Below are 72,089 nucleotides of genomic sequence, written 5' to 3'. Positions count from 1 at the left end.
ATGGTGTTGATGTAGAAGCCCTCCGTGATCGAATCCCCCTCCGTCAGATCGCCGGAAAAGGTCCCCAGATGGGATCTCACGGGTATAGAAGGTTGCGGCGGTGGAAAAGTGATTTCGTGGCTCCCATGGATGTTTTCAGGGTATAAGAGTATATATAGGCAAAAGAAGTAGGTCAGTGGAGCCACGACGGGCGCATGAGGGTGGGGGGCGCGCCTGGCCCCCCTGGGCGCGCTGCCCTACCTCGTGGCCGCCTCGTTGCTTCCTTGACCTCCACTCCAAGTCTCTTGGATTGCGTTTGTTCCAAAAAAGATCCTCGCGAAGGTTTCATTCCATTTGATATTCCTTTTCTGCGAAACACTGAAATAGGTAAAAAAAACAGCAATTTGCACTGGGCCTTCGGTTAATAGGTTAGTCCCAAAAATAATATAAAAGTGCATAATAAAACCCATTGAACTCCAAAATAGATAATATAATAGCATGGAACAATAAAAAATTATAGATACATTGGAGACGTATCAAGCATCCCCAAGCTTAATTCCTGCTCGTACTCGAGTAGGTAAATGATAAAAACAGAATTTTTGATGTGGAATGCTACCTAACATAATTTTCAATGTAATTTTATTTATTGCGGCATGAATGTTTAAATCCAAAAGATTCTAGACAGAAGTTTAATATTGACATAAAAATAATAATACTTCAAGCATGCTAACCAAGCAATTATGTCGTATTAAAATAACATAGCCAAAGAAAGCTTATCCCTACAAAATCATATAGTTTGGCCATGCTTCATTTTCATCACACAAAATGCTCCCATCATGCACAACCCCGATGACAAGACAAGCAATTGTTTCATACTTAGCCTTTTCAAACTCTTTCAACTTTCATGCAATATATGAGCGCGAGCCATGGACATATCACTATGGGTGAAATAGAATATGATGATGGAGGTTGTGTGAGAAGACAAAAGGGAGAAAGTCTCACATTGACGCGGCTAATCAACGGGCTATGGAGATGCCCATTAATTGATGTCAATGCAAGGAGGAGGGATTGCCATGCAACAGATGCACTAGAGCTATAAATATATGAAAGCTCAACAGAAGAAACTAAGTGGGTGTGCATCCAACTTGCTTGCTCATGAAGACCTAGGGCATTTCGAGGAATCCCATCATTGGAATATACAAGCCAAGTTCTATAACGAAAAATTTCCACTAGTATATGAAAGTGACAAAATAGGAGACTCTCTATCATGAAGATCATGGTGCTACTTTGAAGCACAAGTGTGGAAAAAGGATAGTAACATTGCCCCTTCTCTCTTTTTCTCTCATTTTTTGGGCTTTTTTTCTTTTTCGTCCGAAATCTCATCTCGACTTGTGGGGGAATCATAGTCTCCATCATCCTTTCCTCACATGGGACAATGCTCTAATAATGAAAATCATCACACTTTTATTTACTTACAACTCAAGAATTACAACTCGATACTCAGAACAAAATATGACTCTATGCGAATGCCTCCGGCGGTGTACCGGGATATGCAATGAATCAAGAGTGACATGTATGAAAGAATTATGAAGGTGGATTTTCCACAAATGCGATGTCAACTACATGATCATGCAAAGCAATATGACAATGATGGAGCATGTCATAATAAACGGAACGGTGGAAAGTTGCATGGCAATATATTTCGGAATGGCTATGGAAATTCCATAATAGGTAGGTATAGTGGCTGTTTTGAGGAAGATATAAGGAGGCTTATGTGTGATAGAGCGTATCATATCATGGGGTTTGGATGCACCGGTGAAGTTTGCACCAACTCTCGTGGTGAGAAAGGGCAATGCACGGTACCGAAGAGGCTAGCAATGATGGAAGGCTGAGAGTGCGTATAATCCATGGACTCAACATTAGTCATACAGAAGAACTCACATACTTATTTCAAAAATCTACAAGTCATCAAAACCAAGCACTACGCGCATGCTCCTAGGGGGGTAGATTGGTAGGAAAAGACCATCGCTCGTCCCTGACCGCCACTCATAAGGAAAGCAATCAAAGAACACCCCATGCTTGAAACTTGTCACACAACGTTTACCATACGTGCATGCTACGGGACTTGCCAACTTCAACACAAGTATTTCTCAATTCCACAATTACTCAACTAGCACAACTCTAATATTACCACCACTACAAAAAAATACACTTCCGTGATGATACGTGTTTGTCACAGTAGGTCCCGTTTTTTTGTCATGCATGTACATCCATGATGATTTTATGACAGAATCAAGATAGTCATACCTGTGCTGTCGTAGAAGTGTTCCATGACATTACCAAAATTATCATCATGGAAGTGTCCACTTCCATGATGATAAATCGCGCATCACAGAAGTGCTTTCGTCAAGGGTGACCGACACGTGGCATCCACCGTAACGGAACGCCGTTAAGCTATCGGGTCCGGTTTTGGATCCGATAACCCGTTAACAGCCCCGACCAATGGGGATTTTCCACGTGTAAAATCATCATTGGCTAGAGGAAACACGTGTCGGCTCATCGTTGGGATAGATGTCATCCACTCATTGGACCCAAGGCGCCTATGACACGTCGACACGTGGAACAGCCCAAGAGAGGCCCATTCCTGTGAAAAGGCCGGCCCGTTTGACTTGGTAAAAAGGTGGCGGGCCGGCCCACAGAAAGCGTGTTAACGGTGTGTTCACATATAGCCCATTTATAGCCTGCTAACCCAGGGCCCGTTATGACCTCTCTGAATTAGGCCCAGTACCGTCATCTGGGCCGTCCAATATGATTCCAGCCTGTTTTAACTTCCGGCCCATGTATGGCCCATGACGTCTTTTGGCCCATATGAGGCCCTTTGTAACTCTTGGCCCATTAACGGCCCGTGGTGAAACTAGCCTGTAATGAATAGTGTATCACTTCATACCCATTAACGACCCATTATTCCATTGGGCCGTTTCCAGCCCAGGTTATCTTTCAGCCTTCTCAGGGCCCATTTATTCTTGGGCTCATTTCCAGCATTCGGTTACTTACGGCCCCTTACTGTCATTTTCTGCTTGTGGGCCAAATTCAGCCCGTGGTTACAGTCGGCCCGTTTGTGGCCCGTTAATACGTTGGGCCGTTTTCATGTAAAAAAACGTTGGGCTGTTTTCATAGAGTTATCAAATATGGCCTATTAACAGCCCGTTATGGTCCACAAATAGTACAACCCATGATTGGCAAAATGATGATACGCCCCATAGAAGGCCCATGGATCGTACGTCCCGTAAAAGTCCCATGGATCATACGGCCCGTAGAAGGCCCATGGATCGTACGGCCCGTAGAAGTCCCATGGATCCTACGGCCCGTATAGAAGGCCAATGCATCCTACGACCCGTAGAAGGCCCATGGATCATACGGCCCGCAGGAGGCCCATGGTTACAACAATCCGTGTGTTGCCATGATTATTTTGGCCTAGTTTCCAAAAATAGGTTGTTGTGGCCACTAGAAAAACACAGAAAAAAAGAACTGCAGTGGCTACAAGCAAACAACTAAACAAGACAATAAGGAAATAAATAAGCAAGCAATTAACGCTAGCCTATTACCGCTGTTACACATATTACATCCACTAGGCATCAAAGTTTGCCACCAGTGCAAATATAGGGAACAAAGCAGCATATTACATACACTGGCCGTCAAAATTGGCCACCAGTGCAAATAAACGTGATAGCAAAACAAGAGCATAACTGAAACAACTTCAGAAGAGCTCAAGAAATGTTATCCTGGGTATCCACCATGCTGGAAATAAGCTTAGCAAGCTTATTAGCTTTGTCCTGTTTGGCGCTAAAATCCTCCAACACTTGCTGTTGCACCAGAAAGTATGCATCTGAATGCTCCAGGGACTTCCGCAGTCCTTCCGCTTCTTGTCGCAGCACAACTGATCGATGTCTTTCATCTTGTAGTTGGGACTCAAGAAACCGAACTGATTCAGACAGTGAGTTTGAATAGCTTGTGCAAGCGGTAGTGGCCAGTAACTTGAACACTAAACCAAGACAGGACTTTGGGGTTGTCTCACTATCTTTGAGATAGTCTTCCTTAGCTGTTTTATCAGCTTTGTTGGAGACCAACAAGGATGTGTCACTATCCTGAACCTTATCTGCATTACTTCCTTTACCGTTGCTTAATAAGGCACTCTTCCCCAATATTCTGTCAGCATTCTAAAAGAAGAAACAAGCAGACACATAACGGGTTTAGCATGTACTAGTATATGAAACTCATTTCGGTGAACCAGTTCATTAGTAAGGTGGACATGATTAAACTACCAAGTCTTCTATTGCCAAGTACTAGTACATAATAAAAGCATCAAACAAACATATATCTATGTCCTATGGTCACTGCATTGTCTTGCCAAATAAAAATAGAGACACGGTTCAAATCATATCAGTTTAAGACAAAGCAGCAATGAAAGAATACAAAGCGTGGGAAACTACACGACACAACAAGATTTCAGATGGGTACCACGGGTCTACATGTACAACAACACTATTGGCTCTGTTGTGATGCTAGCAATGTGCATGATATGAGAAGTCAATTGTATACACAATTGAAATTTAAATCAACAGAGCTATTGATAAGAGAAAACCTATTAAAGAAACATGTGTGAACATACCTGCTGTGCCATTGGAGTTTCGATTGGATCCTTCAATTTAAAAATAAGTTTGTATGAGTAAATACAGTGATACAAGAGCAAAGCAGTATGCACGATAGCAATCATAGTTAAAAAAGGCGCACCCAAGCGAGCGCTTAAGCGTGCCTAGGATCTAGGCGTTGGCAAAATGCATTGCGCATAACTATGCTTAATCTGTGCATAACTGCGCATAAGCATGCGCTTTGGTTAGTAAAGCGCAAGGCGGTGGCAAAACGCACAATTAACGCCTAGCGCTTTTTTGAACTATGATAGCAATGGAATCTTAAATTAGAACAATTGTTCTTCAGGTTTAGGAACTTGTTCTACATGAACAGAGTACAGTAAGATGCAATAATATAGTACTTAAAAATAGAAAATGAGCTCATAGACCTTACCACATTCTTGGTTCGGGACCAGTACAGAACAAGGCGTTCCCAGTCATCGTCCAGTAAATGTGTCTCAGGAGAACGTAAGGGAATTTGATGAGTTTCTTTACTGGTGAAGTACGTTTTCTTCAGGTAATTCTGATACTGTCACCAAGCATTCTTGAAGATAGCAGAGGTATTAGCACGGGTTACCTCATCCAGAGTTTCCAAATCGGTCCTTCTCTATAGAGAAAATTGGGAAAATTTGTTGTATTATAACCATCATGGAGGTAGGATGTATGGGACAAAGCAAAGTAATTGCCATGAATAACATTACTTACACATCACTCCTGGACAAACACCTGCAACTGGCATTTTCCTTCATCTTTAGTATAATATTTCCAAGATGGGAAGATACACACATACGATTTAACAACATCAAATGCGATAGATGCTAAACTACGACTTGCTGGTTGTGCTTCCTCCACGGGAATAGGCGTACTAACTGGTGGAGTTGGGGTTCACCGTGGTAGTAATGGCCCTTTGGGCACTGGAGCTGCCTTACTAACTACTCTTGTTTGGGAGCTCTATGGTGGAGATGGTGCTGTGTCAACTGGAACTGGGTTACTATCTGCTGGGGTTGGGGTTAGATTGGGTGAAGCTGGTTCTCTGTCCATCGCAGTAGGGGTACAATTTGTGAGAGTTTGGGTTATGTGTGGTAGGGCTGGTTCTCGTGCATGTACAACCGAGGTGCTATCTCCACCAAGAGGTAGCATTGTTTTATTTGAAGACTTTGTTTTTAGTCCGCTAGATACTAGCATCACCGATACGTCTCCAACGTATCTATAATTTATGAAGTATTCATGCTATTATATTATCCATCTAGGATGTTTTATATGCATTTATACGCTATTTCATATGATTTTTGGGACTAACCTATTAACCTAGAGCCCAGTGCCAGTTTCTGTTTTTTCGTTGTTTTTGAGTATCGCAGAAAAGGAAACCAAACGGAGTCCAATTGACCTGAAACTTGACGGAGCTTATTTTTGGACCAAAACAAGGCCAGGAAGTAAAAGAACTGGGCCAGAAGAGTCCCGGGCTGCCCACAAGTGTGGGGGCGCGCCCACCCCCTGGGCGCGCCCCCTACCTTGTGGACAGCCCAGAGACCCCCCTGCCTTGTTCCCGGCTCCAACACCTCTTATATAACCCAAAACTTACAGAAAGAAACCTAGATCGGGAGTTCCGCCGCCAGAAGCCTCCGTAGCCACCAAAAACCAATCTAGGCCCTCTCCGGCACCCTGCCGGAGGGGGCCATCATCACCTGAGGGCATAGAGGAGGATCCCGAAGGGGCCATCATCACCATGAAGGCCAAGGACCGGAGGGAGAACCTCTCCCCATCTAGGGGGGGGGCATGGAGGAGGAAGCGCAAGGGGGAGAACCTCTCCTCCTCTCTCTTGGTGGCACTGGAGTGCCATCGGGAGGGGAATCATCGCCGTGGTGATCGTCTTCATCACCATCACCATCATCATTACCATCCTCATCTCTTTTACGCGGCCCACTCTCCCGCACCCCGCTATAATCCCTACTTGAACATGGTGCTTTATGCCACACATTATGATCCAATGATGTGTTGCCATCTTATGATGTTTTGAGTAGTTATCCTTTGTCTTTGGGTTGATTTATGATCTAGATTGGTATGAGTTGTATGTTTTACTTTGGTGCTGTCCTATGGTGCCCTCCGTGTCGTGCAAGCGTGAGGGATTCCCGCTGTAGGGTTTTGCAATACGTTCATGATTCGCTTATAGTGGGTTGGTGAGTGACTGAAACACAAACCCGAGTAAGGGGTTTATTGCATATGGGAATAAAGAGGACTTGATGCTTTAATGCTATGGTTGGATTTTACCTTAATGATCTTTAGTAGTTGCGGATGCTTGCTAGAGTTCCAATCATAAGTGCATATGATCCAAGTAGAGTAAGTATGTTAGCTTATGCCTCTCCCTCATATGAAATTGCAATAGTCATTACCGCTCTTGTTAACAATTGCCTAGGACAATTCTGCACACCGATCCACCATTATTCCACACTCGCTATTTATAATACTTAGTAATATATTCTAACTTTATGATAACATCACCTACTTTCATATTTTAGCTCTCCGATATCGTACAAAGTTATCCACCTCATAGCCACAACGTAGTTTATTTCTTGTTTCTAGTTGGAAGCAAACGTTCGGTGTACGTAGAGTCATATCTGTGGCAGATAGGGCTTGAGAGAATATTGATCTTACCTTTAGCTCCTTGTGGGTTCGACACTCCATACTTATCACTCCCACCTTTGGAAATTGCTATGATGATTCCTTGCACTTGGGGATTATCAAGCTCTTTTTTGGCGCCGTTGCCGGGGAGCAATAGCGTGGGGTTGATATTATCGTGTGTGCTTGTTTGCTTTCTTCACTAAGTAGATTTTGTTTTTCCTTTTTGTTTCTGTTTAGTTGTGGGTGAAACATACAAAAAAAATTAAAGAATGAGAATCCAAAAAAAATTTACTTGCCTCTCATGGCCAAAAAGTTTTTCAAAAAGAGAAGTGATTGGAAAGTTATGCATTGAAGAAGTGAGGGTCGACCTTGAGCACTTGTGTTCATGCACACGGAAACCATGTAGAATTTTTCATGGAAGTTTATCTGTAAATAAATATCCCTTTATATATATCCATTGTATTATAAAAATAATTGCACCAATCGTTCTAAGTGGCTCTCATAATATATTCATATGGTAATTTAACTTTCTTTCTAGGGAAGTGTTCCATGCCTTTCCTTAGTGGAAATTGGAATTTAATATTCCCTTCCTTCATATCAATAATTGCACCAATCGTCCAAAGGAAAGGTCTACCAAGAATAATAGGACATGAAGGATTGCAATCTATATCAAGAACAATGAAATCTACGGGCACATAATTCCTATTTGCAATAATAAGAACATCATTAATCTTTCCCATAGGTTTCTTAATAGTGGAATCCGCAAGGTGCAAGTTTAAAGAACAATCATCAAATTCACAGAAACCTAGCAAATCACACAAAGTTTTTGGAATCGTGGAAACACTAGCACCCAAATCACACAAAGCATAGCACTCATGATCTTTAATTTTTATTTTAATAGTAGGTTCCCATTCATCATAAAGTTTTCTAGGTATAGAAACTTCCAACTCAAGTTTTTCTTCATAAGATTGCATCAAAGCATCAACGATATGTTTAGTAAAAGCTTTATTTTGACTATAAGCATGAGGAGAATTTAGCACGGATTGCAACAGGGAAATACAATCTATCAAAGAGCAATTATCATAATTAAATTCCTTGAAATCCAAGATAGTGGGTTCGTTGCTATTTAAAGTTTTAACCTCTTCAATCCCACTTTTAAATTTTTTTGCATCAAGATCTAAAAACTCTGAATCATTAGAACACCTTCTAACTAAAGTTGACTCATTCCAGTCCCATCATTATCAAGATTCATATTGAAAAAAAGATTTAATAGGGGACACATCAATCACTTTTAGATCTTCATCCTTATTATCATGAAAACTAGAAGAACACGCTTTTACAAAACAATCTTTCTTAGCACGCATCCTAGCGGTTCTTTCTTTGCACTCATTAACGGAAATTCTCATGGCTTTGAGAGACTCATTGATATCATGCTTAGGTGGAATAGATCTAAGTTTCAAATAATCAACATCGAGAGAAATTCTATCCACGTTCCTAGCCAACTCATCAATCTTAAGCAATTTTTCTTTAATCATAGCATTGAAACTCTTTTGAGAACTAATAAATTCTTTAATATTAGATTCAAAATCATAGGGCATCTTATTATAATTTCCACAAGAATTGTTGTAGGAATTACCATAATTATTAGAGGAATTACTAGGGAACGGCCAATGATTAAAATTACCTCTATACGCGTTATTACCAAAATTGTTCCTACCAACAACATTCACATCCATAGATTCATTATTATTCTCAATCAAAGTAGACAAAGACATATCATTAGGATCAGTAGGAGCACTCTTATTAGCAAACAATTTCATAAGTTCATCCATCTTTCCACTCAAAACATTAATCTCTTCAATTGCATGCACCTTTTTACTAGTAGATCTTTTAGTGTGCCATTGAGAATAATTAACCATAATATTATCTAGGAGTTTGGTAGCTTCTCCTAAAGTGATTTCCATAAAAGTACCTCCCGCGGCCGAATCTAAAAGATTTCTAGAAGCAAAATTTAATCCGGCATAAAAAATTTGTATAATCATTCATAAATTCAATCCATGTGTAGGGCAATTACGTATCATTAATTTCATCCTCTCCCAAGCTTGTGCAACATGTTCATGATCAAGTTGCTTAAAATTCATAATATCGTTTCTAAGAGAGATGATCTTAGCGGGTGGAAAATACTTAGAGATAAAAGCATCTTTGCACTTATTCCATGAATCAATACTATTTTTAGGCAAAGATGAAAAGCAAGCTTTAGCACGATCTCTAAGTGAAAACGGAAATAGCTTAAGTTTAACAATATCATTATCCACATCTTTCTTCTTTTGCATATCACACAAATCAACAAAGTTGTTTAGATGGGTAGTGGCATCTTCACTAGGAAGGCCAGAAAACGGATCTTTCATGACAAGATTCAGCAAAGCAGTATTAATTTCACAAGATTCAACATTGGTAAGAGGAGAAATCGGAGTGCTAATAAAATCATTATTGTTGGTATTGGCAAAGTCACACAATTTAGTATTATCTTGAGCCATCGTGACAAGCAAGGAATCCAACACACAAGCGAACAAGAAACAGGCAAAAGAGGCAAATTGGGAAAGAGAAGGGGAACAGAGAAGAGAGGGTGAATAAAACGGCAAGGGTGAAGTGGGGGAGAGGAAAACGAGAGGCAAATGGCAAATAATATAATGCGAAGGATAAGAGTTGTGATGGGTACTTGGTATGTCTTGACTTGGCGTAGATCTCCCCGGCAACGGCGCCAGAAATCCTTCTTGTTGCCTCTTGAGCACTGCGTTGGTTTTCCCATGAAGAGGAAAGGGTGATGCAGTAGAGCAGCTTAAGTATTTCCCTCAGTTTTTGAGAACCAAGGTATCAATCCAGTAGGAGACCACGCGTGAGTCACCTCGTACCTACACAAACAAATAAGAACCTCGCAACCAACGTGATAAAGGGGTTGTCAATCCCTTCACGGCCACTTGCAAGAGTGAGATCTGATAGAGATGATAATAATAAGATAAATATTTTTGGTATTTTTATGATATAGATTGAAAGTAAATAAAGCAAAATAAACGGCGCCAGAAATAGCTTGTTGACGAGAGATTAATATGATGGAAAATAGACATGGGGCCATAGGTTTCACTAGTGGCTTCTCTCAAGATAGCATTAGTATTACGGTGGGTGAACAAATTACTGTCGAGCAACTGATAGAAAAGCGAATAATTATGAGAATATCTAGGCATGATCATGTATATAGGCATCACGTCTGCGACAAGTAGACCTAAACGATTCTGCATCTACTACTATTACTCCACACATCGACCGTTATCCAGCATGCATCTAGAGTATTAAGTTCATAAGAACAGAGTAACGCCTTAAGCAAGATGACATGATGTAGAGGGATAAACTCATGCAATATGATATAAACCCCATCTTTTTATCCTCGATGGCAACAATACAATAGATGTCGTTTCCCTTTCTGTCACTGGGATCGAGCACCGCAAGATTGAACCCAAAGCTAAGCACTTCTCCCATTGCAAGAAAGATCAATCTAGTAGGCCAAAGCAAACAGATAATTCAAAGAGACTTGCAAAGATAAACCAACCATATAAAAGAATTCAGAGAAGATTCAAATATTGTTCATAGATAGACTTGATCATAAACCCACAATTCATCGGATCTCGACAAACACACTGCAAAAGAAGATTACATCGAATAGATCTCCAAGAGAATCGAGGAGAACTTTGTATTGAGATCCAAAGAGAGAGAAGAAGCCATCTAGCTACTAGCTATGGACCCGAAGGTCTGAAGTAAACTAATCACACATCATCGGAGAGGCCATGAAGTTGATGTAGAGGCCCTCCGTGATCAATGTCCCCTCCGGTGGAGCTCCGGAAAAGGCCCCAAGATGGGATCTCTTGGGTATAGAAGGTTGCGGCGGTGGAATTAGGTTTTCGTGGTGCTCCTGGATGTTTGGGGGGTACGTGGATATATATAGGAGGAATAAGTACGTCGGTGGAGCAACGAGGGTGGAGGGCGCGCCCAGGGGGGTAGGCGCGCCCTCCTGCCTCATGGCCTCCTCGATTGTTTCTTGACACCCACTCCAAGTCTCCTCGATCAAGTTCGTTGAGAAAATCACGTTCCCGAAGGTTTCATTCCGTTTGGACTCCTTTTGACATCCCTTTTTGGCGAAACACTAAAATAGGCAAAAAACAGCAATTTGGGCGGGGCCTCCGGTTAATAGGTAAGTCCCAAAAATAGTATAAAAGTGTAAAAATAAGCCCGATAACATCCAAAATAGATAATATAATACCATGGAGCAATCAAAAATTATAGATACGTTGGAGACATATTAAGCTCAAGCTTGGGGATTCCCAAGGCACCCCAAGTAAATATTCTAAGGATACTCAAGCATCTAAGCTTGGGGATGCCCCGGTTGGCATCCCATCTTTCTTCTTCAACAATTATCGGTAAACCTCGGTTTTTGTTTTGTTCACATGATTTGTGTCCTTTGTGTTTTTCTTTTTCTTTAAGAACCATGCTAGTATGAGATAGCCATTCATTGGTTTATAGAATGCTTCATGTGCTTCACTTATATCTTTTAAGTATGATCTTATAGAATTGCTCTTTGTGCTACACTTAAATCTTTTGAGTATGGTTTTATAGAATGCTTCATTTTCTTCACTTATACATTTTGAGCTTGGATATTGTTTAGTTTATATTAATTGTAGAATGCTGCATGAACTTCACTTATATCATTTGGAGTATGAATAATACTATCATCTAAAGCGGGTTTGGAAGAGTGTCAACTTTAGGAACTAGCGATCCCGCTATTCCGAATGAGAAGAATTTTGCTTATGTGGAGAGTAGAAAAATTTCTATGCTTGTAGATCATGAAAAGAATGCTTTATGTGATGGTTATATTGTTGAACTCATTCATGATGCTATGAAAATTATTATGAGGGAGGAATACATGCTTGTAGGAGTTGCAATAATATCAAGTTTCCTCTCTATGTGCTTAAAGTTTTGAAGTTATACTTGTTTTGCCTTCCTATGCTAGTTGATTCTTGTTCCTATAAATTATGTGTTCGCAAAATCCTTAGGCATAGGAAGTTGGTTAGATTCAAATGTGCTAGTCATATTCTTCATGATGCTCTCTTTATGTTTCAAATCTTATCTTTTATGTGAGCATCATTGAAATCATCGTGCCTAGCTAAAAGGCATTAAAGAAAAGCGCTTGTTGGGAGACAACCTGATATTTACCCTTACTGCTTTTGTGTGTTCTCATGATTAAGCTACTGTATTAATCTTGTATTATAGCTTTTGTTTCAATAAAGTGCCAAGTAAGACCTTTGGGAAGACTTGGGTAAAAGTTAATGTGATCTTGCTGTCAAAAAACAGAAACTTTGCGCTCACGAGATTAGCTGCCATTTTTTTTACAGAAGAGTGATTTGGTGCTGATTATTTTTGCAGAAGATTAATAGAAAAATTCCTCACGTCCACCAATTTATTTCATAATTTTTTGAGTAGCAGAAGTATGGTTAGTGTTCAGATCATTACAGACTGTTCTGTTTCTGACAGATTCTGTTTTCATTGCATATTTTGCTTGTTTTCTAGTTTCTATGACTTATATTTCTCAATATAAATTGTAGAAATGATATGGTACAGTAGGCTTTGTGTGAGAACAATTATGAGCCTTGTATTTGACAGTACCGAAGTGAATGGTTTACTCTTTATCATACTAACCTATCTCACGAAGTTCCATTAAGTTTTGTGCGATTGAAGTTTTCAAGCTTTGTGTGAGACATCAATATGAGGAGAATAAGGAGCGGAAAGACCCTAAGCTTGGGGATGCCCAAGGCAGCCCAAGGTAATATTCAAGGAAGACTCAAGCGCCTAAGCTTGGGGATGCCCCGGAAGGCATCCCCTCTTTTGTCTTCAAAATTATCGGTATACCTTACTCAGAGCTATATTTTTATTCGTCACATGATATGTGTTTTGCTTGGAGCGTATTTTCAAATTTACTCGTTGTTTGAATAAAATCATTGGATCTGAAATCTTAAATGAAAAAGAATCCACCCATAGATAGTTAATTATTTGACTACTCAGTGTCCTTCACTTATATCTTTTAGAGTAGTTTGTCATTTACTCACGTGCTTCACGTATATCCTATGAGTAAATGGTTGAATAATTGAATATCATAAATCTGAATTTATATATGTTTCATATGCTTATACCATGGGGAGTAATGACTTCACACAGAATAAGTATAGGTAGCAAACTCATTGAAAGAAGCCTCCGTAGCCACCGAAAACCAATCTAGGCCCTCTCCGGCACCTTGCCGGAGGGGGCCATCATCACCGGAGGGCATGGAGGAGGATCCCGGAGGGGACATCATCACCATGAAGGCCAAGGACCAGAGGGAGAACCTCTCCCCATCTAGGGGGAGGCCATGGAGGAGGAAGCATAAGGGGGAGAACCTCTCCTCCTCTCTCTTGGTGGCACCGGAGTGCCATCGGGAGGGGAATCATCGCCGTGGTGATTGTCTTCATCAACATCACCATCATCATCACCATCCTCATCTCTTTTACGCGGTCCACTCTCCCGCACCCCACTGTAATCCCTACTTGAACATGGTGCTTTATGCCACATATTATGATCCAATGATGTGTTGCCATCTTATGATGTTTTGAGTAGTTATCCTTTGTCTTTGGGTTGATTTATGATCTATATTGGTATGAGCTATATGTTTTACTTTGGTGCTGTCCTATGGTGCCCTCTGTGTCGCGCAAGCGTGAGGGCTTCCCGCTGTAGGGTGTTGCAATACGTTCATGATTCGCTTATAGTGGGTTGGTGAGTGACTGAAACACAAACCCGAGTAAGGGGGTTGTTGTGTATGGGAATAAAGAGGAATTGATGCTTTAATGCTATGGTTGGGTTTTACCTTAATGATCTTTAGTAGTTGTGGATGCTTGCTAGAGTTCCAATCATAAGTGCATATGAGCCAAGTAGATAAAGTATGTTAGCTTATGCCTCTCCCTCATATGAAACTGCAATAGTGATTACCGGTCTTGTTAACAATTGCCTAGGACAATTCCGCACACCGATCCACCATTATTCCACACTCGCTATTTATAATCCTTAGTAATATATTCTAACTTTATGATAACAACACCTACTTTCATATTTTAGCTCTCCGATATCATATAAAGTTATCCACCTCATACCCACAACGTAGTTTTATTTCTCGTTTCTAGTTGGAAGCAAACGTTCGGTGTATGTAGAGTCATATCAGTGGCAGATAGGGCTTGAGAGAATATTGATCTTACCTTTAGCTCCTTGTGGGTTCGACACTCCATACTTATCACTTCCACCTTTGGAAATTGCTACGATGATTCCCTGCACTTGGGGATTATTAATCACCCGCTCCAATTCAAATGGCTGATAAACAGGAAACATAGTTGAATGTACAGACATTGTATGAGAGACAGATGCAATAGATAGTGTGGAAAAAATAGGGCATGAAATAGTTGACATGTATATTGTTTAACTGAAACAGATAGCATGACATAATTTCACGTATATGATGTCTATCTAAACTGGATAGCATAGCATAACATAATTCAAAGATATGATGAATAACTAAACAGGACCGCATGACATAATTCACCTACATGTTATCTAAGTAACTGGATCGCATCATTTAATTCACATATGTGATTTATATGCTAAATAGAGGGCATTCGATATGATGTCTGAACTAAGAACATGGTGTTGAATATTGTGTATATGATGTCTAAACTATGCAATGCAAGACACCATATGCATGATATGAGAAGTATAACCGTGCCAAGTTAGAGCATACACCTCGCTGGGGGAATAGGACTGGTCATCTGTCTCTGAATCCATCTCCGAGGAGCTATCGGGACCCAACAAGAGATCTGCTTCGACAGGTAGCACTGTCTGCTCTGAAGGCCTTGTTTTCACTCCAGATTTTTCAATCTCCCACCCAAATGGCTGATTCACAGGAAGAGTAGTTTAATGTACAAACATTGTCGACAAATGGAAATGTAATGAAGAAAAGGATGGGAAAGATATCATTCAAATATATGATGCCTGGTTAAACATGATGGCATTGCACATTTCACATATATTATGGGTGGCTAAAAGACATGAGACTGCATAATTCCCATATATGATATAGAAACTAAACAGGTGGCATTACAGAACATGTCTAAACTAAGCAGATGACATATATGATGTCAAAACTAGGCACTGCAAGGCAACATATGCATGATATGACTAACATCATCATGCCAAGGTAGAGCTAACACCTTGGGGGGTAAATAGTAGTGGTCAGCGGCATCTGAATCCGCCTCAGAACAGATATGTTCCTCTGGATTACAATCTGGAGAGGGGTGGGGAGGGTTTGCCATTGAACCCACCATGGAGCGATGTCTGCATGACATTGTATTGCTGCGCAAAACTCTTCTCTTTTTCTCCACATGTTCAGCATGACTGTGTACAATATCTGACATGCGTACGAAAAAATATGGTGAGATTATGTAAGGAGAGCATGCAGAAATTTAGAGTGATGGCAACAACCAGTGGATGAATCCAAAAATAATGATAGCAGGCTGATGATTGCTTTAATTTAATAAAAAGACAGATGATGATTGCTTTACTATTTGTTTCCCACCCAAGATAAACAACATAGGCATACCCTAGGTGAACCAGATATTAGACAGAGATACTATTCATTCCTTCCTCAATATGTGCCCCACAACTAATTTAGAACTCAAGTTTGAACATTAATTTGGACCTGACTTGGAGTCCAAGAGGTGAACAGGATGTCAAGGCTGAAGCAGCACAAGACAGACATCATCAATCTCAAGTGGGATTCTAACAGCATCTCCAATAGATGATGTAAAATAGATGTAAAATTTACATCACCAAAAACCACCTGACTACAACAGATGAGGTAAAAACTGTTGACTCTGAACTTAACTGTCGAAACTGAAATTTACCGTGGAATCTGAATGTTACTGTCGAAACTGAACGCAATGGTAGCAGAGAGGCACTTGACATGTAGTTTAGGGAGGGCCTGCAGTACATCTTCAACCTGCACCCCCTGATCCGCCATCCACCATCGGCCGAACCGCCGGCCCCAGCGCCGCCTCGCCGCCCCGAAACAACTCCCCACCGCTAGTCTGCCGCCGCCCCGGCCAGCCCTCTAGGCCCCCCGCCCCCACCGTGAACCCTAAGATAGATAGTGGGGTACCTCTCCGGCGAGCCCCCCCACCCCCTGAAAATCAACTGACCCAAAAGTCGATTCAATCGACTGAAGTGTAGCTAAATCAGAGCAGAGTAGCAGCATGAGCGAGGGGGAGAGCAGCAGCAGCGAGAGCCAGAGCAGCAGCAGCTGGGCGATCGAGCGAGCGAGAGCCAGAGCAGCGCGTGCGAGCGAGTGAGAGCCGGAGCAGCAGCAGCAGATCCGGCTGGTATGGCCGCTGCCGCCGAAGGGGACTCGCACTGGGGAAGAGCCGCCGTGGAGATGTCGCCCGCGGCGCTGACTTCAAGGTAGCCACTCCATGGGGGTGCGGGATGGAGCACCGTCGGCGCCGGGAGGTCGAGTTAAGGAGAAGGTGCGATGCAATGAGTGTACTACCTCTTTGGTTGCGCCGAGTAGGCCCCGGCTTCGTCCGATGAGTCGGTGAGGATGTTGCGGTTCCGGTGGAGCAGGTTAAGGCGGCGTTGTGGGGATGGAGCAACCGCGAGAGACGAGGCGATCATCGGAGCAGCTCCTTGGAGGTGGAGGACGGGGTGGCTGAACCGGCGGGACGACGAGATGGACGACGGATCCTCATCCGGGGAGGTGGACGAGGGACGCCGAGCTATTGCGGTGGACGACGTCGTCGGGGAAGAGGCTCCGGCTGGGCAGCGGCGAGGTGGCAGACGGAGGAGGGTGGGGTTTCGCGGCTAGAGCGGAGAGGTTATGGCGGCCTGGGATTTCGAATGGCAAAAAGGAGGCGATGGGAGGGGGTGAACCATGAATTAGGGACGCGCTTGTCCAAAATGTATGGTGTGTTACAAAAGTACCCCCCCCCCACTGATTTGAACTAGCGGCCCTTTCGGCTCAGGGTTAGAAGGAGGATTTCGCGTGTCGGGATTTGGCAGCTGGAGGGAGTTTTTGCGCGCGTTGTAATTTCGGGATAGCAAGGCGCGGGTTGTGAATGCGCCAGTTTTGGGAGCATGATATCTGAATTTTTGGGATATAACAAGGCACGGGTTGAATTTTAGGGACAAGCCTAACGTGTAATATTGTACTTGTACATACCAAATCAATTCACACTTCCCTCAACCAAAATGAAAACGAAAAAAATAAAACTATTCACACCACACAAAGAGAGAGTCTTGCCCCGTTTTACTATAAAAATGCTATTCAAAGCTACTCCCTCCTTCCATCTATATAGGGCCTAATGCGTTTTTTGATGCTAACTTTGACCAAATATTAGAGCAATAACATATGACATGCAACTTACACAAATCACACCATTAAATTCGTCTGTGAAAGGTTCTTTCAATGATATAATTTTCACATTGTGCATGTCATGTACTATTAATCTTGTCAATAGTCAAAGGCGGTCTTAAAAACCGCATTACGCCCTATATAGGTGGAAGGAGGGAGTATGAATCCATGTTATGTCCAATTAAATTTTTTCGCTTGCTGTATGATGCATGTAACCTACTCATACCAGTATTTTAGTGCATTCCAAATGTCTATACTACCGCTGCAATTCAAACTGAATATGAATTCGTTTCTCTATTTCAATAAGAATCTACAATCATGATTGTTGCCAACTTCAACCATCATTTGTGTATTACCTTAATAACACACCACATGATTACTATAGAGATAGATATGAACTATGTGTACTACATGAAATCGAATTCTATTTTTTGAATACACTTGATGTTGATTCCAAATAATAGTACATTTGATGTCCTAACTATATATTCATAATCTAAACCATGTTCCATACGTACACCGAGTTTATCACACATAGTATAGTGCCCAACCTCTACATCATGACAAGTATTTAGACCTGAGCTACAAAAGCCACACATTGGCCCAAATTATGATCAATGTTCTATATATTATACGTAGTACTAGCAAGGTGCCTATGCGTTCCACAGAACATCAACATGATCAAGGGGAGGCCTAATTTGCAAATATGGAGAGGGGTGTGGGTATCTTTTTTCAAAATTGCCATAGTTTCCTTCCTATCCATCAGATATAAATCGGACGACCTATATTGCAGGATGGCAGGCACACCATCATCAACAACTCCGTTTTTTATAAGAGTAGAGATAAAATATATTGTATGTAGTATAACATGTTCATAACCACACCATGTGTATCACCGTAATATATATTCACACATGTGTCGGTTTAAAACACTATGATAAATTCTTCAAATATCCAAATTCGCTTTTTATAATGAAGTATGATCTCTATTCGTCTTTTACACCCACACAATCCTCTTATCTTTGTAGCTAGCGCTAACTTTCTCTCGTGCATGCACATGCCCGTGTCCCTCTCACCCTCCCTCGGTATTCTCTAGCTCCATCGCGCAAATTCGTCTTTTCACTTTAGGTCGTTCACCCACGGTGTGTGTAGGCCCAACTCCTTCTTTACGGCACACATCGATCAATATGCCTCTCTAGCCAGGTGTGCCTAGCACAAACATAAGCTTCCCCTCTTCTCTTATCACCGTCCATGCCTCATTCCCACCACTCTTTTCATCGATCTCATACTCGCACACTCCTTCCCCCTCGATATAGTATGACTCTCGCACCACCTCCTAGATGCATCCCTCTCTCTCTATCCTTCTCCTCCTGCCTCATTTGCTTCTAACACACACATGCATGTATACCAATCGATCTCCCAACATATACCTAGGTTGACTTTAACTATTCCCCCCCATCGATCGACGTACCTCACAAGTTATGTCTCTCCTTTCTCTGACAAAGGATGATTGATCTTCCTACGTAGTTACGTCTGCTTACCACAGCCATATCATCCCCCTCATCATTCGTGCATGCCTCCTGACCCGTTTCTCACACGCACGTGCACAGACAGGCAGCCATCCCCTCTCTTATTGATATTGCAGGCGTGCCCTCCGGTTGTGTAGCAAGCCTATCCCACCATTTGTTAGAAGCAACCCCACTACCACCCCCTCCAACACTCTAGATCCATCTCTCTCCCAACCTTATTCCTCTCCTACACGTATGCATGGATGCCGATCGATCTCCCTTAATACATGAGGTAGGCCTCTCTCCTCCTCCACACATATACCAGCCATTGTACCTCCATAGTTAATTAGGCCTCCCTCCCCCCCACCACACACCGATAGTCAAGCGCTGTAGGTAGGTATCCATGCCACAGAGACAAACTGCACCTGTCCCCTCTCACGTTCCAGTAGGCTAGCCACTCTATATCTTTGACATGGGCACACACAAATTCGATGGCACTCTTTATCGATCGCGCGCGCGCACACACACACATCATCCCTCTCTTCGATTCTATGGACACCTCAAGCCGATGATACCTCCACTCTCTTCTCGTGGATCGCCCTCTCTATATATATGATATATCCAGGACTCTATTTCACACACATTGCATATGTTTCATTTTTTGGTTGACCCCCCTCCCCCCCCAAAAAAACTCTCACGAACCCACACACTATATCTCTCTACATTTGTATCTCTCTCACACAACCCCACGTAGGTGGTGTACGTATACAAGAAGATAATAGGTGCACCATGCACGTACTCATGCTTCATGCCCAGCCACACCCGGGCGGGTACACGGGGGAGTTCATTTCTGTACGAAATGGCAGCCCACGTGCTAATTAGAACGCGTGTAGCGGTTGTTTACCTACGGAGGTCGTGTAACACGCGTGCATGAAACAAAGTTCGACTTGATGCGTTGGCGCGTTATTTTTAAATAAAGTTATATCACTCAATGGCACGTACACAGAATATAAAACGATTTTTATGGAGAAAAAGGTAGTCTGCTCCACTATATACAATGGAGCCTGCCTACCTGGCTTGTCTCTCTTCAGAGTATCTCACACAAGGCTGCGGTGGCCTCTCTCTCTCTCTCTCACCATTGGTCACTGATCCGGCCGCATCCCGTCCGCCGGCGAAAAGGAAGGACGTGCATTGTTTCTCTGTTCGACGGTGCCGAGGCAACACGTCCTGATCTGCGGTACACGCCATTCTATCTGACCAAGCTCCGGCGCGGTAGGGCCTACGCCACCTGCTCGCTGCCGCAGTATGGGCAGATTCCGCCCACCCCCGCTCACCTAGTTACATCCCAACGACCTCCAATTATCCCCTCCGGCCTTGCTCCACTGCCCGTCTTCCCACGTCGCTGTATGTTGATCTTCCATAGTTCTTTACCCAAAACGTAGCTCGCTCGGCGTACTTTCCTTATTGCAATCTCGTCCTCACACCGTTTTAGACAAACACAACTGTGTTGTTATCTTCCCTTAGGACAAGGAATATTCTCCCTTTTTTCATCGCATGTGTCATCAACTATTATTGGCTAGTAATTGTTTCCTTTCTACCTCTTTTTTTGCAAACAGGGCTATCCATTTCACCTCGTTGCTATTGCGACCTTTTGGTGAACTGCACAAATCACTTTTTTTAAGAGTTTTTGTGCATGTAACATCCCAAATTTTCAATTTGGAATGTTATACATAGGTCATTCATGCATATCATATTTTAATTGCATTTCGTTTTGTGATTCTCGAAATCCTAAGCAACTCAAGGACCCTCGGAGAGAGTTGGGGATTTTCCTTGGTTCTCATATTTGAGTTTTATCAAATATTGAAACAAGGATCACTTTGGGTTTTAATTATTTTTCTCTCCGAAAATATTTCACATCAAAATATATGAGAGGAGATCATATGACTTCTCCAAAATAAATGAAACGTAAGAGGCAAATATTAAAATCAATTTGTATTTTTTTATTTGGTGTCTTATTGCTATTTTATTTGAATTAGGAAAATAGGCATTTTTCAAAATTGCATTAGAATCCTAAATAAATGTTCACCTTGTCCGGTAGATTTTTAGAGAACGGGGAAAATTTATTCAGGATTTTTGGAGTCCGTTTAGTATTTCTTTTCTTCGTTTCTGCGCGGAATTATTTAAAAAAAGTCAACCGACCTAGCCGGGCCGTGCCCGACTAGGACTCGCCCGGCCGGCCTTTATAACCAGCGCCCCCGACCCTGCAGCCCACTAGCCCGTCCTGCCACCGAAACCCTAACCCTAACCCGCCGCCGCCGGACTTCGCCACCGCCCGCGCCGCCCACCGCCCCGCTGCCGGAGGCCGTCGCCGCCGCCCGCCGCCGATTCCGCCGCCCGCCGGAGTTGCTCGCCACCACCGTCGGACTTCCGCCAGAGCTGCCGCCGTCCCGTCCAGAGGTAGCCGCCGCCACCGGTTTTTGCCGGAAAACCGTATGGTTTTTTAGAACCCGCGGTTATTTTCTTTTAGATCAGTTTATTTTTTTCCGGTTTAGTTAATTAGCGAACGCCCGTTCGTACGTTCATTTTAACGAATGGTTTTCACCCGTTAATCGCAGACAGCGAACGTTCGTTCGTTAGCCTGTTTGTCAGTTTTCTTTTTCCAGGGTTTTCCCGTGATTATTTTTGATCGCGATTTCTGCCCTGTTTTTCGTTTTAGTTTATCTTTTCACTTGTTTATTGGAATCACTCGAAGCCCTCTTTCTGTTTAATCAACTTGAACAAGATTTTGGTACTGTAAAATTTGACTTTAGTCTAGATTAGTAATCGGATCTTGTTTCTTTCACAGTTTGAGTTTCGTTGCTCCGTTCGATTTAATTCTTTTTGCAAACCGGAGTTCTTCGGTTGAACTTTCCGGCTAGATCTTCTTGTTTGAGATTTACCCGTGCTTCTTTGCTTGATTGCTTATGTATGCTATTGTTTGTTTGCGATAGAACACCCGGAGTGTGAAGCGTGCTACTACGAGTCTTTAGGATTTGCAGGTCGTCAGCAAGGCAAGTAACACAATAATCATACCCCTTTATCACCCAGTTTTATGCATTAGTTTCAACCTTCACACATTGCATGAGTAGGATCTCTTAACATGTGGGTCTGGGAAGTAGATAATGAGATAGAACCTATTACCTGTTTTATTATCAAACCCTTGGGAGTTACCCCTACGTTATGCTTATATTGCCATGCTATGCTGGTAGACGTGGTTTGGGTTTGAGTGTATCCATGACAGGTGTGAGTTGTTAATTAATGGTTCAACTTAAGGTGGCAACTTTAATACACATCTGGGTGGATTGCTTGTGGGCACCTAGAGAATCCAGTGTTGTCCTAGGATATCCCGGAGTACCCGTGTGATCATCCTACGGTCCGCCACCCAGGCTCGAAGGGATCATAAGACTATTCATGCTAGAAACTTCCGTGTGCAGCCACAAGCCATTATGGGCTCTGGCATAGTTGAGTAGGTTGCGTGAGCTCTTGAAGAGGTGGTCTAGCAGATGTAGGGGATTGTAGGTGTACTGGTCCACCCGAAGTAGAGAGCAAATGCTTCTGAAAGACTGTGTCTCGGTCATCCGTTTCTCAAACACCAATGCAGTGTGAGAAATACAACGGAGGAGATCGAGTCTTGTGAGGAAAAGTGCGCAAACCTCTGCAGAGTGTATAAACTAATCATGGTTAGCCGTGTCCCCGGTTATGGACATCTTGAGTATCTGGTTCTTGGATTATCATATGGATCTCATCACTCTAAAATTAATTTGTTGGGTTGATAATTACTTTTAATTGGGATTGAGTTGGAGGAACCTTCTCAATATTGTTCAACTACCATGATAGTTAAATAAAATATATTCCTTTGTTGTAGGAAAAAAATGGCTTTTCGCAAAACATATTAACCATAGAGCCTCCACCAGCATATATGCTTGTAGTGATAGTATTTATCTGTTCATTACTCTCCTGTGTTACATTGCCAGCATATTCCATGTGCTGACCCGTTTTCGGGCTACAACATATCATGTTGCAGACTTTTCAGACGAGGAGTAAGGTGCCATAGGTCGTTTGTCATGCACTCAGCTATGCCGTTGGAGTTGATGGACTCACTTTATCTTCCAAGCCTTCCGCTGTTATCGTATTAGATGGCCTTAAGCCATATTTATTGTAATAAGTTCTCTCTTGAGACATTCGATGTAATAAGTGTGTGATTGCCACTCTGTTATAAATCCTTCGAGTACTGTGTGTGTCAGCATTACCGATCCAGGGATGACACTGTAGCACAGAGACTTGACCGTTTGAGGTCGGGTCGCTACAAGATGGTATCAGAGCATACGCTGAATGTAGGACACGACCACTAAGAAAAGCCATAGGCCATTTCTGACTCCTCTCCATTTTCTACTCTTTAGGATGGTAGATACGAGGAACAAGTTTGCACAACCGGATGAGGACACACCTTTTGGACGACACTTGAAGGAGGTCACTAAGTACCTGAACATTGGAATACCAAGCTTCACCGGGACCTATACCACCACTTTACCAGAAGACGAGCGATGGATGATTCGAGTTCAAGTTCCAGGAAGGATGTTCACGCCAGTCACTAAACCCATTGAGTTTTCCTTTGATGCACCCACCTGGAGTCTAGGCAAGAGTATGGAAGCCCACATTGCTATAGGACGTATTGGAGAAGTCTACAAACAGGAGTTGAAGGACACTATCTACCAGATATGTGGACGCCGAGATGAGCAATGGGAGATGATCAACACCAGGAAGGACAGGTCCATTGCAGCATTCATCCAGGAATTAAACCACCACATTCATCGCCAGGAGAACCAGATGTGCGCAAGCATGATAGATTTGAAGAAGGCGATGATCAGGATCACGGAGCTAGAAGAGGAGCTTAAGTCTACACGTGATGGATATGAGGAGGAAATGATGATACTTGTGGAGAGGAATGACGACATGACTAGGAAGTTAGGAGTTTTTATGGGAGACCCCGCGCCAGGAGGAGAAGACGACGAACCTAAGGAGATTCGTTCTGAAGACTACATCATCATAGACGACACCGACTCCGACCCGGATAGTAGTGATCATGACTATGAAGACGAAGCTGGAGCGGATATCATGGAGTCTTCCACCGATCAAAATTTCCAGTAGACCACCAATACTATTAGTAGTACCCCCATGTAAATATTAGTAGTCCGAGCACTGTAACGATAGTTAGACCGACTGTATGCCCTTCCTTGATTGATTGAGTGATATGATATGATTGTGTTTGTCTCATGTGCATGTGGGTAGTGTTTTATCATTAAACCACATTCTATTCTAATCTCTACCCTCTAAACCCATCAGATGCCTCCGAGACGTGATCCTGGTTTTGCTTTCCCACCGGAGCTCACTCAGTTGATCCAGCAGCAGAATGCCTTGATGCAGTTGTTAGTTAAGAACCAAGGCAACAACAACAACAACAACCCACCACCACCACCAGTTGACAACTTAGCTTGTTTTCTGAGGCTGCAACTGCCGGTGTTTTCTAGTAGCACCAAGCCAATAGTTGCTGATGATTGGCTGAGCAGGATTGGAAGGGAGTTGACCACCGCAGGTTGCACAGATGCTGAGAAGGCGCATTTTGCCGCACACCAATTGGATGGACCAGCAGCCGCATGGTGGGAGAATTACACAACCACTTTTCCTATAGCCAATGTCACCTGGGAGCAGTTTCAGCAAGCATTCCGCACAACCCACGTATCGACTGGAGCTATGAGCATGAAGAGGCGTGAGTTTCGCAACTTACACCAAGGGAACTGTACTATAGGCTAGTACGTGGAGGAGTTTAGTAAGTTATCCCGCTATGCTCCAGATGATGTGGCCATAGATGCCGCGAAGCAGGAGAAGTTTATGGAAGGGCTGAATGATGAGATGAGTATGCAGTTAATGGTGGCAACATTTAACAACTACCAGGAGTTGGTAGATAAAGCTCTCATGATCGAAGGGAAGCAGTAGTAGAAAGAGAGACGCAAGAGGAAATATGGACAAGGGAAGTACAATTCAGGAGCTCAGCAAAAGCCTCGCTTTACCCCAAACTTAGGAGGGCTTACCCATAACCATGGAGGCCACACTCACAATGGTGGAAGTTCCCATAATCATACTGGCCCAAGGAATGGGAATGGAGCAAGCAACAATCAGAACCGTTCCAATCCAGCCACACCCGCCAAGAGGGACCTAAGCCATATTACTTGTTTCAAGTGTGGGAAGACTGGACATTATGCCATGGGGTGCCCTGAAGCGAAGAACGGAAATGGTAATGGGAGCTCTAAGAAGAAGCCCAATCCATTTAACAAAGGACAAGTGAACCACGTGAACGTGGAGGAGGTTGAAGAGCAACCAGATGCAGTTATCGGTAAGTTTTTAGTTAAGTCATTTACTGCAATCGTTCTTTTTGATACTGGTGCATCACATTAATACATATCAAGGGGATTTGTGGATAAGTATAAGTTGCCCACTAGAGTTCTTAAGACACCTATGCTAGTAACCTCGCCCGGAGCCGAGTATATGGCAAGCAATGGATGTTTTCAGTTGCCATTAACCATCGGTAGTCATGTTTTCCCCACTGACTTGATAATTCCGGAGTCGCAAGGATTGGATGTGATACTAGGAATGGATTGGCTGTCGATGTATGGAGGAAACATCGATTGCACCAGTAAGTCAATTCTGCTTACTACCCCAGAGGGAAAAAGGATCAAGTATGTATCCAGGCATGCGCCAAGGAGAACCCAAGTACATTACCTCACGGGAGTTGTTCAGGAGGAAGTGCATGTTGTGAAGGATTACCCATATGTATTTCCAGAGGAGTTACCAGGCATGCCACCAGATCGAGACATAAAGTTTTTGATAGAGCTGTTGCCAGGCACCGGGCCAATATCAAAGAGACCAAACCGGATGCCCGCGAATGATCTGGAGAAGATCAAGAAATAGATTAAAGAGTTATTAGAGAAAGGTTACATCCGACGGAGTTCATCACCATGGGGAGCCCCAGTGCTATTGGTTGAGAAGAAGGATAAATCTGTAAGAATGGTTGTTGATTATCGGGTGTTGAATGAAGTGGCAATCAAGAACAAGTACCCACTGCCGATGATCAATGATCTATTTGACCAGCTATAAGGAGCTAAAGTGTTTTTGAAGATCGACCTGCGATCAGGTTACCACCAGCTGAAGATTTGAGAAAAGGATATACCTAAGACAACTTTTACCACAAGGCATGGGCTTTATGAGTATACGATTATGTCATTTGGATTGACTAACGCCCCTGCCTATTTCATGAGTATGATGAATAAGATGTTCATGGAGTTCTTGGATAAGTTTGTCGTGGTGTTCATTGATGATATTTTAGTATACTCAAAGAATGAAGAGGAACACAAGGAGCATTTGCGCTTAGTTCTCGAGAAACTTAGGGAGCACCAGTTGTATGCCAAGTTTAGCAAATGTAAGTTTTGGTTGAAGGAAGTTGGATTTCTTGGACATGTTATATCGGGGAAAGGTATAGCAGTGGACCCCACCAAAGTTCAGTCAGTCACTGAGTGGTTGGCACCCACCTCAGTTGGAGAGATCCTCAGTTTTCTTGGACTCACGGGATACTATCGGAGATTCATTAAAAAATTCTCTAAGATTGCGAAGCCTATGAAGACGTTGTTGAAGAAGGACACCAAGTTCCATTGGACTGAGGAATGTGAAGCAAGTTTCCAGGAGTTGAAGAAACGTTTGACTATAGCCCCAATGCTGATTCTGCCGGATATACACAAGGATTTCCAAGTGTATTGCAACGCCTCTCGCCTAAGACTTGGAGGAGTACTTATGCAAGATGGGAGAGTTGTTTCATATGCGTCACGACAACTTCGACCGCATGAGTTGAATTATGCCACACATGACTTGGAGTTGGCAGCCATTGTACATGCACTCAAGACCTGGAGACACTTTATTATTGGAAACCATTGTGATATGTACACGGATCATAAGAGTTTGAAATACATCTTTACACAGAAGGAGTTGAACCTCAGGCAAAGGAGATGGTTGGAGCTTATAAAGGATTATGATATGAAGTTGCACTATCATCCGGGAAAGGCCAATGTTGTAGCAGACGCTTTGAGTCGAAAGAGTTATGCCAATACCTTAGTAATAGGAGGATTGCCAAAGGAGTTAGCAGAAGATTTCAGGGAGCTACGTTTAGAGATTGTTACCAAAGGTTTTGTTACAACCATGGAAGTTTAGTCGACCTTGTTGGGAAAGATTCGAGAAGCCGAGAAGGATGACAAAGAAATTGTCGAGATAAAGGAGAAGATGAGTGAAGGCAAAGCCAAAGGTTTTCGTGAGGATGAGCATGACACCTTGTGGTTTGAAGACCATATTTTTGTGCCCAATAATGTCGAGATCAGGAAGTTGATATTACAGGAAGCTCATGACTCACCATACTTGATACACCCCGGAAACACCAAAATTTATTTGGATTTGAAGGAGTGTTTCTGGTGGACCGGAATGAAGAAGGATATTGCCGAGTATGTAGCCGTATGTGATGTATGTCAGAGAGTGAAGGCAGAACATCAGAAGCCAGCAGGATTACTACAGCCTATGCCAATACCCTAATGGAAGTGGGATAAACTTGGCATGGATTTTATCACCGGATTACCCAGGATCCGACCAGGATATGATTCTATCTGGGTAGTAGTGGACCGCTTGACCAAAGTAGCTCACTTTATCCCAGTGAAAACCACATATATAAGTGCAAAGTTGGCCAAGATATATATGACCAGGATCGTATGTCTGCATGGAGTTCCGAGGACCATCGTATCAGACAGAGGAACACAGTTTACTTCAAAGTTTTGGCATCAACTGCACCAGACTTTGGGAACCAGGCTAGAGTTTAGAACATCGTTTCACCCGCAGACAGATGGACAGACTGAGAGAGTCAATCAGATTCTGAAGGACATGTTGAGAGCTTGTGCACTAGACTACGGGTCTAGTTGGGATGATAATTTACCCTACGTGTAATTCTCGTACAACAATAGCTACCAGGCCAGTTTGAAGATGGCACCTTTCGAAGCACTGTACAGAAGAAGATGCCGAACCCCGTTGATGTGGGATGAAGTTGGACACCGCCAGTTTTTTGGACCGTATTTGATTAAGGAGTCCGAGGAGAAGGTTAAGCTGATTCGAGATAGACTGAAGATAGCTCAGTCCAAACAAAAGAGTTATGCAGACTTGAAACGCAAGGAGGTAGTCTATGAAATCGGAGACATAACATATATGCGAGTGTCACCTCTGCGAGGAGTTAGCGTTTTGGAGTTAAGGGGAAGTTTGCCCCGAGATTTGAAGGACCGTGCCGTGTTCTGGAGCGTATGGGAGAGGTTGCCTACAAGTTGGAGTTACCTGAAGGACTGTCAGGAGTTCATGATGTGTTTCAAGTTTCCCAGTTGAAGAAGTGCCATGCTGTCGTGGTTTTGTCACGGCAGATGTCCTCGTGAAAGGACTTAGTCGTGGAGCCATCGCTACGGGTTAGCTTAAAGGGGTTAAAGCGGACAAAGGACGCAAGAGTTATACTGGTTCGGCCCCTTATGGTGAAGGTAAAAGCCTAATCCAGTTGTGATGGAATTGCTAGGGTTTCGATGACCATGGAGCGAATCCTCTTTGCCTGGCTCTCGAGTTGTTATCTGTTGTCCCTAAACTGTCGTCGGGTCGTCCCTTTATATACATAGGTTGACGCCCGGCGGTTTACAGAATCCCAAGGCCGGTTCATAAACGTGCCCGGCTCGGTTTCTACCTTTCCTTGCCTTACAACATAAGTTACATATCATATGGCGGTTTACATCTACGGGACCTAATCGCCTTTGGGCCTTGGGCCTTCATGTTAGATCTCCTTCATAAAGCGCCATCCCTTTTATCTCATGGGCTTCTAACATGACTAACTCCTTGTGAACATAACCCGACCCCTCATGGACGGTTTATACTTAATAGTAATATCCCCAACACATGCTGAGGTGGCTGATATTCCTTTGAGAGATACAGTGCCCCTCGAAGCAATACAGTTGGACAGTGATTTGACGTATGAGGAGAAACCAGTCAAGATTCTCGAGTTTTCTAGTCGAGTTACCCGCAACAAGGTTATCAAGTTTTGCAAAGTTCAGTGGAGCCACCAAACCGAGGACGAAGCCACCTGGGAAAGTGAGGATGATCTACACAAGGACCACCTACACCTATTTTCTACCCAACCCGAATCTCGAGGGCGAGATTCATCTTAAGGGGGGTAGGTTTGTAACATCCCAAATTTTCAATTTGTAATGTTATACATAGGTCATTCATGCATATAATATTTTAATTGCATTTTGTTTTGTGATCCTTGATATCCTAAGAAACTCAAGGACCCTCGGAGAGAGTCGGGGATTTTCCCTCGTTCTCATATTTGAGTTTTATCAAATATTGAAACAAGGATCACTTTGGGTTTTAATTATTTTTCTCTCCAAAAATATTTCACATCAAAATATATGAGAGGAGATAATATGACTTCTCCAAAATAAATGAAATGTTGAAGGAAAAATATTAAAATCAATTTGTATTGTTTATTTGGGGTTTTATCGCTATTTTATTCGAATTAGGAAATAAGCGTTTTTCAAAATTGCATTAGAGTCCTAAATAAATGTTCACCTTGTCCGGTAGATTTTTAGAGGACGGGGAAAATTTATTTCAGGATTTTTGGAGTCAATTTAGTATTTCTTTTCTTTGTTCGTCAGTTTTCTTTTTCCAGGGTTTTCCCGCGATTATTTTCGATCGCGATTTCGGCCCTGTTTTCCGTTTTAGTTCATATTTTCGCTCGTTTATCGGAATCAGGTGATTCGAGTGCCTAGATCTTCGTCTCGAAGCCCTCTTTCTGTTTAATCAACTTGAACAAGATTTTGGTACTGTAAAATTTGACTTTAGTCCAGATTAGTAATCGGATCTTGTTTCTTTCGCAGTTTGAGTTTCGTTGCTCCGTTTGATTTGATTTTTTTGCAGACCAGAGTTCTTTAGTTGAACTTTCCGGTTAGATCTTCTTATTCGAGATTTACCCGTGCTTCTTTGCTTTATTGCTTATGTATGCTATTGTTTGTTTGCGATAGAACACCCGGAGTGCGAAGCGTGCTAGTATGAGTCTTTAGGATTTGCAGATCGTCAGCAAGGCAAGTAACACTTTGATCATACCCCTTTATCACCCAGTTTTTATGCATTAGTTTCAACCTTCACACATTGCATGAGTAGGATCTCTTAACATGTGGGTCTGGGAAGTAGATAACGAGGTAGAACCTATTACCTGTTTTATTATCAAACCCTTGGGAGTTACCCCTACGTTATGCTTATATTGCCATGCTATGCTCGTAGACGTGGTTTGGGTTTGAGTGTATCCATGACAGATGTGAGTTATTAATTAATGGTTCAACTTAAGGTGGCAACTTTAATACACATTGATACGTCCATTTTGCATCATGCTTTTATATCGATATTTATTGCATTTTGGGCTGTTATTACACATTATGTCACAATACTTATGCCTATTCTCTCTTATTTTACAAGGTTTACATAAAGAGGGAGAATGCCGGCAGCTGGGATTCTGGGCTGGAAAAGGAGCAAATATTAGAGACCTATTCTGCACAGCTCCAAAAGTCCTGAAACTTCATGGAAGACGTTTTCAGAATATATAAAAAATACTGAGAGCAAGAAGTTCACCATGGGGGCAACACCCTGCCCACGAGGGTGGGGGCGCGCCATACCCCCTGGGCGCGCCCCCTACCTCGTGGGCCCCCTGGTGGCCCTCCGATGGCCATCTTTTGCTATATGGAGTCTTTCGATGAGGAAAAAATCATAAGCCATCTTTCCAGACGAGACTCTGCCGCCACGAGGCGGAACCTTGGCGGAACCAATCTAGGGCTCTGGCGGAGCTGTTCTGCCGGGGAAACTTTCCTCTGGAGGGGGAAATCAGCGTCATCATCATCACCAACGCTCCTCTCATCGGGAGAGGGCAATCTGCATCAACATCTTCACCAGCACCATCTCCTCTCAAAACCCTAGTTCATCTCTTGTATCCAATTCTTGTCTCCAAGTCCGGGATTGGTACCTGTGGGTTGCTAGTAGTGTTAATTACTCCTTGTAGTTGATGCTAGTTGGTTTATTTAGTGGAAGATAATATGTTTAGATCCTATATGCATATTAATACCCCTCTGATTATGAACATGAATATGCTTTGTGAGTAGTTACGTTTATTCCTGAGGACATGGGAGGAGTCTTGCTATTAGTAGTCATGTGAATTTGGTATTCGTTCGATATTTTGATGAGATGTATGTTGTCTCTCCTCTAGTGGTGTTATGTGAACGTCGGCTACATGACACTTCACCATTATTTGGGCCTAGAGGAAGGTATTGGGAAGTAATAAGTAGATGATGGGTTGCTAGAGTGACAGAATCTTAAACCCTAGTTTATGCGTTGCTTCGTAAGGGGCTGATTTGGATCCATATGTTTCATGCTATGGTTAGATTTACCTTAATACCTTTGTTGTAGTTGCGGATGCTTGCAATAGAGGTTACTCATAAGTGGGATGCTTGTCCAAGTAAGGGCACACCCAAGCACCGGTCCACGCACATACCAAATTACCAAAGTATCGAATGTGAATCATATGAACGTGATGAAAACTAGCTTGACGATATTCCCATGTGTCCTCGGGAGCGCTTTACATCATATAAGAGTTTGTCTAGGCTTGTCCTTTGCTACAAAAAGGATTGGGCCACCTTGCTGCACTTTATTTACTTTGTTACTTGTTACTCATTACAAATTATCCTATCACAAAACTTTCTGTTACCTATTATTTCCGTGCTTGCAGAGAATACCTTGCTGAAAACCGCTTATCATTTCCTTCTGCTCCTCGTTGGGTTCGACACTCTTACTTATCGAAAGGACTATGATAGATCCCCTATACTTGTGCGTCATCAAGACTCTTTTCTAGCGTCGTTGCCGGAGAGTGAAGCGCCTTTGGTAGGTGGAATTTGGTAAGGAAAAATTTATATAGCGTGCTGAAATTTACTGTCACTTGTTACTATGGAAAGTAATCCTTTGAGGGGCTTGTTCGGGGTATCTTCACCCCGACCAGTAGAGCAAAGAGTTGCTCCTCAACCTACTGAACCTACTGAAAATGAAAATGTCTGCTTTGAAATTCCTTCGGGTATGATAGAAAAACTGCTAGCTAATCCTTTTGCAGGAGATGGAACAATTCATCCAGATGAGCACCTAATATATGTGGATGAAGTTTGTGGATTATTTAAGCTTGCAGGTGTACCCGGAGATGTTATTAAGAAGAAGGTCTTCCCTTTATCTTTGAAGGAAGATGCATTGACATGGTATAGGCTATGTGATGATACGGGGTCATGGAACTACAAACGATTAAAATTGGAATTTCATCAGAAGTTTTATCCTATGCATCTTGTTCATCGTGATCGCAATTATATATATAATTTTTGGCCTCGTGAAGGAGAAAGCATCGCTCAAGCTTGGGGAGGCTTAAATCAATGTTATATTCATGCCCCAATCATGAGCTCTCAAGAGAAATGACTATTCAAAATTTATATGCTCGGCTTTCTGATAACAATCGCACCATGCTCGATACTTCTTGTGTTGGCTCTTTTATGACGAAGACTATTTAATTCAAATGGGATTTATTGGAAAGAATTAAACGCAACTCTGAAGATTGGGACCTCGACGAAGGTAAGGAGTCAGGTATGACACCTAAGTTTGATTGTGTTAAATCTTTTATGGATACTGATGTTTTCCGTAAATTTAGCACTAAATATGGACTTGACTCTGAGATAGTAGCTTCTTTCGGTGAATCTTTTGCTACTCATGTTGATCTCCCTAGGGAGAAGTGGTTTAAATATCATCCTCCCATAGAAGTAAAATTATGTGCACCTATTAAAGATGAAGAAAAGACTGTCACTTATAATGATCCTATTATTCCTATTGCTTATGTTGAGAAACCACCTTTTCCTGTTAGGATAAAGGATCATGCTAAAGCTTCAACTATGGCTCGTAAAAGCAATATTAGAACTTATACACCTGCTGAGCAAATTAAAATTGAACCTAATATTGCTATTGTTAAAGATCTCTTGTCTGATAATATTGATGGGCATGTTATTCATTTCCGTGATGAGACTGCTAGAATTGCTAAACCTTGTGCTAAAGATAAACCTAGATCTTTGGTAGGCATACCTGTTATTTCTGTTAAAATAGGAGATCATTGTTATCATGGCTTATGTGATATGGGTGCCAGTGCTAGTGCTATACCTCATGACTTGTACAAAGAAATTATGCATGATATTGCACATGCTGAGATAGAAGATATTGATGTCACAATTAAACTTGCCAATAGAGATACTATTTCACCAATTGGAATTGTTAGAGATGTTGAAGTCTTGTGTGGGAAAACTAAATATCCTGCTGATTTTCTTGTTCTTTGTTCCCCACAAGATAGCTTTTGTCCCATTATATTTGGTAGACCCTTCTTAAACACTGTTAATGCTAAGATAGATTGCAAAAAGGATGTTGTTACTATTGGTTTAGGTGATATGTCTCATGAATTTAATTTCTCTAAATTTCATAGACAACACCGTGAAGAGGAATTGCCTAGTAAAGATGAAATTATTGGTCTTGCCTCTATTGCCGCACCTCCTAGTGATCCTTTAGAACAATATTTGCTAGACCATGAAAATGATATGTTTATGAATGAAAGAAGGGAAATAGATGAAGTAATCTTTAAACGGGAACCCATCCTGAAACACAATTTTCCTGTTGAAATCCTAGGGGATCCTCCTCCACCCAAGGGTGATCCCGTGTTTGAGCTTAAACCTTTACTTGATACTCTTAAATATGCTTATCTTGATGAGAAAAAGATATATCCTGTTATTATTAGTGCTAACCTTTCAGAGCATGAAGAAGAGAGATTATTGAAAACTCTGAGGAAGCACCGTGCTGCTATTGGATATACTCTTGATGATGTTAAGGGCATTAGTCCCACTCTGTGTTAACACAAAATAATTTTAGAGGAAGATGCCAAACCAGTTCGTGATCATCAACGACGGCTGAATCCTAAGATGAAGGAAGTGGTAAGAAAGGAAATACTAAAGCTTCTTGAGGCAGGTATAATTTATCCCGTTGCTGATAGTCAGTGGGTAAGTCATGTCCATTGTGTCCCTAAGAAGGGAGGTATTACTGTCGTTCCTAATGATAAAGATGAGTTGATCCCGCAAAGAATTATTACAGGTTATAGGATGGTAATTGATTTCCGCAAATTAAATAAAGCTACTAAAAAGATCATTACCCCTTACCTTTTATCGATGAAATGCTAGAAAGATTATCCAAACATACACATTTTTAGTTTCTAGATGGTTATTCTAGTTTCTCTCAAATACCTATGTCGGCCAATGATCAATCAAATACTACTTTTACTTGCCCTTTTGGTACTTTTGCTTATAGACGTATGCCTTTTGGTTTATCTAATGCACCTGCTACCTTTCAAAGATGCATGATGGCTATATTCTCTGACTTTTGTGAAAAGATTTGTGAGGTTTTCATGGACGATTTTTCCGTCTATGGATCCTCTTTTGATGATTGGTTAAGCAACCTTGACCGAGTTTTGCAGAGATCTGAAGAAACTAATCTTGTCTTGAACTGGGAAAAGTGCCACTTTATGGTTAATGAAGGTATTGTCTTGGGGCATAAAGTTTCTGAAAAAGGTATTGAGGTTGATAAAGCCAAGGTTGATGCTATTGAAAAGATGCAATGTTCGAAGGACATCAAAGGTATAAGAAGTTTCCTTGGTCATGCCGAGTTTTATAGGAGGTTCATTAAGGACTTCTCCAAAATTTCCCGGCCTCTGACTAATTTATTACAAAAAGATATACCATTTGTTTTTTATGATGATTGCGTAGAAGAATTTGAAATACTTAAGAAAACATTAATCTCTGCACCTATTGTTCAGCCACCTGATTGGAATTTACCCTTTGAAATTATGTGTGATGCTAGTGATTATGTTGTAGGTGATGTTCTAGGGCAAAGAGTTGATAAGAAACTAAATGTTATTCAATATGCTAGTAAAACTCTAGACAATACTCAGAGAAATTATGCTACTACTGAAAAAGAATTCTTAGCAGTTGTATTTGTTTGTGATAAGTTCAGACCTTATATTGTTGATTCTAAAGTAACTATTCACACGGATCATGCTGCTATTAAATATCTTATGGAAAAGAAAGATGCTAAACCTAGACTTATTAGATGGGTTCTCTTGCTACAAGAATTTGATTTGCATATTATTGATAGAAAGGGAGCTGAGAACCCCGTTGCAGACAACTTGTCTAGGTTAGAAAATGTTCTTGATGACCGTCTATTAATGATAGCTTTCCTGTTGAACAATTAAATGTCAAAAATGCTTCTCATACTGCTCCATGGTATGCTGATTATGCTAATTACATTGTTGCTAAATTTATACCACCTAGTTTCACATACCAGCAAAAGAAAAAGTTCTTCTATGATTTGAGACATTACTTTTGGGATGACCCACACCTTTATAAAGAAGGAGTAGATGGTGTTATTAGACGTTGTGTACCTGAGCATGAACAGGAACAGATCCTACGCAAATTTAGCAACAATGTGAAACTAGGTGGTATAAATTATGCTACTAGTGTCACTCTGAGGCTTATGGAGGACACCGTGCTGGAGATAGAACCGCAAATAAGGTATTACAATCCAGTTTTTATTGGCCTACTCTCTTCAAGGATGCCCGTAAGTTTGTCTTATCTTGTGATGAATGTCAAAGAATTGGTAATATTAGTAGACGTCAAGAAATGCCTATGAATTATTCACTTGTTATTGAACCATTTGATGTTTGGGGCTTTGATTATATGGGACCTTTTCCTACCTCTAATGGATATACACATATTTTAGTTGCTGTTGATTACGTTACTAAGTGGGTAGAAGCTATTCCAACTAGTAGTGCTGGTCATAACACTTCTATTAAAATGCTTAAAGAAGTTATTTTTCCAAGGTTTGGAGTCCCTAGATATTTAATGACTGATGGTGGTTCACATTTTATTCATGGTGCTTTTCGTAAAATGCTTGCTAAATATGATGTTAATCATAGAATTGCATCCCCTTATCACCCACAGTCTAGTGGTCAAATAGAATTAAGCAATAGAGAGCTCAAATTAATTTTGAAGAATACTGACAATAGATCTAGAAAAAATTGGTCCAAGAAACTTGATGATGCATTATGGGCCTATAGAACTGCATATAAAAATCCAATGGGTATGTCTCCGTATAAAATGGTTTATGGAAAAGCATGTCACTTACCTCTCGAACTAGAACATAAGGCTTATTGGGCTATTAAAGAGCTCAACTATGATTTCAAACTTGCCGATGAGAAGAGGTTATTTGACATTAGCTCACTTGATGAATGGAGAACCCAAGCCTATGAGAATGCCAAATTATTTAAAGAAAAAGTTTAAAGATGGCATGACAAAAGGATACAAAAGTGTGAGTTTAATGTAGGTGATTATGTATTGCTATACAACTCTCATTTAAGATTTTTTGCAGGAAAACTTCTCTCTAAATGGGAAGGTCCTTACGTTATCGAGGAGGTCTATCGTTCCGATGCCATAAAAATCAACAACTTCAAAGGCATAAATCTGAAGGTGGTGAACGGTCAAAGAATTAAACATTATATCTCAGGTAATCCTATAAATGTTGAAACCAATGTTATTGAAACCGTAACCCCGGAGGAATACATAAGGGACACTTTCTGGAACGTTTCAGACTCCGAAAAGGAATAGGTATGTGGTACGATAAGTAAACCTACTCCAAAGTAGTTCTAATGGACATATTTCTCTGTTTTGGAATATTTAGAAAAATAGAAAAATAAGAAGCAGTCCGGGAAGGACATGAGGGCTCCACGAGGGTGGAGGGCGCGCCCCCTACCTCATGGGCACCTCGTGTGCTCCCCGGACTCCGTTTTCATACACAACACGTATTTTGGTCGGTAAAAATTCATTATATATTCTCCCGGAGGTTTTGACTCCCGTATCACGCAAAAATCTCCTGTCTTTGTTTCGAGCTGTTTTTCTAACAGATCCAGGTCGTCATGTCATCTTCAAGTGTCCCCAAGGACCAGTTCTTTGAGAAGGTCATCAACCCCTACCTCGCGGAAGTGCTGCAACACCCTCAAACCATTTAGATGCGTGAGGGGTTGTTGCACATCCGCGATGTTGAGGGACCAAGGAAGACCAGAAGGACGGAGGCAAGGCTCGAGACATTAGAGCAAGAAGTTTTCAAGTGTCATGAGATGGTGGAGCGTGGACTCGATTCCAACCACATTATGATCACGGAGTTCACCAACAACCACAAGCTGGACATCAAGGACATTGGGGAGGCCATCTTCAAGCTTCATGAGAAAATCGAGCACCTCCAAGCCTAGATCTATGACCTGCAAAATCGAAACTGTGAGTATGAATATAGATTCAAGAGGATGAGTTTGGCTGCAGATTTGAGGTTTCAAGAGACTCGATCATCCTTCTATGATGGTGAGCCTATGCCTTGGAAGAAGGACGACAAGCCTACGCCATCAACAAAACCATCAACTTCTTCACCAACAAAGGAGACATAATCACATGGGTATGGGCACTCCCCTTGGCAACTGCCAAGCTTGGAGGAGTGCCCCGGTATCGTATCACTATCACTTTTATCTTTACCGTTTTTCTTAGTTCGATCCTTTTGATAATATTTTGATCTAGCAGAATAAAAGTTTTTAGTATGATCCAGTTGTGAGTTTTGCTTTATGATCCTTCTATGTAATCGAGTCCGTGAGCTATATATAATAAAGATTAGTGTTGAGTCAAGGGCTTGATTATTCTGCCATGATCTTTGGTGAATAAAAGAAAAAGAGAAAGAATAAAAAGAAACAAAGAGATCATATGGATCTTATGGAGAGTAATGAGATCACATAGAAAAAGTATGATGAATAAAAGTTGTTGAGAGTTGACAAACATAGTTTTGGTCATCATTGCAATTAATAGGAAGTAATAAAGAAAGAGAGGTCTTCACATATAAATATACTATCTTGGACATCTTTTATGATTGTGAGCACTCATTAAAATATGACATGCTAAAGAGCTGACATTGGACAAGGAAGACAACATAATGGGTTATGTTTTCTTACATCTGAGATAAATTATATTGTCATGGATCATCCAACATGGTTGAGCTTGCCTTTCCCCCTCATGCTAGCCAAATTCTTTGCACCAAGTAGAGATACTACTTGTGCTTCCAAACACCCTTAAACCGGTTTTGCCATGAGAGTCCACCATATCTACCTATGGATTGAGTAAGATCCTTCAAGTAAGTTGTCATCAGTGCAAGCAATAAAAATTGCTCTCTAAATATGTATGATTGATTGGTGTGGAGGAAATAAGCTTTATACGATCATGTGATATGGAAGAAATAAAAGCGACAGACTGCATAATAAAGGTCCATATCACAAGTGGCAATATAAAGTGACGTTCTTTCGCATTAAGATTTTGTGCATCCAACCATAAAAGCGCATGACAACCTCTGCTTCCCTCTGCGAAGGGCCTATCTTTTACCTTTATCTCCTACCTTACATAAGAGTCATGGTGATCTTCACCCTTCCTTTTTACATTTTATCTTTTGGCAAGCACAACGTGTTGGAAGGATCCTGGTATATATGGCTAATTGGATGTGAGTTTTCATGAACTATTATTGTTGACATTACCCTTGAGGTAAAACTTTGGGAGGCAAAACTATAAGCCCCTATCTTTCTCTGTGTCCGATTAAAACTCCATACCCATAAGTATTGCGTGAGTGTTAGCAATGGTGAAAGACTATATGATAGTTGAGTATGTGGACTTGCTGAAAAGCTCTTATATTGACTCTTTCCTATGTTATGATAAATTGCAATTGCTCCAATGACTGAGATTATAGTTTGTTAGTTTTCAATGAAGTTTATGATTCATACTTTTCATACTTGAAATTGTGATTGAATTGTTACTCTAGCATAAGAGATCATATGAGAAGAATTATACAAGCTGTTGTTCTAAGAACGATCATGATGCCCTCATGTCTGTATTTTATTTTTATCGACACCTCTATCTCTAAACATGTGGACATATTTTTCGATTTTGGCTTTCGCTTGAGGACAATCAAGGTCTAAGCTTGGGGGAGTTGATACGTCCATTTTGCATCATGCTTTTATATCGATATTTATTGCATTATGGGTTGTTATTACACATTATGTCACAATACTTATGCCTATTCTCTCTTATTTTACAAGGTTTACATAAAGAGGGAGAATGCCGGCAGCTGGGATTCTGGGCTGGAAAAGGAGCAAATATTAGAGACCTATTCTGCACAGCACCAAAAGTCCTGAAACTTCACGGAAGACGTTTTAGAAATATAATAAAAAATACTGAGAGCAAGAAGTTCACCATGGGGGCCACACCCTGCCCACGAGGGTGGGGGCGCGCCCTACCCCCCGGGCGCGCCCCCCTACCTCATGGGCCCCCTGGTGGCCCTCCGGTGGCCATCTTTTGCTATATGGAGTCTTTCGATGAGGAAAAAATCATAAGCCATCTTTCCGGACGAGATTCCGCCGCCACGAGGCGGAACCAATCTAGGGCTCTGGCGGAGCTGTTCTGCCGGGGAAACTTCCCTCCGGGAGGGGGAAATCATTGTCATCGTCATCACCAACGCTCCTCTCATCGGGAGAGGGCAATCTCCATCAACATCTTCACCAGCACCATCTCCTCTCAAAACCCTAGTTCATCTCTTGTATCCAATTCTTGTCTCCAAGTCTGGGATTCGTACCTGTGGGTTGCTAGTAGTGTTAATTACTCCTTGTAGTTGATGCTAGTTGGTTTATTTGGTGGAAGATCATATGTTCAGATCCTATATGCATATTAATACCCCTTTGATTATGAACATGAATATGCTTTGTGATTAGTTACGTTTGTTCCTGAGGACATGGGAGAAGTCTTGCTATTAGTAGTCATGTGAATTTGGTATTCGTTCGATATTTTGATGAGATGTATGTTGTCTCTCCTCTAGTAGTGTTATGTGAACATCGACTACATGACACTTCACCATTATTTGGGCCTAGAGGAAGGCATTGGGAAGTAATAAGTAGATGATGGGTTGCTAGAGTGACAGAAGCTTAAACCCTAGTTTATGCGTTGCTTCGTAAGGGGCTGATTTGGATCCGTATGTTTCATGCTATGGTTAGGTTTACCTTAATACTTTTGTTGTAGTTGCGGATGCTTGCAATAGAGGTCAATCATAAGTGGGATGCTTGTCCAAGTAAGGGCAGCATCCAAGCACCGGTCCACCCACATACCAAATTATCAAAGTACCGAACGCGAATCATATGAACATGATGAAAACTAGCTTGACGATATTCCCATGTGTCCTCGGGAGCGCTTTACATCATATAAGAGTTTGTCCAGGCTTGTCCTTTGCTACAAAAAGGATTGGGCCACCTTGCTGCACTTTATCTACTTTGTTACTTATTACTCGTTACAAATTATCCTATCACAAAACTATCTGTTACCTATTATTTAGTACTTGCAGAGAATACCTTGCTGAAAACCGCTTATCATTTCCTTTTGCTCCTCGTTGGGTTTAACGCTCTTACTTATCTAAAGGACTACGATAGATCCCCTATACTTGTGGGTCATCACACATCTGGGTGGATTGCTTGTGGGCACCTGGAGAATCCAGTGTTGTCCTAGGATATCCCGGAGTACCCATTTGACCATCCTACGGTCCGCGACCCAGGCTCAAAGGGATCATAAGACTATTCATGCTAGAAACTTCCGTGTGCAGCCACAAGCCATTATGGGCTCTGGCATAGTTGAGTAGGTTGCGTGAGCTCTTGAAGAGGTGGACTAGCAGATGTAGGGCATTGTAGGTGTACCGGTCCGCCTAGAGTAGAGAGCAAATGCATCTGAAAGACTGTGTCTCGGTCATCCATTTCTCAAACACCATGCAGTGCGAGAAATACAACAAAGGAGATAGAGTCTTATGGGGAAAAGTGCGCAAACCTCTACAGAGTGTATAAACTAATCATGGTTAGCCGTGTCCCCGGTTATGGACATCTTGAGTATCTGGTTCTTGGATTATCATATGGATCTCATCACCCTAAAATTAATTTGTTGTGTTGATAATTACTTTTAAGTGGGATTGAGTTGGAGGAACCTTCTCAATATTGTTCAACTACCATGATAGTTAAATAAAATATATTCCTTTGTTGTTGGAAAAAAATTGGCTTTTCGCAAAACATATTAACCATACAGCCTCCACCAGCCATATATGCATGTAGTGATAGTATTTATCTGTTCATTACTCTCCTGTGTTACATTGCCAGCATATTCCTGAAGGAAATATGCCCTAGAGGCAATAATAAAGTTATTATTTATTTCCTTATTTCATGATAGATGTTTATTATTCATGCTAGAATTGTATTAACCGGAAACATAATACATGTGTGAATACATAGACAAACAGAGTGTCACTAGTATGCCTCTACTTGACTAGCTCGTTAATCAAAGGTGGTTATGTTTCCTAACCATGGACAAAGAGTTGTTATTTGATTAACGGGATCACATCATTAGATGAATGATCTGATTGACATGGCCCATTCCATTAGCTTAGCACCCGATCGTTTAGTATGTTGCTATTGCTTTCTTCATGACTTATACATGTTCCTATGACTATGAGATTATGCAACTCCCGTTTACCAGAGGAACACTTTGTGTGCTACCAAACGTCACAACGTAAAAGGGTGATTATAAAGGAGCTCTACAGGTGTCTCCAATGGTAGATGTTGGGTTGGCGTATTTCGAGATTAGGATTTGTCACTCCGATTGTCGGAGAGGTATCTCTGGGCCCTCTCGGTAATGCACATCACATAAGCCTTGCAAGCATTGCAACCAATGAGTTAGTTGCGAGATGATGTATAAGGAACGAGTAAAGAGACTTGCCGGTAACGAGATTGAACTAGGTATTGGATACCGACGATCGAATCTCGGGCAAGTAACATACCGATGACAAATGGAACAACGTATGTTGTTATGCGGTCTGACCGATAAAGATTTTTGTAGAATATGTAGGAGCCAATATGGGCATCCAGGTCCCACTATTGGTTATTGACCGGAGACGTGTCTCGGTCATGTCTACATTGTTCTCGAACCGTAGGGTCCGCACGCTTAACGTTACGATGACAGTTATTATGAGTTTATGCATTTTGATGTACCGAAGATTGTTCGGAGTCCCGGATGAGATCGGGGACATGACGAGGAGTCTCGAAATGGTCGAGACATAAAGATTGATATATTGGAAGCCTATGTTTGGATATCGGAAGTGTTTCGGGTGAAATCGGGATTTTACCGGAGTACCGGGAGGTTACCGGAACCCCCCGGGAGCTATATGGGCCTTAGTGGGCTTTAGTGGAAAGGAGAAAGGGGCAGCCCAAGGTGGCTGTGCGCCTTCCGCCTTCCCCTAGTCCTGTTAGGACTAGGAGAGGTGGCCGGCCTCCTCTCTCTCTTTCCCCCCTCAAGGAATCCTATTCCAACTAGGATTGGGGGGGGGGAATCCTACTCCCAGAGGGAGTAGGACTCTCCTGGCGCGCCCTCCCTTGGCCGGCCAGCCTCCCCCCCTCTAGTCCTTTATATACAGAGGCAGGGCACCCCAAAGAACACACAAGTTGATCCACGTGATCTATTCCTTAGCCGTGTGCGGTGCCCCCAGCCACCATATTCCTCGATAATACTGTAGCGGAGTTTAGGCGAAGCCCTGCTGCTGTAGTGCATCAAGATCGTCACCACGCCATCGTGCTGACGGAACTCTTCCCCGACACTTTGCTGGATCGGAGTCCGGGGATCGTCATCGAGCTGAACGTGTGCTCGAACTCGGAGGTGCCGTAGTTTCGGTGCTTGATCGGTTGGATCGTGAAGACGTACGACTACTTCCTCTACGTTGCGTCAACGCTTCCACAGTCGGTCTGCGTGGGTACGTAGACAACACTCTCCCCTCTCGTTGCTATGCATCACATGATCTTGCGTGTGCGTAGGAAATTTTTTGAAATTACTACGAAACCCAACAGTGGCATCCGAGCCTAGGTTATTTATGTTGATGTTATATGCACGAGTAGAACACAAGTGAGTTGTGGGCGATATAAGTCATACTGCCTACCAGCATGTCATACTTTGGTTCGGCGGCATTGTTGGACGAGACGACCCGGACCAACATTACGCGTACGCTTACGCGAGACCGGTTCCCCCGACGTGCTTTGCACATAGGTGGCTTGCGGGCGACTGTCTCTCCAACTTTAGTTGAACCAAGTGTGGCTACGCCCGGTCCTTGCGAAGGTTAAAACAGAGTCTATTTGACAAACTATCGTTGTGGTTTTGATGCGTAGGTGAGATTGGTTCTTGCTTAAGCCCGTAGCAGCCACGTAAAACTTGCAACAACAAAGTAGAGGACGTCTAACTTGTTTTTGCAGGGCATGTTGTGATGTGATATGGTCAAGGCATGATGCTGAATTTTATTGTATGAGATGATCATTTTTTGTAACCGAGTTATCGGCAACTGGCAGGAACCATATGGTTGTCGCTTTATTGTATGCAATGCAATCACGATGTAATGCTTTACTTTATTACTAAACAGTAGTGATAGTCGTGGAAGCATAAGATTGGCGAGACGACAACGATGCTACGATGGAGATCAAGGTGTCGCGCCGGTGACGATGGTGATCATAACGGTGCTTCGGAGATGGAGATCACAAGCACAAGATGATGATGGCCATATCATATCACTTATATTGATTGCATGAGATGTTTATCCTTTTATGCATCTTATCTTGCTTTGATTGACGGTAGCATTATAAGATGATCTCTCACTAAATTATCAAGAAGTGTTCTCCCTGAGTATGCACCGTTGCCAAAGTTCGTCGTGCCCAGACACCACGTGATGATCAGGTGTGATAAGCTCTACGTCCATCTACAATGGGTGCAAGCCAGTTTTTGCACACGCAGAATACTCAGGTTAAACTTGACGAGCCTAGCATATGCAGATATGGCCTCGGAACACGGAGACCGAAAGGTCGAGCGTGAATCATATAGTAGATATGATCAACATAGCGATGTTCACCAATGAAACTACTCCATCTCACGTGATGATCGGACATGGTTTAGTTGATTTGGATCACGTAATCACTTAGAGGATTAGAGGGATGTCTATCTAAGTGGGAGTTCTTAAGTAATATGATTAATTGAACTTTAAATTTATCATGAACTTAGTCCTGGTAGTATTTTGTAAATTATGTTGTAGATCAATAGCTCGCGTCGTTGCTTCCCTGTGTTTATTTTGATATGTTCCTAGAGAAAATTGTGTTGAAAGATGTTAGTAGCAATGATGCGGATTGGATCCGTGATCTGAGGTTTATCCTCATTGCTGCACAGAAGAATTATGTCCTTGATGCACCGCTAGGTGACTGACCTATTGCAGGAGCAGATGCAGACATTATGAACGTTTGGCTAGCTCAATATGATGACTACTTGATAGTTTAGTGCACCATGCTTAACGGCTTAGAATCGGGACTTCAAAGACATTTTGAACGTCATGGACCATATGGGATGTTCCAGGAGTTGAAGTTAATATTTCAAGCAAATACCTGAGTTGAGAGATATGAAGTCTCCAACAAGTTCTATAGCTAAAAGATGGAGTAGAATCGCTCAACAAGTGAGCATGTGCTCAGATTGTCTGGATACTACAATCGCTTGAATCAAGTGGGAGTTAATCTTCCAGATAAGATAGTGATTGACAGAATTCTCTAGTCACCATCACCAAGTTAGTAGAACTTCGTGATGAACTATAGTATGCAAGGGATGACGAAAACGAATCCCGAGCTTTTCATGATGATGAAATCGATGAAGGTAGAAATCAAGAAAGAGCATCAAGTGTTGATGGTTGACAAGATCACTAGTTTCAAGAAAAGGGCAAAGGGAAGAAGGGGAACTTCAAGAAGAACGGCAAGCAAGTTGCTGCTCAAGTGAAGAAGCCCAAGTCTGGTCCTAAGCCTGAGACTAAGTGCTTCTACTGCAAAGGGACTGGTCACTAGAAGCGGAACTGCCCCAAGTATTTGGCGGATAAGAAGGATGGCAAACTGAACAAAAGTATATTTGATATACATGTTATTGATGTGTACTTTACTAGTGTTTATAGCAACCCCTCAGTATTTGATACTGGATCAGTTGCTAAGATTAGTAACTCGTAACGGGAGTTGCAGAATAAACAGAGACTAGTTAAGGGTGAAGTGACGATGTGTGTTGGAAGTAGTTCCAAGATTGATATGATCATCATCGCACACTCCCTATACTTTCGGGATTAGTGTTGAACCTGAATAAATGTTATTTGGTGTTTGCGTTGAGCATGAATATGATTTGATCATTTTTATTGTAATACGGTTATTCATTTAAGTAAGAGAATAAATTGTTGTTCTGTTTACATGAATAAAACCTTATATGATTACACACCCAATGAAAAATAGTTCGTTGATCTCGATCGTAGTGATACACATAATCATAATATTGAAACCAAAAGATGCAAAGTTAATAATGATAGTGCAACTTATTTTTGGCACTACCGTTTAGGTCATGTTGGTGTAAAGCGCATGAAGAAACTCCATGCTGATGGGCTTTTGGAATCACTTGATTATGAATCACTTGATGCTTGCGAACCATGCCTTATGGGCAAGATGACTAAAACGCCGTTCTCCGGAACAATGAAGCAAGCAACAGATTTGTTGGAAATCATACATACTGATGTATGTGGTCCGATGAATATTAAGGCTTGCAGCAGGTATCATTATTTTCTGACCTTCACAGATGATTTGAGCAGATATGGGGACATCTACTTGATGAAAAATAAGTCTGAAATAGTTGAACAGTTCAAAGAATTTCAGAGTGAAGTAGAAAATCATCGTGACAAGAAAATAAAAGTTTCTACGATATGATCGCAGAGGTAAAATATTTGAGTTACGAGTTTGGCCTTCAATTAAAACAATGTGAAATAGTTTCACTACGCACGCCACCTGGAACACCATAGTGTAATGGTGTGTCCGAACGTCATAACCGTACTTTATTAGATATAGTGTGATCTATGATGTCTCTTACCGATCTACCACTATCGTTTTGGGGTTATGCATTAGAGACAGCTGCATTCACGTTAAATAGGGCACCATCTAAGTCCGTTGAGACGACATTGGCTGAACTGTGGTTTGGCAAGAAACCAAAGTTGTCATTTCTTAAAGTTTGGGGTTGTAATGCTTATATGAAAAAGTTTCATCCTTATAAGCTCAAACCCAAATCGGAGAAATATGTCTTCATAGGATACCCAAAGGAGACTGTCGGGTACACCTTCTATCACAAATCCGAAGGCAAGACTTTTGTTGCTAAATTCGGAGTTTTTCTAGAGAAGGAGTTTCTCTCGAAAGAAGTGAGTGGGAGGAAAGTAGAACTTGATGAGGTAACTGTACCTGCTCCCTTATTGGAAAGTAGTTCATCACAGAAATCTGTTCCTGTGACTACTACACCAATTAGTGAGGAAGCTAATGATGATGATCATGTAACTTTAGATCAAGTTACTACCAAATCTCGTAGGTAAACCAGAGTGAGATCCGCACCGGAGTGGTACGGTAATCCTGTTCTGGAAGTCATGTTACTAGACCATGACGAACTTGCGAACTATGAGGAAGCGATGATGAGCCCAGATTCTGCGAAATGGTTTGAGGCCATGAAATCTGAGATATGATCCATGTATGAGAACAAAGTATGGACTTTGATGGATTTGCCCGATGATCGGCAAGCCATAGAAAATAAATGGATCTTCAAGAGCAAGACAGACGCTGATAGTAGTGTTACTATCTACAAAGCTAGAATTGTCGCAAAAAGGTTTTTGACAAAGTTCAAGGTGTTGACTACGATGAGAGATTCTCACTCGTATCTATGCTTAAGTCTGTCCGAATCATGTTAGCAATTGCCGCATTTTATGAAATCTGGCAAAGGGATAAACAAAACTGAATTCCTTAATGGATTTATTAAAGAAGAGTTGTATACGATGCAACTAGAAGGTTTTGTCAATCCGATAGGTGCTAACAAAATGTGCAGGCTCCAGCGATCCATCTGTGGACTGGTGCAAGCATCTCAGAGTTGGAATATACGGTTTGATGAGTTGATCAAAGCATATAGTTTTATACAGACTTGCGGTGAAGCCTGTATTTACAAGAAAGTGAGTGGGAGCACTACAGCATTTCTGATAAGTATATGTGAATGACATATTGTTGATCAGAAATAATGTAGAATTATTCTGTAAAGCATAAAGGAGTGTTTGAAAGGAGTTTTTCAAAGAAAGACTTCGGTGAAGCTGCTTGCATATTGAGCTTCAAGATTTATAGAGATAGATCAAGACGCTTGATAAGTTTTTTCAATGAGTACATACCTTGACAAGATTTTGAAGTAGTTCAAAATGGAACAGTCAAAGAAAGAGTTTCTTGCCTATGTTACAAGGTGTGAAATTGAGTAAGACTCAAAGCCCGACCACGGCAGAAGATAGAAAGCGAATGAATGTCATTCCCTATGCCTTGGCCATAGGTTCTATAAAGTATGTCATGCTGTGTACCAGATCTATTGTATACCCTACCACTAAGTTTGGCAAGGGAGTACAATAGTGATCTAGGAGTAGATCACTGGACAGCGGTCAAAATTATCCTTAGTGGAATAAGGATATGTTTCTCGATTACGGAGGTGACAAAAGGTTCGTCGTAAAGGGTTACGTCGATGTAAGTTTTGACACTGATCCAGATGATTCTAAGTCTCAATCTGGATACATATTGAAAGTGGGAGCAATTAGCTAGAGTAGCTCCGTGCAGAGCATTGTAGACATAGAATTTTGCAAAATACATACGGATCTGAATTTGGCAGGCCCGTTGACTAAATTTCTCTCACAAGCAAAACATGATCACTCTATGCGTGTTAATCACATAGCGATGTGAACTAGATTATTGAATCTAGTAAACCCTTTGGGTGTTAGTCACATGGAGATGTGAACCAATCACATAAAGATGTGAACTATTGGTGTTAATCACATAGCGATGTGAACTAGATTATTGACTCTAGTGCAAGTGGGAGACTGAAGGAAATATGCCCTAGAGGCAATAATAAAGTTATTATTTATTTCCTTATTTCATGATAAATGTTTATTATTCATGCTAGAATTGTATTAACCGGAAACATAATACATGTGTGAATACATAGACAAACAGAGTGTCACTAGTATGCCTCTACTTGACTAGCTCGTTAATCAAAGATGGTTATGTTTCCTAACCATGGACAAAGAGTTGTTATTTGATTAACGGGATCACATCATTAGATGAATGATCTGATTGACATGACCCATTCCATTAGCTTAGCACCCGATCGTTTAGTATGTTGCTATTGCTTTCTTCATGACTTATACATGTTCCTATGACTATGAGATTATGCAACTCCCGTTTACCAGAGGAACACTTTGTGTGCTACCAAACGTCACAACGTAAAAGGGTGATTATAAAGGAGCTCTACAGGTGTCTACAATGGTAGATGTTGGGTTGGCGTATTTCAAGATTAGGATTTGTCACTCCGATTGTCGGAGAGGTATCTCTGGGCCCTCTCGGTAATGCACATCACATAAGCCTTGCAAGCATTGCAACCAATGAGTTAGTTGCGAGATGATGTATTACGGAATGAGTAAAGAGACTTGCCGGTAACGAGATTGAACAAGGTATTGGATACCGACGATCGAATCTCGGGCAAGTAACATACTGATGACAAAGGGAACAACGTATGTGTTTTATGCGGTCTGACCGATAAAGATCTTCGTAGAATATGTAGGAGCCAATATGGGCATCCAGGTCCTGCTATTGGTTATTGACCGGAGACGTGTCTCGGTCATGTCTACATTGTTCTCGAACCGTAGGGTCCGCACGCTTAACGTTACGATGACAGTTATTATGAGTTTATGCATTTTGATGTACCGAAGATTGTTCGGAGTCCCGGATGAGATCAGGGACATGACGAGGAGTCTCGAAATGGTCGAGACATAAAGATTGATATATTGGAAGCCTATGTTTGGATATCGGAAGTGTTCCAGGTGAAATCGGGATTTTACCGGAGTACCGGGAGGTTACCGGAACCCCCCGGGAGCTATATGGGCCTTAGTGGGCTTTAGTGGAAAGGAGAAAGGGGCAGCCCAAGGTGGCCGTGCGCCTTCCCCCTTCCCCTAGTCCTATTAGGACTAGGAGAGGTGGCCGGCCTCCTCTCTCTCTTTCCCCCCTCAAGGAATCCTATTCCAACTAGGATTGGGGGGGGGGGATCCTACTCCCAGAGGGAGTAGGACTCTCCTGGCGCGCCCTCCCTTGGCCGGCCAGCCTCCCCCCTCTAGTCCTTTATATACAGAGGCAGGGCACCCCAAAGAACACACAAGTTGATCCACGTGATCTATTCCTTAGCCGTGTGCGGTGCCCCCAGCCACCATATTCCTCGATAATACTGTAGCGGAGTTTAGGCGAAGCCCTGCTGCTGTAGTGCATCAAGATCATCACCACGCCGTCGTGCTGACGGAACTCTTCCCCGACACTTTGCTGGATCGGAGTCCGGGGATCATCATTGAGCTGAACGTGTGCTCGAACTCGGAGGTGCCATAGTTTCGGTGCTTGATCGGTTGGATCGTGAAGACGTACGACTACTTCCTCTACGTTGCGTCAACGCTTCCGTAGTCGGTCTGCGTGGGTACGTAGACAACACTCTCCCCACTCGTTGCTATGCATCACATGATCTTGCGTGTGCATAGGAAATTTTTTGAAATTACTACGAAACCCAACAATTCCATGTGCTGACCCATTTTTGGGCTGCAACATATTATGTTGCAGACTTTTCAGACAAGGAGTAAGGTGCGATAGGTCATTTTTGATGCACTCAGCTATGCCGTTGGAGTTGATGGACTCACTTTATCTTCCAAGCCTTCCATTGTTATCGTATTAGATGGCCTTAAGCCATATTTATTCTAATAAGTTCTCTCTTGAGACATTCGATGTAATAAGTGTGTGATTGCCACTCTGTTATAAATCCTTCTAGTACTGTGTGTGTCAGCATTACCGATCCAGGGAAGACACTGAAGCACAGAGACTTGACCGTTTAAGGTCGGGTCGCTATAGTGCAGTTGTACTAAAATGTCACACGGGCAACGTCTCTACATTTCAGTGCGACTGCACAAAGGGAGATTTGTTTTGCTCTATCCTCCTCATCCAACTCCGAGCCTAATCTTCTCCAACTAGTTAGTCTTAAGAGAGACTGAAAGGTGACCGGCTTCTATTTGTGTGTTTATTGTTTCATCAGCAGTCCTCTATTATCGTAATCACACTTCATATCTTTGGAACAGGGACGCTCAGCTCTATTTTAGTGGAACTGCACAAAATGATCGGAATGTTGCATGCTCTAGACAGGTGCTTTTTCCCAACATGCCTTGCTGATTGAGACAGAGCTGGGGGGGCGTTGCTGCCAATGAAAGCATGGATCAATTTTAATTTAAAACCTTCTCACAACTTTGTCTTCAGTTGTGATGTAAATATTAGCTCTGATCTGCTAATAATTGAGATGCATTAGCGAGGAAGTTAGTTTTTTATTATTTCCGAAAGAGCATCGATGGCAAGACACACGAAACAAAAGCTGAAAGCTCACACCATTGTACAATTTCATGTCGCTGGAAAATTATTTGTATAGTACGTCAATTATGTAAACAAATGCTGGAAGCTTGATAGCATTGCCAGAAGCCTCTTCGGCATCTGGGTCCATGTGCCATGCACAAAATTATACTCCTTCGTTCCTAAATATCTGTCTTTTTACAAATTTCAAATGGGCATATTTTAGAGTGTAGATTAACTCATTTTGCTTCGTATGTGTACTCCCTCTGTTCCTAAATATTTGTCTTTCTAGAGATTTTAACAAGTGACTACATACAGAGAAAAATGAGTGAATCTACACTCTAAAATATGTCTATATATGTCGGTGTACAAAAATAGGGGCGCATCTTTGTACCCCTTTTCCTGTGCACGGGCAGTCAGAGCCGCGCCCACGGCCACACCAAGCAGAACGAGGGAGGTGAGCCAAGGTAAGATCAAAGCCCAAGACAATCAAAGCAACGCCAAGGCCAAGACCACAAAGAGCAGAGAGATGAAGCCAGTTCCCCCCGGCAAGACCCTTGCCGGGTGGCCTCAGCGGCCCCGGCAAGACTCTTGCCGGGACAGCTCGCCCCGCACCAACAGAGCGAGCCACCCTTGAGCCCACGGTCCCCAGTGTCGTCATCAGCATGGGGTCAGGGCTCGGGAAGGCACCCCTGTGATGGCATGTGGATCTTTGTGAAGACATATTCAAGATCAGATTAGAAGACGACGATTCTCGGCAAGATCCTTGCCGGGGACGACAACACGCCACGGCGAGACCCTTGCCGGGCTACCCGGCATGGCCCTCGCCAAAGATGCCAGCAAGGCCACCGCCAAGCCCACGTCAACCAAGCTTCCACCGCCGTTCACATGCAGCTGCCAGCCCAACTAGCTGGGCGGGCACCTGCGTGGCAACATGCAGCTCCCAGGCCAACTCATCAAGCGCCTGCGTGGCGGCATGCAGATCTTCGTGAAGGCTCCACCACCACGCCAACTCAGCTGCCTGCCTGCCTACATGGCACCGCACGCATCCCTGGCCGAGGTGCGTGTCGAAGCGAGGAGGAGCGGCGACGGACGGGACGGGCCTCGCCCCCGTCCCCGATAAAGCAAGAGGACACCTAAGCGATGCATTAAATGCACCTTGTCCTGTAATACGAGGGATAACCTCGTGCCACTGTAGACCTTTCCACCTCTTGTGTGCCACTTTGGCAACCCCTTTTTCCTATAAAAGGAGGACCGAGACGACGAGGGGGGGATTCGGCTCTTTGGAACCACACGCTGACCACAGCTAGTTCGGGAGCTCAAGAACTCTTAGAAATACACCCACCAAAGCAGGACTAGGGTTTTACACATCCTCGCAGCCTGAACCTGGGTAAACGATCCTTGTGTTGTCTACTAGCCCTGCACCCCGGCAACCATAGTAGGGATTCTTGTGATCCCATAGGTATCGTTCCACACCGACATCCTTGGCGCGCCAGGTAGGGGGCGCAATTGTGTGAATCTGGTCTAGTAGTTAGCCTAGCAGTTCTTCGTCGCCATGGCCCCTAAGAAGAGGACGGCCATGGCGGTCGATTTGTTGGGAGTCGAACGACTCGTGCCAGTGCGGACGAGCAGCGGACCGGTCGTAGACAGGACCCAGGTCGCGGCCCGCGAGCACCAGCATCGCCAGGCAGTCGGAGCCTGGCGAGCGGCGTCGTTCGCGCGCCAGACGACCGGCTACACGTCGCCGGATCCAAGGACGGAGCTGGGCCCCCACAAGCGGCGCGGCCGACTCCGGGCGGCGCGGCGACCTCCAGGACGCCTACACCGGCGACCACCACACGTTCTTCCCATGGTGTGCGCGCCGAGCAGAGTCACCACGATGGTGACCCTGGGCGTTGCCGTGGGAAGAGCCCTGTGCATCATCGGCAAAATGAGGGGGTTCAGCACACTCGCCGAAGCGCTGGCGAAAATGGAACACAGCCGCTGGGTCGTGACGGAGCTCCTTCTAACGTAGTTAGAAGTCGAAGCGCGCCACGATCCACACAGCTGTCGCCGCCGCCCACGCCAGCGGAAGCTTTGGCACGCGCACAGCTGCTCCTCGACTTCCCTCCTGCTGCGGAGAAGCTCGACGAGTGGACGGCCACCATCCGTAGCCTTGTCACCATCACAAACAAAGATGATCCATGACCGGCGGGGCCCTCGGGTTGGCGCTCCACCGAGCCACCCCATGCTGGCGCTGGGAGGACCAGGGGAGCTGCGGCCACGGTGCACTCTCCTCCTGCTCGCCAGCCGCCGCGGGTGTTGGCCCGTCGCGACGACGCTTGTGATAACATCTCCATAGCGTCGTCCGAACCGCGGACCCTCCACGACCAGCGCCAAGTCCTTCAGGAGTGAGCTCACGAAGACGCTCGAACCACCGTCGAGCGCCGGCGCGAAACGCGCTGCCAGTTGGACAAGCGGGCGGGACCCGCTATGGACCACCCGGCACCGGGGGGCCCCGGCGGCCTACCTTACGAGGTGGGCTGCCCGGCTTTTACCCGTGAGCTGAGGCAGTTCCAGTGGCCGTCCCACCGCACATTCAAGCCTGACGTCGGCGAGAAGAACACCGGCAAGACCCATACGTCCGAGTTCCTCGGAATCTACACCATCGCGATGCAGGCCGCTGGGGCTCGCGATGACAAGGTGCTTGCCAACTATTTCCCGCTAGCGCTCAAGCCCAATGTGATGTCTTGGTTGATGCACTTGCCGGTGAATTCCATTTCTTCTTGGTCAGATCTGTGCCATGAGTTCGTTGGCGCCTTCACAGGAGGCCACCAAGCTCATGGCCAGGCCAGTAATCTGCATATCATTCCCTAGAAGGAAGGGGAGACCCTGCACAAGTACATCCAGAGATTCAGCCGGGTGCAGTACAACATCCCCGACATTCATCCCGCCACTGTGATTAGCGCGTTCCACCAGAACGTACGCAATCGCAAAATGCGCGAGGAGCTGGCGATGACCAAGTTTAAGGATGTGGCCAAGCTCTACGTTCTGGCTGATAGGTGCGCCTGGGCTGAAGAGGGAAGGAAGTACCCCGGCGAAGACGCCGGCGTGGAAACCGACTCTATTGATGAAGACCCCGCCACCCCGACGAAGATGAGCCGGCGTCGCAACAGGAAACGCAAAGGCAAGGCCGTGCTTGCCGTTGAGGGATCTGATGATACCGGTGCCGGCAAGAAGGTCAAGGCAGACGCCCCAGGCAAGGAGATTGCCGGGTGCGCCGCCTTCCGGGCCCTGGAGGCTACCAACAAGCCAGGAAACTCCGGCAAGCAATACTGCAAGATCCACCGCACCAAGGGCCACGAGCTCCAGAACTATCGACAAGTCGAGCTGCTTGCTGAGAAGCAAAAGGCTAAGTACGAAAGGCGGGACAGGGAGAAGGACCAGGACGGTGCTGAGGGAGCCGGCAAGAAGCGTGGCGACCAAGGAGGCCGCCCCGGCAAGGACAACTAGCAAGAGAGGCCCGCCCGGGGCCGCAACAAGAAACAAGAAGACGACGATCACGACGAGGCCATGTGCATCGATGGCGGTGCCTCGCTGCATAACTCTCACCGCTAGCTCAAGCAGTGGGCGCGTGAGATTACAGCAGCAGAGCCGTCGTTCGACGCTCAGAAGCCACTGAAGTGGTCCAGCACGCCCCTCATCTTTGACATCGAGGACCACCCCGACCGCACTACCGTGGTCGGGTGTTTGCCATTGTTGGTCTCGCCAACAATATGCAACCTCAGGGTGAACAAGATGTTGGTTGATGGCGGGGCCGGCCTGAACCCGATCTCGCCTGTCGTGATCAAAAGGTTGCAAATCCCTGATGGAGACCTCGAGGAAATGGGCACGTTTCAAGGGGTCAATTCGGGGAGGAGTCAGCCGAAGGGAAAGGTCACACTGCCCGTGACATTTGGAGGAGAGTTGAACTACAGGACGGAGATGATCGTCTTCGACGTGGCCGAGATCCCCATGCCCTACAACGGGATCCTCGGCCGCCCGGCATTGGCCAAGTTCATGGCGGCGTCACACTACACCTACAACATGCTAAAGATGCCTGGGCCATTGACCATCATCTCCATCCCCTCTCACAAGAAGGACGCGCTGATCTGCGCCGACCAACTCTACCGGGAAGCAGTTGCAGCAGCTGCGTCAAGGCACCTGCTCCTGCCGCTGACGGCCCGGGAGGGAAAAAGGAGACCGACAAGACCTCTCGCACCCACTCCGGCAAGCGCACCTCCTCGGAGTGTTGTGCTACCGTTGAGGACGTGCCAAAGAGCTCTACCGACAAGAGCAAGAGATCCATAGCCGAGCCGCCGCAGACCAAGAAGGTGCCCGTCGGGGAGGATGGCATGGGAGGGGCCTTCATCATAGGCTCCACCCTTGACAACAAATAGGAAGGCACGCTCGTCACCTTCCTACGGGCAAATGTCGACGTGTTTGCATGGCAAGCGTCTGACATCCCCGGTGTTCCCAGGAAGGTGATTGAGCACCACCTAGCTGTCTGCCCCCACGCGCGGCCCGTCAAGTAGAAGGTCAGAAAGCAGGCTCTGGAAAGGCAGGAGTTCATCACAGAGGAGATCAGGAAGTTGGAAGCGGCAGGTTTGGTGAGAGGGGTGCTCCACCCGACGTGGTTGGCCAATCCAGTAGTGGTGCGCAAGGCAAATGGGAAGTGGAGGCTGTGTATTGATTACACAGATATTAATAAGGCTTGCCCTAAGGACCCCTTTCCGTTGCCACGCATCGACCAAATTGTTGACTCCATGGCCGGGTGTGATCTGTTATCATTCCTCGACGCCTACTCAGGCTACCACCAAATCTTCATGACAAGAGTGGATGAAGAGAAGACGGCATTCATCACCCCATGTGGTACGCATTGCTTTTTACGGATGCCTTTCAGGTTGAAGAGTGCCGGCTCAACGTTTGCAAGAGCAGTCCAAATTGGTTTTGAACCTCAACTCCATAGAAATATGGAGGCCTACATGGATAACATAGTGGTCAAAACCAAGGACGGGCCAACTCTTGTGCAAGATCCAGAACAGACATTTGCTAACCTGCGCAAGATCAACCTCAAGAGTAACCCTGAGAAGTGCGTCTTCGGTGTTCTGTCCGGCAAGCTTCTCGGATTCTTTGTGTCGCAGCGTGGGATCGAGGCAAACCTAGACAAGATCAAGGCTATTGAGCAGATCGAGGCGCCCAAGCGGATCAAGGATGTGCGTCGGCTCACCGGCTGCGTTGCCGCCATGAGCCGGTTCATCTCCAAGTCCGCCGAGCGCACCCTTCCCTTCTTCAAAATCTTGAAGAAGGCAGGCCCAATAGAGTGGACACCAGAAGCTGAGGCAGCACTGCAGGATCTGAAGAAATACCTTTCCTCCACGCCGATAATGGTTGCGTCTAAACCACAAGAGCCGTTGCTGCTGTATCTGGCGGCGATGAATCAAGTGGTCAGCGCCGCACTGGTGGCATCGAGGGAGGTCGACGAGGAGGCGACAATGGCGGCAGAACCAGCGGATGGCAAGCCAAAGATTCCCCCGGTAGGGCCTGGTGCCGACAAGGCGCGGCCCCCAGCGGAGTCTGGTGCCACCAAGGCAATGCCCACGCAGTCGAGTGAAGTGGTGCCAAAGAAGAAGATGATGCAGCACCCGGTTTAGTTTCTCAGCTCCCTCTTGCAGGGGGCTAGGTCGAGGTATTCCGGCATGAAAAAATTGCTCTTCGGCCTCCTTATGGCCTCGAGAAAGCTGCGTCACTACTTCTAGGCCCACGAGATCACTGTCGTTACCCGCCTCCCATTGCAACGGATACTGCACAACCCGAACGCAACCGGAAGGAATGTGGAATGGGCCTTGGAGCTGTCAAGTTTCGGTTTAAAGTTTGAAAGTACCTCGACAATTCAGAGCAGAGTCTTGGTGGAATTCATCGTAGAATGGACCTCAACGCCTGACGAAGAAATCCAGCAGACCACTCTCCCCGGCAAGGAAGCAGACCGCGACTGGATCATGTTTTTTGATGGGGCTTTCTCGCTGCAAGGCGCCGGTGCCGGTGTGCTACTCGTCGCACCCACCGGAGAACACCTCAAGTACGTGATCTAGATGCACTTCCCCAGGGAGATGTCCACCAACAACACCACCGAGTACGAGGGATTGCTTGCCGGTCTCAGGATCGCGGCAGACCTTGGGGTTAAGAAGCTCATCGTCAGGGGCGACTCGCAGCTCATTGTCAGGCAGGTCAACAAGGATTATCAGAGCCCATTGATGGAAGCCTACGTAGATGAGGTGAGGAAGCTGGAGGAATGCTTTGACGGTATCTAGGCGGAGCACGTCCCCTGAGCGGAGAACGACATCGCCGATTACCTGTCAAAGTGTGCCGCATTCAAGCTACCTCTAGAACCAGGTACCTTTTTGCTCTGGTTAACTCAACCATCTGTCGAACCATCAGCGGGGCAGAACAAGCAGAGGAAATCTGGTCCTAGCAAGTACTTCCCTACCGAGCCCCCTGGGGCTGCCGGCAAGGGTGCTACCGCGGACGCTGAGCCTGCCCAAGAGCGACTGGCTCCGACAGGGCGTCAAGCCCTAGCCATAGAGACAACCGCTCTCATGGCGGAAGAAATGCCTTTGGTCCTTGCCGTCGAGCCCCAGGCTCCGGCATGGGTGCAGCATACCATCCACTTCCTCCAAACAGGGGAGCTTCCTGAGGAGCAGGAAGAAGCAGAGAAAGTAGCCCGTCGGTCCACCCTATACCAGTTTGTCGATGACGTCCTGTACCAGAGGAGGCCAAAAGGTGTGAAACTCAAGTGCATCCCCCGGGAGGAAGGACTGGAGCTGTTGGAGGAGATACATGGAGGCATATGTGGCTCCCACATAGGGTCAAGGGCCCTTGCCGGGAAGGCATTCCGGCAAGGTTTCTTCTAGCCCACCGCCCTCCAGGATGTGACGGCACTAGTAACCAAGTGTGAAGCATGCCAGTTCCATTCAAGGAAGCTCCATCAGCCGGCTCAAGCCCTTCAAACAATCCCTCTCTCCTGACCATTCTCGCTCTGGGGGCTCGATCTACTGGGCCCTTTCCCCCGCGCTGTCGGGGGCTTTGAGTACTTGTACGTTGCAATCGACAAGTTCACAAAGTGGCCGGAAGTGGAAGCAGTGAGGAAGGTGACTGCTCAGTCAGCCGTCAAGTTCTTCAAAGGACTGGTCTGATGTTTTGGTGTGCCAAACAGAGTCATCACCGACAACGGCACGCAGTTCACAAGCCACACCTTCATGCAGTACATCCAAGACCTCGGCAGCAAGGTCTGTTTTGCTTCCGTGGCACATCCACAAAGCAACGGCCAAGCGGAGAGGGAAAATGCTGAAGTGTTGCGAGGCCTGAGAACGAAGACCTTTGACAAGCTGCACAAGAGTGGAAGGCACTGGATTGATGAGTTGCCAGCGGTTCTTTGGTCGATCAGGATGACGCCAAATCGAGCCACCGGCCAGACACCTTTTGCCCTGGTATACGGGGCAGAAGCAGTTCTCCCCACGGAACTCATATACGGGTCACCTCGAGTGCTCGCCTATGATGAGCTTGAGCAAGAGTCGTTGCGCCAAGATGACGCGATGCTCCTTGAGGAAGATCGTCTTTGGGCGACTGTGAGAGCGGCTCGCTACCAGCAAGCCTTGTGCCGCTATCATAGCCGCAAGGTTCATGCCCGAAGCCTTGAGGAAGGCGACCTTGTTCTTCGGCGCGTTCAGTCGGCCAAGAATTCCAACAAGTTGACGCCGAAGTGGGAAGGCCCTTATCGGGTAATGCGAGTCACCAGGCCTGGCGCAGTCCGCCTGGAGACCGAAGATGCCGTCCCAGTGAGCAACTCCTGGAACATCGAGCATCTTCGCAAGTTTTACTCATAAGGCGCGGCTTGCCAGGCCTCCCGGCAAGCCACCTTTTGTACAAGCTTTGCCGACAAGGCATGTGACCCTTTGTACAAAGCCAGGCCCAGACCCTGACCATAAACAAATGAAGCGCTGGCGCCCTAAGTTATAGCATGCATGCTAGGTCGAGTCTCTTCCTTGGTTAGGGTTGATAGTGCTTAGCGGTGACTAACCCCTAGCCTAGAGGTCGAGTGCGCGTCTGTCTGTTCCTTTTCTGTCCTCCTTTGGTTCGCAGGGCACATGAGCACTTCTGCTGAGCTACTCGGAAAGAAGGAAACGGACCGGCGCCCCGACCCCGGCAAGCCAGAGTTGCCGGGGGCTGCAAGCACAAGGATCCAACCGCAGCAAGATGAGATTGCCAAGGGCTGCAGATCCAGATAAGTCATTCATCCTCTGTAATGCATTTTGGAACCGGACTGGGGCATGTGAAACCTCGTTTTTATCTCTAGGCTGTTGTGCTCCCCTTTTTCCTATACCTAGGGATTATTTCCTGGGTCCGGATTTGGTCATAGCCGCGGCGGCGAGGAGGTGGGACGAGGAGCCTAAAGCCCACTTCATCCCTGCCTCTGCCAAGAGCACGAGAACGGTCGAGTGGAGTGGGGGGACGGCAAGGCCTGTTGCCGCGCGAAAAACGTTTATCTTAAAACAATAACAAGGATTCGCTCTTTGTCGCGGGATTTACCCGCGAACAGAAAACCCGGCAAGAATCCCCTTTTCATTAAAAACATCCCATACAGGTACAGTTCGTGTGAGATGAAAAACATGAGCAAGGGGATTACAAGTTTTAAATTTAACAAAGGCCCATAGGCTTACGAACTACAAAAGAGATAAGATGTCCGTAATCCCTTTCTTGTCCCTCCCCTCAGGAGGCAGGTCAAGGAGGCGAAAGGGCAAAAGGGGCACCTAGGCAAGCTACGAGCAGCAGAAAGCACCAAGAGAACATCTCGGTGGCCACCCACGGGCGGGCCGGTGATGACGGTGCCGAGAAAGGAGCTGGAAGACGAGGCGGCAGGACCGGCAATACGCGATGAAGGCGTCGGTGCCCGCGTACTCCGAGTTGACGGCCTTGCCGCCCGCCCTCTTCCTCTTACGCGGCCTCCCGACGCCAGCCGCCCAAGGAGACAGCCCCGAGAAGTTCAAGGAGCTGGCCCTCCCCCCAGCTAGCTTTTGCCGGAGGAGCGGCCAGGTGCAGATGCTGCTGCTGCCGCACCCGCCCAGGCGCGGGGCGTCCGACGCCTAGTCGGACTCGTCCCTGTTGTCTGCCCCGCTGTCCTCCTCGTCGCTCTAGCTTGAGAACGAGCTTCCATCGTCAGAATCTCCATCAGAGGAGCTCTCCACGCAGCATTTCAGACGAGTTCCATGTTGGGGAACGTAGTAATTTCAAAAAATTTCCTACGCACACGCAAGATCACGGTGATGCATAGCAACGAGAGGGGAGAGTGTTGTCCATGTACCCTCGTAGACCGAAAGCAGAAGCGTTAGCACAACGCGGTTGATGTAGTCGCACGTCTTCACGATCCGACCGATCCAAGTACCAAACGCACGGCACCTCCGAGTTCAGCACATGTTCAGCTCGATGACGTCCCGCGAACTCCGATCCAGTAGAACTTCACGAGAGAGTTCCATCAGCACGACGGCGTGGTGACGGTGATGATGTTGCTACCGACGAAAGGCTTCGCCTAAGCACCGCTACGATATGATCGAGGTGGAATATAGTGGAGGGGGGCACCGCACACGGCTGGGAGAGATCAACTGATCAACTTGTGTGTCTAGAGGTGCCCCCTGCCCCTGTATATAAAGGAGCAAGGGGGGAGGCCGGCCGGCCCTCTATGGGCGTGCCAGGAGGAGTCCTCCTCCTAGTAGGAGTAGGACTCCCCTTTCCTACTCCTACTAGGAGGAGGAAAGGAAGGAGGAGAAGGAGAAGGAAGGAGAAGGAGGAAAAATAGGAAAGAGGGGCCGGCCCCCTAGTCCAATTCGGTTTGGGCTAGGGGGGGCCGTGCGCCCTGCCTCCACTCTTCCACCACTTGGCCCATGAGGCCCATTACTTCTTCCTCGTATTCCCGTAACTCCCCGGTACCCCCGAAAATAACCGAATCACTCGGAACCTTTCCGATGTCCGAATATAGTCGTCCAATATATCAATCTTTACGTCTCGACCATTTCGAGACTCCTCGTCATGTCCCCGATCTCATCTGGGACTCTGAACTACCTTCAGTACATCAAATCACATAAACTCGTAATACAATTGTCACCGAAACTAAGCGTGCGGATCCTACGGGTTCGAGAACAATGTAGACATGACTGAGACACGTCTCCGGTCAATAACCAATAGCAGAACATGGATGCTCATATTGGCTCCCACATATTCTACGAAGATCTTTATCGGTCAGACCGCATAACAACATACGTTGTTCCCTTTGTCATCGGTATGTTACTTGCCCGAGATTCGATCGTCGGTATCTCAATACCTAGTTCAATCTCGTTACGGGCAAGTCTCTTTACTCGTTCCGTAATACATCATCCCGCAACTAACTCATTAGTTGCAATGCTTGCAAGGCTTAAGTGATGTACATTACCGAGAGGGCCCAGAGATACCTCTCCGACAATCGGAGTGACAAATCCTAATCTTGAAATACGCCAACCCAACAAGTATCTTCGGAGACACCTGTAGAGAACCTTTATAATCACCCAGTTACGTTGTGACGTTTGGTAGCACACAAAGTGTTCCTCCGGTAAACGGGAGTTGCATAATCTCATAGTCATAGGAACATGTATAAGTCATGAAGAAAGCAATAGCAACAAACTAAACGATCAAGTGCTATGCTAACGGAATGGGTCAAGTCAATCACATCATTCTCCTAATGATGTGATCCCGTTAATCAAATGACAACTCATGTCTATGGTTAGGAAACATAACCATCTTTGATCCACGAGCTAGTCAAGTAGAGGCATACTAGTGACACTCTGTTTGTCTATGTATTCACACATGTATTATGTTTCCGGTTAATACAATTCTAGCATGAATAATAAACATTTATCATGATATAAGGAAAAAAATAATAACTTTATTATTGCCTCTAGGGCATATTTCCTTCAGTCTCCCACTTGCACTAGAGTCAATAATCTAGTTCACATCGCCATGTGATTTAATACCAATAGTTCACATCGACATGTGACCAACACCCAAAGGGTTTACTAGAGTCAATAATCTAGTTCACATCGCTATGTGATTAACACCCAAAGAGTACTAAGGTGTGATCATGTTTTGCTTGTGAGAGAAGTTTAGTCAACGGGTCTGCCACATTCAGATCCGTAAGTATTTTGCAAATTTCTATGTCAACAATGTTCTGCACAGAGCTACTCTAGCTAATTGCTCCCACTTTCTATATGTATCCAGATTGAGATTTAGAGTCATCTGGATCAGTGTCAAAATTTGCATCGATGTAACCCTTTACGACGAACCTTTTGTCACTTCCATAATCGAGAAACATATCCTTATTCCACTAAGGATAATTTTGACCAATGTCCAGTGATCTACTCCTAGATCACTATTGTACTCCTTTGCCAAACTCAGGGTAGGGTATACAATAGGTCTGGTACACAGCATGGCATACTTTATAGAACCTATGGCTGAGGCATAGGGAATGACTTTCATTCTCTCTCTATCTTCTGCTGTGGTTGGGTTTTGAGTCTTACTCAACTTCACACCTTGTAACACAGGCAAGAACTCCTTCTTTGACTGTTCCATTTTGAACTACTTCAAAATCTTGTCAAGGTATGTACTCATTGAAAAACTTATCAAGCGTCTTGGTCTATCTCTATAGATCTTGATGCTCAACATGTAAGCAACTTCATCGAGGTCTTTCTTTGAAAAAAAACTCCTTTCAAACATTCCTTTATGCTTTGCAGAATCATTCTACATCATCTCCGATCAACAATATGTCATGCATATACTTATCAGAAATGTTGTAGTGCTCCCACTCACTTTCTTGTAAATACAGGCTTCACCACAAGTCTGTATAAAACTATATGCTTTGATCAACTTATCAAAGCGTATATCCCAACTCCGAGATGCTTGCACCAGTCCATAGATGGATCGCTGGAGCTTGCATATTTTGTTAGTACCTTTAGGATCAACAAAACCTTCTGGTTGCATCATATACAACTCTTCTTTAATAAATTCTATTAAGGAATGCAGTTTTGTTTATCCATTTGCCAGATTTCATAAAATGCGGCAACAACTAACATGATTCGGACAGACTTAAGCATAGATATGAGTGAGAAATTCTCATCGTGGTCAACACCTTGAACTTGTCGAAAACCTTTTTGCGACAATTCTAGCTTTGTAGATAGTAACACTACTATCAGCGTCCGTATTCCTCTTGAAGATCCATTTAATCTCAATGGCTCGCCGATCTTTGGGCAAGTCAATCAAAGTCCATACTTTGTTCTTATACATGGATCTCATCTCAGATTTCATGGCCTCAAGCCATTTTGCGGAATCTGGGATCATCATCGCTTCCTCATAGTTTGTAGGTTCATCATGGTCAAGTAACATGACCTCCAGAATAGGATTACCGTACCACTCTGGTGCGGATCTCACTCTGTTTTACCTACGAGGTTCGGTAGTAACTTGATCTGAAGTTACATGATCATCATCATTAGCTTCCTCACTAATTGGTGTAGTAGTCACATGAACAGATTTCTGTGATGAACTACTTTCCAATAAGGGAGCAGGTACAGTTACCTCATCAAGTTCTACTTTTCTCCCACTCACTTCTTTCGAGAGAAACTCCTTCTCTAGACAGGATCCATTCTCAGCAATGAATATCTTGCCTTTGGATCTGTGATAGAAGGTGTACCCAGCATTTTCTTTTGGGTATCCTATGAAGACGCACTTCTCCGATTTGGGTTTGAGCTTATCAGGTTGAAACTTTTTCACATAAGCATTGCAACCTCAAACTTTAAGAAACGACAGCTTAGGTTTCTAGCCAAACCATAGTTCATACGATGTCGTCTCAACGGATTTAGATGGTGCCCTATTTAACGTGAATGTAGCTGTCTCTAATGCATAACCTCAAAACTATAGTGGTTAATCAGTAAGAAACATCATAGATTGCACTATATCCAATAATAGTACGGTTATGACGTTTGGACACACCATTATGCTATGGTGTTCCAGGTGGCACGATTTTGTGAAACTATTCCACATTGTTTTAATTGAAGACCAAACTTGTAATTCAAATATTTGTCTCTGCGATCAGATCGTAGAAACTTTATTTTCTTGTCACGATGATTTTCCACTTCACTCTGAAATTCTTTGAACTTTTCAAATGTTTCAGACTTATGTTTCATCAAGTAGAGATACCCATATCTGCTCAAATCATCTGTGAAGGTCAGAAAATAATGATACCCGCCTCATGCCTCAACACTCATCGGATCGCACACATCAGTATGTATTATTTCCAATAAGCCAGTTGCTTGCTCCATTGTTCCAGAGAACGGAGTCTTAGTTATCTTGCCCATGAGGCACGGTTCGCAAGCATCAACTGATTCATAATCAAATGATTCCAAAAGCCCATCAGCATGGATTTTCTTCATGCGCTTTACACCAATATGACCTAAACGGCAATGCAACAAATAAGTTGCACTATCATTATTAACTTTGCATCTTTTGGCTTCAATAATAAAAAAATGTGAATCACCACGATCGAGATCAAACAAACCATTTTCATTGGGTGTATGACCATTGAAGGTTTTATTCATGTAAACATAACAACAATTATTCTCTAACTTACATGAATAACCATATTGCAATAAACATGATCCAATCATATTCATGCTCAACGCAAACACTAAATAACATTTATTTTAGGTTTAACACTAATCCCGAAAGTATAGGGAGTGTGCAATGATGATCATATCAATCTTGGAACCATTTCCAATACACATCGTTACTTCACCCTTAACTAGTCGCTGTTCATTCTGCAACTCCCATTTCGAGTTACTGCTCTTAGCAACTGAACCAGTATCAAATACCGAGGGTTTGCTACGAACACTAGTAAAATACACATCAATAATCTGTATATCAAATATACCTTTGTTCACTTTGCCATCCTTCTTATCTGCCAAATACTTGGGGCAGTTCCGCTTCTAGTGACCAGTCCCTTTGCAGTAGAAGCACTTAGTCTCAGGCTTAGGACCAGACTTGGGCTTCTTCACTTGAGCAGCAACTTGCTTGCCGTTCTTCTTGAAGTTCCCTTTCTTTCCCTTTGCCCTTTTCTTGAAACTAGTGGTCTTGTTAATCATCAACACTTGATGCTATTTCTTGATTTCTACCTTCATCGATTTCATCATCATGAAAAGCTCGGGAATCGTTTTCATCATCCCTTGCATACTATAGTTCATCATGAAGTTCTACTAACTTGGTGATGATGACTAAAGAATTCTGTCAATCACTATTTTATCTGGAAGATTAACTCCCACTTGATTCAAGCAATTGTAGTACCCAGACAATCAACACATGCTCACTGCTTGAGCTATTCTCCTCCATCTTTTAGCTATAGAACTTGTTGGAGACTTCATATCTCTCAACTCAGGTATTTGCTTGAAATATTAAGTTCAACTCCTGGAACATCCAAATGATCCATGACGTTCAAAACGTCTTTGAAGTCCTGATTCTAAGCTGTTAAGCATGGTGCACTAAACTATCAAGTAGTCATCATATTGAGCTAGCCAAATGTTCATGACGTCTGCATCTGCTCCTGCAATAGATCTGTCACCTAGCGGTGCATTAAGGACATAATTCTTCTGTGCAGCAATGAGGATAAACCTCAGATCACGGATCCAATCCGCATCATTGCTACTAACATCTTTCAACTTAGTTTTCCCTAGGAACATATCAAAAATAAAACAGGGGAGCTAAACGCGAGCTATTGGTCTACAACATAGATATGCTAATACTACCAGGACTAAGTTCATGATAAATTTAAAGTTCAATTAATCATATTACTTAAGTACTCCCACTTAGATAGACATCCCTCTAATCATCTAAGTGATCACGTGATCCAAATCAACTAAACCATAACCAATCATCACGTGAAATGGATTAGCTTTCAATGGTGAACATCAATATGTTGATCATATCTACTATATGATTCACGCTCGACCTTTCGGTCTCAGTGTTCCGAGGCCATATCTGCATATGCTAAGCTCCTCAAGATTAACCTGAGTATTCTGCGTGTGCAAAACAGGATTGCACCCATTGTAGATGGACGTAGAGCTTATCACACCCGATCATCACGTGGTGTCTGGGCACGACAAACTTTGGCAATGGTGCATACTCAGGGAGAACACTTTTATCTTGAAATTTAGTGAGAGATCATCTTATAATGCTATCGTCAATCAAAGCAAGATAAGATGCATAAAAGATAGACATCACATGCAATCAATATAAGTGATATGATATGGCCATCATCATCTTGTGCTTGTGATCTCCATCTCCGAAGCACCGTCATGATCACCATCGTCACCAGCGCGACACCTTGATCTCCATCGTAGCATCGTTGCCGTCTTGCCAATCTTATGCTTCTACGACTATCGCTACCGCTTAGTGATAAAGTAAAGCATTACAGGGCGATTGCATTGCATACAATAAAGAGACAACCATATGGCTCCTGCCAGTTGCCGATAACTCGGTTACAAAACATGATCATCTCATACAATAAAATATAGCATCGCGTTTTGACCATATCACATCACAACATGCCCTGCAAAAACAAGTTAGACGTCCTCTACTTTGTTGTTGCAAGTTTTACGTGGCTGCTACTGGGCTTAAGCAAGAACCGTTCTTACCAACGCATCAAAACCACAACGATAGTTTGTCAAGTTGGTGCTGTTTTAACCTTCGCAAGGACCGGGTGTAGCCATACTCGGTTCAACTAAAGTTGGAGAAACTGACACCCGCCAGCCACCTGTGTGCGAAGCACGTCGGTAGAACCAGTCTCGCGTAAGCGTACGCGTAATGTCGGTCCAGGCCGCTTCATCCAACAATACCGCCGAACCAAAGTATGGCATGCTGGTAAGCAGTATGACTTATATCGCCCACAACTCACTTGTGTTCTACTCGTGCAACATCAACGCATAAAACCAGGCTCGGATGCCACTGCTGGGGAACGTAGTAATTTCAAAAAAATTCCTACGCACACGCAAGATCATGGTGATGCATAGCAACGAGAGGGGAGAGTGTTGTCCACGTACCCTCGTAGACCGAAAGCGGAAGCGTTAGCACAACGCGGTTGATGTAGTCGTAAGTCTTCATGATCCGACCGATCCAAGTACCGAACGCACGGCACCTCCGAGTTCAGCACACGTTCAGCTCGATGACGTCCCGCGAACTCCGATCCAGCAGAACTTCACGGGAGAGTTCCGTTAGCACGACGACGTGGTGACGGTGATGATGTTGCTACCGACACAGGGCTTCGCCTAAGCACCGCTACGATATGATCGAGGTGGAATATAGTGGAGGGGGGCACCGCACACTGCTGGGAGAGATCAATTGATCAACTTGTGTGTCTAGAGGTGCCCCCTGCCCCTGTATATAAAGGAGCAACGGGGGAGGCCAGCCGGTCCTCTATGGGCACGCCAGGAGGAGGAGTCCTCCTCCTAGTAGGAGTAGGACTCCCCTTTCCTACTCCTACTAGGAGGAGGAAAGGAAGGAGGAGAAGGAGAAGGATGGAGAAGGAGGAAAAAGAGGAAAGGGGGGCGGCCCCCTAGTCCAATTCGGTTTGGGCTAGGGGGGCCGCGCGCCCTGCCTCCTCTTTTCCACCACTTGGCCCATGAGGCCCATTACTTCTTCCTCGTATTCCCGTAACTCCCCGGTACCCTCAGAAATACCCGAATCACTCGGAACCTTTCCGATGTCCGAATATAGTCGTCCAATATATCGATCTTTACGTCTCGACCACTTTGAGACTCCTCGTCATGTCCCCGATCTCATCCGGGACTCCGAACTACCTTCGGTACATCAAATCACATAAACTCATAATACAATTGTCACCGAAACTTTAAGCGTGCGGACCCTACGGGTTCGAGAACAATGTAGACATGACCGAGACACGTCTCAGGTCAATAACCAATAGCGGAACCTGGATGCTCATATTGGCTCCCACATATTCTACGAAGATCTTTATCGGTCAGACCGCATAACAACATACGGTGTTACCTTTGTCATCGGTATGTTACTTGCCCGAGATTCGATCGTCGGTATCTCAATACCTAGTTCAATCTCATTACCGGCAAGTCTCTTTACTCGTTCCGTAATACATCATCCCGCAACTAACTCATTAGTTGCAATGCTTGCAAGGCTTAAGTGATGTGCATTACCGAGATGGGTCAAGTCAATCACATCATTCTCCTAATGATGTGATCCCGTTAATCAAATGACAACTCATGTCTATGGTTAGGAAACATAACCATCTTTGATCCACGAGCTAGTCAAGTAGAGGCATACTAGTGACACTCTGTTTGTCTATGTATTCACACATGTATTATGTTTCCGGTTAATACAATTCTAGCATGAATAATAAACATTTATCATGATATAAGGAAATAAATAATAACTTTATTATTGCCTCTAGGGCATATTTCCTTCAGTCCAAAATCTCCGAAGACCTTGACGGAGAGCAGGCCGTCCTCCATTAACTTGAAGTAGAGGACGAGCCCCGCCGTCAGACTGTGGATGCGGGCGAACGTCTTCCATCCACGGCGGAGATACATAACTCGAGGAGCCGGGAAGTCGACGTCGACCCGCGTGCCCCCGTTCCCGCATCCCGTCATGTGCAACCTGAGGGTCTGGGGCGCGACACGCTCCATCACCCGAGCGAACGGAGTGGGGAGACAAAGACGACGACGCGGGGGCCGGCGGAGCCTGATGAAGAACTCGCAAGGCTGGTCTTCAAAGTGGCCCTCCATCGGGAAGGGCATCATTGGCAGGGGCGAGGCCAGCGTGTCGCCCCGTCCTCCTCTTCCCCGAGCGCTACGACCTCTGCCCCGGCCTCGCCCACGGCCTCGCCCCCTCCCCCTTCCCCTCGCGGTTGGTTCCACCACCACGGGTTCAGAAGGGGGAGGGACGCGCTGTCGAGCAGCTACCCTCGCCACCACCGTCGAAGGACCAGGATTCCCTTTCTCCATGGCGGTTGAGAGGAAGGAGCAGAAGCATAGGGAGATAGAAGATGGAAGAATGTGGGGTGCCATTTCCCCTACCCCCTTCCTCCTATTTATAAAGGAACGGGGTTGAGGCTCGGCCACCCCGCTCGGCCAATCCAGACATCGGAGGCACGGGGAATCAGGACCGACCCGCCGCCCCAACCAACGGCGGCCCGGTTTCTCGCCTCCACCGTTTGCCACCACAAGGACGCGTGGCAGACGTGCAGAACTGAGGGGACGGGTGAGGCGACCTCTCCCCACCCCGTGATCGTGGGGAGTGGACGCCTTGAAGACCACACCCCGACCCCGCTCAGTAAATGAGTCGCGCCTCCACGCCTCCCTCTTTTTACGGGGAAGACGCGAGCCGCCTCTTTACTGTGATGTGATGCATGCATGTGGAAACCGCCCCACGCACGCCACCCACGTCACGCACATCCCTCCACGCCACGCCACGCGCGCGGGTCGTGGGAGGCAGAGCGCGCGAAGAATCTTACCACAGTAAAAACCGCCCCACCTGCACGCGCACCATTTTGGGCCTGGCCCAACAACGTGTTGCGCTTATGTGTGACCCAGGCCCGGGGGCTCCTGTCGGTGTACAAAAATAGGGGCGCATCTTTGTACCCCTTTTCCTGTGCACGGGCAGTCAGAGCCACGCCCACGGCCACACCAAGCAGAACGAGGGAGGTGAGCCAAGGTAAGATCGAAGCCCAAGACAATCAAAGCAACGCCAAGGCCAAGACCACAAAGAGCAGAGAGACGAAGCTAGTTCCCCTGGCAAGACCCTTGCTGGGTGGCCTCAGCGGCCCCGACAAGACTCTTGCCGGGACAGGTCGCCCCGCACCAACAGAGCGAGCCACCCTTGAGCCCACGGCCCCCAGTGCCATCACCAGCGTGGGGCCAGGGCTTGGGAAGGCACCCCTGTGATCGCATGTGGATCTTTGTGAAGACATATTCAAGATCAGATTAGAAGACGACGATTCTCGGCAAGATCCTTGCCGGGGACGACAACACGCCACGGCGAGACCCTTGCCGGGCCACCCGGCAAGGCCCTCACCAAATACGCCGGCAAGGCCACCGCCGAGCCCACGTCAACCAAGCTTCCACCACTGTTCACATGCAGCTGCCAGCCCAACCATCTGGGCGGGCACCTGCGTGGCAACATGCAGCTCCTAGGCCAACTCATCAAGCGCCTGCATGGCGGCATGCAGATCTTCATGAAGGCTCCACCACCACGCCAACTCAGCTGCCTGCCTGCCTACATGGCACCGCACGCATCCCTAGCCGAAGCGCGTGTCGAAGCGAGGAGGAGCGGCGACGGACGGGACGGGCCTCGCCCCCGTCCCCGATAAAGCAAGAGGACACCTAAGCGATGCATTAAATGCACCTTGTCCTGTAATACGAGGGATAACCTCGTGCCACTGTATACCTTTCCACCTCTTGTGTGCCACTATGGCAACCCCTTTTTCCTATAAAAGGAGGCTCGAGGCGACGAGGAGGGGGATTCGGCTCTTTGGAACCACACGCTGACCACAACTAATTCGGGAGCTCAAGAACTCTCAGAAATACACCCACCAAAGCAGGACTAGGGTTTTACGCATCCTCGCGGACCGAACCTGGGTAAACGATCCTTGTGCTGTCTACTAGCCCTGCTCTCCTCGCAACCCTGCGCCCCGGCAACCGTAGTAGGGATTCTTGTGATCCCATAGGTGTCGTTCCACACCGACAATATACATTCGTATGTAGTAGTCCATTTGAATCTCTAAAAAGACAAATATTTGAGTAGTCACTCGTTGAAATCTCTAGAAAGACAAATACTCCGAAGTATATTTAAGAACCGAGGGGGTAGTGCACAGCCACATGGGAGACTCAGCCCGGTCGCTGCGCTGCATTAATAGTGAGTAATGAGCAGTCAAATTATAAGCTCCACCTTTCTCACTGTAAGTTGCTCAGAAGAAGCAACCATCAATATGCTCTTCGTTGAATCCGCTCATACTACTCCATCCGTCATTGTTTATAGAGCGCGCTTCAAAAAAAGAAGAAATCTCTGGGACCAGGGCGACTAGCGATCAGCCTGAAAAAATAGCATTGTTAGTTATAGCACAGCGTCTATTACTAGAGGAAATAATGCGTACACACATGCATGAAGTGCTTCCACCCCGGGTACACACATGCATGCACTTACTCCACTCCGTAGTACATCGAGAGAAAATTGTGGACTTGATTGCGGTTACCATGCCCTAATTAATTGATCATTAAACCAAACGCGTCTAAAGTCTCTCTGGTGGTGGAAATGCATTGAGAGAAATGCATCATAATGAAGCGCGCCCTGTAAACTATGACGGAGGGAGGAGTAGTATGAAGGTGCAAAACCAAGTACGCGTATGGCCAGTCGGTCAACGCACCTCCTCTTGGCATATCACTGACATGTGGGACCGGAGTGTGAGCAAACCGATCTCAATTGACGGCAAAATGGCCAACCCGCCGCTCCATGAGAGAGACGAGGAGCGAGAACACACAGACGGGCTCGGACGGAGGCCAAGATATATTCAAGCATGGTTGATCGATATCATCATTACATGTTGGGCTGCCGTTTTCCACCCTTCTCCGGAATAAATGTGTACTTTATCAGAGATTAAAAAATAAGAGTACAGACGCTCCACCATGCGGTTCTAGTAGTAGTACTACTCATACTACTAAACCTTGCGCTTGGCTCTTCGCCTCTTCGTGAAGTCGAACAATGATGGTACTCCG

This window comes from Triticum urartu, chromosome 1A (assembly GCF_056163025.1).
Source record: "Triticum urartu cultivar PI428250 chromosome 1A, HENAU_Tu73, whole genome shotgun sequence".
NCBI classification, from domain to species: Eukaryota; Viridiplantae; Streptophyta; class Magnoliopsida; order Poales; family Poaceae; genus Triticum; species Triticum urartu.
Note: the sequence above shows the minus strand (reverse complement) of the source record.